General features: G+C 44.9%; 1 pseudogene across 1 annotated transcript; it reads right to left on the bottom strand.

Moving 5' to 3' along the window:
- Positions 1 to 35542: 35542 nt before the first annotated feature.
- Positions 35543 to 67006, bottom strand: LOC309566006 (annotated as a pseudogene). Its single transcript has 2 exons — positions 66921 to 67006; positions 35543 to 36298 (listed from the first exon to the last, which is right to left on the bottom strand). The product of its transcript is annotated as an uncharacterized misc_RNA (transcript).
- Positions 67007 to 72089: the final 5083 nt, after the last annotated feature.

Genomic DNA, 72089 nt, shown 5'->3' with positions numbered 1-72089 from the left:
CACTTCCTCCGATAGCGGCGGGGGAGAGTATTGGGATAAGAACTGGCGAATCTCACGTGCCCTAGATTGTAAAAGTTCAGGCGTGCTTGCCCTAGGCAAATTGTATAGGTCCGAGTAATAACGGACAAATTGTGCCGCTATGTCGGGGGTAGAGGCGTGCGCCTTGCCCGAGGAGTCGGTGATGGAATGGATGGTATTGGCCGCTCTTTTCTTTTTGAGAGCTCTGGCAAGGAGCCTACCCGATTTGTTGGAGTGCTCATAGAAGAAGCCGTGAGAGAGGGCAAAATTCCTGCGAACTGATCTACCAAGGTCCTCCAACAGCTCCTGACGGGTCTTAGTGAGCTCCTCCAGGGTATCAGACGCTAAAGACAACTTATGAGAACGTTCCAGCGAAGCTATCTTGGACATGAGCGCCTCCGTGTGGGCTACACGTTCCTTTTTCCGCTTAGAAGCTAGGGCAATTAGTTCACCGCGGATCACACATTTGTGTGCCGCCCACACAGTGACAGGGCTGACCTCTGGGGCTGCATTCTCCGAAAAATACAGCTTCAGTCGGTCAGAGAGGGCCTCAACAAAAGTGGGGTCATTCAGGAGGGAGCCATCCAGGCGCCACGCACCATGGCGACGTGGTAGAGCCGCAAAGGAGAGGGTAGCACTGATGGGGTGGTGATCAGATAAGAGCATTGGTTCGATAGTCGCGGAAGAAAGAGCCGGCAACAGAGCCTGGGAGACGAAGATACAATCGATACGCGAGTACCGGTTGTGTGGGGAAGAAAAAAAGGTGAAATCCTTGACGTCCGGATGGAGGGTACGCCATGAATCGTGGAGGAGTAGAGTAGTGAGCAACGTCTTGATGGACCGCAAGGCCGCATACGGAATGGACGAGGACCCCAGAGAAGTGTCCAAAAGAGGCGATAAGGCAACGTTAAAGTCCCCGCCCAGAATGATCTGGCCGGAGCAAAAGTCTTGCAACCGTTGAAGAGTAGAGCGGAAAAATGGGACTATGTGTTTGTTAGGTGCATATACATTAGCCAGCGTCAGGGCCCTGCCGTGAACGGAGCCGGTAAGGAAAAGGAAGCGCCCATTCTCATCCGCCAAGGACTTAGACACCGCGAAGGGGCAATTCTTGGACAGGAGTATGGAGACCCCCTTGGATTTAGAATCCTTGGAGGTCGCATGATAAACCGTAGGATACTGTTTAGCGTAGAGTTTTTGGACGCTATCAGTGCGAAAATGAGTCTCTTGTAGGAGAATCACATCAGCCTTCGTCCGACGAAGGGTAAGGAGAAGCTTCGAACGCTTTTCAGGGATGTTCAGTCCCCTCACATTAAGGGAGTAGACCTTCAGGGAAGCAACCATGACAGAGATGATCAAGATTGTGAAAAGGAAGGGTAGGGAGTAGCACAGTGGAAGACTTGTGGGGTGGACAATCAGACACAACTGGGAGGGAGAAGGGGGAGGAAAGCACACACTGGGGAAAAAGGTGGGGGGGGTGAGACGGTGTAGGGTGGGGAAGGGACCACCACCAGACTCGAGTGACCGAGACCGAGGGAGATGGTCAAGGGAGAGATCAGAAACCAGAAAATTCAGCGGCAGGGGAAAGTGGCACTACTTGTTCAACAAATTAATATATGGCAACGACCGCTGAGCGGGGTTGGAGTAGGACAAACCGGAAGACGGGGTGAAAACCAAGTACTCACCCGAAAAGAGCCCGTCCTCGAGTCCAATATAACTGGAGCCCATGTTCAGAGATTGTTCGCCAAGCGGAAACCAGTAAGGGAAAGAGAGGTCATGTCAACAATAAGAACAGCAATGACAACCACAACATTAATAACAGTATTGATAACCTTGCGGCCGAAGCCGCCTCCTCATCACGGGGGCCCAGCCTAGCATATCGAGACCGTGACGGTGAGATGCAGCCCACCCAAGGGACGCGGCAACCGTATGGGCCACCGCGAACTAAGGCAAGGGAGGTGGGGGCTCGAGCAGGTGAGCAGAGAAATCCCCCTCCCGCCTCCCAGCCCCGGGTAAACCAACTACTGTAAACTACCAACTAAATGAGGAAGGGGCGGGCAGGAAGGGGTCCAAAGCGCCCTCCCAGGGATCCCTAAGGGGTATGTAACACAGGACGTACAAGGAGGGGAGCCCGATGGAAACCTAAAGACTAAAAACGTGGTAAGGACCATATATATGGTCCACAGGGCAGATAAACAATAAGATAACAACATCCGAAGTGCCCAGAGCTGGCTTACATGAGCCAAGAGTTAAAACCCCATACCTAAACTTAACAGGCGCCGAAGGCAACTGCAGTACCTGGGGCAACCACCTGTGCGCCGTGTCCCGCGAGCGCCCCCAGCCCGCAAAATCAAGCGGAGGTAAACGAAAGCCGCTGGAGGCACCACCCGGGGCACGGGCACAGGGCGTCGACAAGCGCCGACGGGGTGCGCAGAGACACAGAGGTGATGCGGAGCGCGACCCCCGTGAAGGCACACATCCACAGTACACCCCGGCATATCAGCCCGCGTAGAGGACACGAACATCGGAACCGCACGCCACCGCAGCCACACCAGTAGGCACCGTGGGCGGCAGCGCGCAGTCCAGACAAACGCGTGTTATCGGGCATTTCACACACATAGGCAAACGTCAGAGTAACTGTGAAGCAAAAACTCTTAAACAAGCAAACAGACATGGAACCATAATGAATATGCCAGGGCATTCTAGGTCAACCAACCCACCCCACGTAGGCCCCATCGTGTTCTTCCGCTTGCGGCAAAGTGCCAGAACTGAGTCACTGCAAGCTGGTGAGGGGCCGGAGGTGACCCCTGGTTAGCGAAAACTCCAATGCTCTGCATCTGCGCCTCAGGCCCGGTGCGAAGGTCCCAGAACAATGGTTGCAAGCTCAAGGTGACGATGAGGGTGAAAGCAGGAGGCAACAAATACAACATCCGTGAATAGCCAGGAGGGGGGGGGGGCAAAGTACCGCAAACATCGCAGAATGGATTGCAAAGAGAGGCATAAGGAAAACTTTACCAGTTCCAGCGGCAACCCAGGTAGGCATTGGTAGATCATATCCAGGCGCGTTGTCAGTTGCGGAGATGGCAAGGCGTCTCCCAAGGCTTCTTCAGGCTTTGCCAGCAGTCCTGGGCGAGATGGGAGAGGAAAGAGGTACCAGAACAAGGCACAACTAGACCAGCATTCGACCAGGAAGAAGAGGGAAAGGAAGGGTCAGCGTAACAGGGAGCAGCGTAAAACCAAGTGCTGCACCAAAGGGAGTCATCCCATAGTCGTTATGGCAGATCATTTACTTGTCCGAGCCCTGCTCCGTTGGGGAGGCTTAGTAGGGCTGAAGGCGTTAGCGGGGCCAGCTCCACCTTTTGCCGGTCTGTTCCCGGAGAGTGAGCGGGGTCTGCGAAAGCGTACTTCCTGGGTATCCATTGGTTCACCCACCGGAGGCGGTTCAAGGTCGGCTGCATTCCTGAATTCGGCGTACCAGTTTGGAAGTGCCATGAAAGGAATCCCCAGAGTGGAGCAGAAATGAGGTAAGTCTTCGGGCACCCTAAGGAGGGCCGTGCGGCCCTGCAAGGACGCAGCCAGGCAAAAAGGAAACTTCCACTTATATGTTATGTTTCGTGCTCTCAGGACGTCCAGCAGGGGCCTGAGTTCCAGAGATGTATAGTAACGAAGTAGAACTACTTAAGTACTGTACTTAAGTACAGAAATGTGGTATCTGTACTTTCCTAGAGTAGAATTTTTTTCTCCTACTTCTACTTTTACTTCACTACATTTTTTCGATGATTTCGATACTTCTACTCAAGTATTTTTTTTTTGTGCTGCATAGTTACTCGTTACTTTTAAAAAAATGACCACTGCCAGAACAGTAGATGGCAGGTTGCATAAAGCTCAAAAAAATGTGTATAATGTCATTTGTAAATCAGCGCATAGGAAAATAAAGGCTGTGTATAATAAAAGCTGCTATACCAAATCTTTCCAATAAAAAGAAAATATGAAACAAACAAATAAATGGTGCTACAGCGCTTAAAGTGCATCAAGAAACTACTAACAAACACAGGTTAATCATTTGAATAAATCATTTGAAATAATAAAAAACAATATGATGTTCAAACTTTTGACTTATTTCTTTAATAACTACATAACACAGTACTTGTACTTCTACTTTTAGTACTTGAGTAGAATTTTTTTTTCAAAACTACTGGTACTTTTTACTTTTAGTACTTAAGTAGCAAATTTTTTGAAAAAACTACTTGCAATACTTAAGTAAAAAAAATGTTGAATACTTTAGTACTTCTACTTAAGTAACTTTTTCTGCGAGCACTTCCACTTCTACTCAAGTAATTTTTTGATCGAGCACTTGTACTTTTACTCAAGTAGAAATTTTGAGTACTTTATACAAGTCTGCTGAGTTCACGCCTACGTTGTAAGGTTATTCCGGACAGGTCTTGATAAAGTTGTACAGGTGCCCCCTCACAGTCTATGTGTGGCCTGCCCCTGGCCTTCCGCAGAATGTCCTCTTTAAGGCGATAATCCACCAAGCAGCACACCACATCACGTGGCTGGTCGCCCTCCCGACCCCGGGGCCGCAGGGCCCTGTGGATACGCTCCATATCGATGGGGGACAGTGGGGGTCTATCCAGTAAGGAGTTGAACAGTGCAGTCACGGTGGGTGCGATGTGTTCCCCCTCCACCGTCTCCGGCAGGCCCCTGATCCGCAGGTTATGGCGCCTACCCCGGTTATCCAAGTCCTCCATTTGGCGCTGCATATCCCTCATCTGTAATAGGTGCGAGTCAGATTTAAGGTACAAGTCCCGAATGGCCACATCCTGCTGTGCAGTAGCCTGTTCTACCTCCTGCACCCGGCCTGTGAGGGAGCGGATGTCTCCCCTCAGCTCCAATATGGCCGCCCCCAACGTGTTTTTAATGTCCGCGGCGATGAGGTGGAGATCCTCCATGCAGAGCTGCCTCGGTGCGGGTGGAGGAGTAGGAGCCAATTCCGCTCCCCCTTGCGTAGCCGCAGCATACGACCGGGCGGGGGAGGGAGGGAGCGAGGTGGATGTGGAGGAGAGCCCGGACTGGGACATGGTTGCGGCTTGGATTCGGAAGAGTTCCGGGATGCTGGGGCTCAGCTTGCTCGCCGGATCCCGCGGGGATCGAGAGCAGGAGGCCGAAGCGGATCGGGCAGCTGTTGCCATCCTTACCGGCGTTCTAGCAGCAGTGCAGACTCCGAGCGAGGCTTGTGAGGACTCGAGGCGGCGGGAGCTCCGTTCTCAAGCTGCCATCTTCCAGCGCGTCCAGACCACGCCCCCGAATCCCCCTATCTGTGCTTTAATCCTTAAGCTGGCCATATAGTGATCGAAATGCAGCCGGTCCCTGGAATTTTAATCAGTGTTTGGCCTCTCCCTCTCAACCGAAGTCGATTATTTAATCAACATGTTGGAAAATGGTTGGATGATCAGCGGCTGCAGTCAATCAGCTGAAGCCACAGTTCAGTGTATTCTGCCAGCACCACGGCCGCTGTCAAAATATAATGTCCTGGCAGGGGGATTCCACCATCCACCTTGACTGCGTGTATTGAAGAACCAGTGGACTAAATGAAAAGAATTATAATAATAATAGTAGTGATTGGCCAGCCTACACACGATACGAAAATCGGAAGTAAAATTTAGTGCGACGAATGATCTGCCGATTTTCGGATTGTTAGTATAGTGCTTTCGTCAGCCGATTACAAATTTTCGGATTACAAAAACTGGATGTGCAGGCTATAAAATTTTTATCGTACGTCAACACAACGTACGATTTTCGTTTCATTTGTACAGTTTTCGTCCGAAAAAAATCGTAAGAGCAAGACTAGGCATGCTCAGAAATGAAAGAACACATACAAAACAATTCAACACATGACATCACTTCTGAGGTAGAATTCTGTCGTAGGAGAATTTTCGTATGAAAGTATCCTCTTCACTTTCCATATGAGACTAGAATGCAACAAAAAGATCGTCCGATAATCTGATCGTGTGTACAAGGCTTTAGTCACTTGCCCAGGACAAGGATGTGCATATCAGGTTTGCCCACATTTCACTGATGACATGCTCCGTCTGGGTCAATCACTAAAGCCCCGTACACACGCGTCGAAAATTGGCAGGGAATTTTCGGCCAACGTCCGATCTGCCGATTTTCGGCTTGTTAGTATGATGCTTCCGACAACCGACTCCGACTTTTAGGCCGAAAAAAATCTGGTGTGCAGGCTATAAAATTTTTGTTTGCCGTCAACATAACGGCCGATTTTCGTGCAGTCAGTACAGATTTTGACAGGGAAAAATCTGATGAGCAAGTCTGGGCATGCTCAGTAAAGAAAGAACACAAAGAAAGCGCACCAACACATGACATCACTTCTGAAGTAGAATTTTGTTGGGTGAGAAAATTTGTGTGCAGTCTAGGCACATTCCAACCAACAAAACACAACTCTGGACAAAAGACGGACGATCGGTCGGCCGATAATCGTTGCGTGTGTACGGGGCTTACGAACTCATGCACACACTAGACATTTTTCTATCTCTACTAGACACCTTTCCTTCTGCCAGCAGTGTTTTAACAGAAAAAAAACGCTTTACACCTGTGTATGGGTGTAGGCACTTCAACCGCTTGGGCGTTAATTAATTTAATTGGTCAGAATAATAATTTGTTCTGGCCATTTAAATAAATTAACGCTCAAGTGCTAAACGCACCTTGCACTTAGGCACGCTTACATGCGTTTACACGCGTTTAGGTGCATCAAGTGTGTTTTCTGCCAAAACTCTGCTGCTCCAGGTGTGCATGGGCAAATAAGCTAACATGCAAAGGCGTTTAGAGGCACGAAAAGAAATGCCAGATGCCCCTAAGAGCAGCAGAAAAATCATCAAGTGTGCATAATTGGTACGCGAAGGATAAGGTTGACGTCATGGAGCTTGCATTTGAATAAAAGAAAAAGTCAGCAATGAGGGATCTAGTGTTTTTCTACTAACAGGGTCCTTTTAAATCAATGCATATTATTGCTGATGTCTCAGAGATATGTAAACCACCAATGAGAATACTGAAAGATCAGCATCCAGCCATCACAATATTTGTTTGATATAATCTGGTTTAGGTTGTTCCTGTGCAGACACCACAGTTACCATTCCACTTTCTCATCTATAACTCTTCTAAGTACAGAAAAGCTGTACTGTCAACTCATCAGACGTGTCTGGCAAGCTCATGTCTTCCTGCCCTTACAATGGCAGTTACAGGTCGTTCTGATCCCTGAGGCTCATTACACACAGCTCCATGAGGATGAACAAGTTAAATCTTCTCCAGTGAGACGCCTTCTTTGACACTTGGATACATATAAAGGGGTTGGAAGAACATGTATGAAGATGTGTCATACTGACACCCAACCTAAACTAATACAGCTATAACAAGTAGGAGCAGATGCAAAAAATAGAAAAAAAAAAACAATTATAAAAACAGAATTTTAGCAAATTTTGATCTCACAATATGCTATGATATGTATAAATATATATTAGTCCTTTATTTTGGATTAATATATTCTATGACATGATGTGCATGAAATAAATTAAATCTATTTAGAATTATGAGTGCAGCATTCAGAGGATGATCATCAGTTTACATCCTGCCCGCTCATAGACATGCATTTTAGTTCACTCTGGATCCATATGAAAAACTGACAAACGGACCTAGATGGAACACCCAGGTAAAATGGCCCTTAACCACTTTACCACCAAAGGATTTTCCTGTCTTACGTCCAGGCCACTTTTTCCGATTCGGCACTGTGCAAATCTAACTGACAATTGCGCGGTCGTGTGACGCCGTACCCAAACAAAATGTACTTCCTTTTTTCCCACAAACAGAGCTTTTTTTTGGTGATATTTGATCACCTGTGCGATTTTTACTTTTTGCGCTATAAACAAAAAAGAGCTTAATTTTGAAAAAATAACAATATTTTTCACATTTTTTTATATGAAATTCCCCCCAAAAAAATGTAAAAATCAAAATTTTTTAAAATTTTTGGCCAATTTGTTTTCTGCTACATATGTTTGGTAAAAAAAAATCACAATAAGCATATTTTGATTGGTTTGCGCAAAAGTTATTGCGTTTACTAACTAAGGGAAAGATTTCTATCATTTTTGGTGTTTTTTTTTTTAACGAGTAATGTAGCGATCTGCGATTTCTTTTGCAGGACTGCGACATTGCGGCGGGCAGATCGGACCCTTGACTGACATTTTTGACACTTTTGGGGGTACCAGTGACATTACTACAGTAATCAGTGCTATACATATGCACTGTTACTGTAAAAATGACACTGGCAGGGAAGGGGTTAATTTTATTGGAGAGGGAGGGGTTAATGTATGCCTGGTGCTTACTAACGTGTGTGGGGGGAGGTGACTGAGTGACACAGGGACAGATCGCAGGTTCAGCTATGCTGAATCCTGCAATCTGTCACTTAGGATCTCCAAACTCGATTCCCCGTCGATCGGGGAAGAGCGGCGGTGATCACCGCCGCTCCTCCCCTGGCCCGACTCCTGCTGTGACTGAATACAGGGGGAGCGAGCCTCCTTAGGTCTACGTCGCTGGACGGGAACAAGCCACTTTGCCGCAGTACCAGCTCAGTGAGCGGTCGGCAGGTGGTTAAAGCGGAGGTCCGCCCAAAAGAGGAAGCTCCGCTTTAAGAGGGGAGCAGATACCTGTCAAAACCAGGTACCCGCACCCACTTGCTGGTAAGATTGTAGCAATCGTTGTGCGACGTTCTATAAAATTTCAAAGCCCCTCCTCCTTCCAACCCCCTGTTGCCTTCTGGGAGACATACAGGTCCAGAAGACAGCGGGACCATTCAGAAAGCGCAGCGCAACTCGAGCATACGTAGTAGGAAAACAGCCTTCACTTCCTGTTTCCCTTAGTGAAGATGCTGGAGCCTGCACCCGAAACCGATGGGCTTGGGGTACCGACATTGCGGGATCCCTGGACAGGTAAGTGTCCTTATATTAAAAGTCAGCAGCTAAAGTATTTGTACAGTAGCTGCTGACTTTGAATTTTTTTTTTTTTACGGGCTGGAATAAAATTTGCATTACCCGTTAGTATAAAATCCAAAAATTAGAGCAGAATCTTCATAACATGTTCAGTTCTAGGAGTTTAAACACAGATATCTTACCCATAGGGTCTCTAAGGCTGAGCATACACATATAGACTTCTCATATTCAGCCTCCAGGCTGATTGAGAGAAATCTAATAGAGCCATCGATCCACAGTATGAATAAAGAAATCTTCCCTGACGGCTATTGTATTCTGACAGCCAGCACCTGCAGCTGTCTAAACACCCAAACAGTGACTGCATCTGTTTTAATGTAGTGATTGTTCATCTAAAAATTTTCCACCTGGCTCCTTCTAAAAAATGTGATCAACTTTTGTCTAGCCAGGGTGATGCCATCAGGGCCACCCATGGCTCAAATTTGGGCTTATTTAGCAGGAATTTAGCTGATATTCAAGCCATGTATGGTAGGCCTAATAGATATAGAAAACTATTAGGTGTTGTAACTCTTAAAGCGGTGTTCTGGCCTCCCCCTCCAAAAATGAAAAGTTAGCAGCTACACATACTGAAGCTGCTGACTTTTAATATTAGGACACTTACCTGTCCTGGAATCCAGCGTTGTTGGCACTGCAGCTGATGTTTCCATTGTCTGTTGGAAGCTGCCGCCGCCATTGCCAGTAAGGGAACCCAGCAGTGAAGCCTTGCGGCTTCACGGCTGGGTCCATACTGCGCATGCGTGAAGTGCGCTGCTCACGGTTACTGGCCTGGAAGTAGAGGAAGGAGGAGGAGGGGACCGAACTTCTGACGTAACTTGCCGTGGCGAGGTCCAACAGAAGTGGGGACAAGGTACCCGTCAAAATCAGTTACCAGCTCCCCCCTACCCCCCGAAAACATTTGCTTTGGGTGCACTGACCCTTTATTAGCCGTTGCCAAATGTGGCACCGGGGGGGGGGGGGGAGAGACAGATAAGCGGAAGTTCCACTTTTGAGTGGAACTCTGCTTTAGGCATTTACCAAAAAGCCACCCAAAGAAAACATTTGCTTCGGGTGAACTGGCCCTTTATTAGCAATAATAGTAAGATTGATTATTATATTATATACAGTATATATAAAAATATTTATATTTTTTTTTTGTCTAAACCCCGTGTGCCTGAACTCCACAAAAATATTTTATTCCCCTTTCTACGACGTTGTTTCTGATTTCCATTTTTACGGCACTGCGCGTGGCTGTATGTATACACAGGAAATAGTGGCACTTGTAAATGTTTATCAGCACGCAAGATAGAGATACTGAAATACAAATGGTGATGAGGGGCCCACTTTAATAAATCATCCAGTCTTTTTTTTTGAACAATAGATAAGGCCAGGCATGAACTGTGATAGAGAACTGTAAACAAGCACTAGACATTTGATTGAAGATTACCAGTTCTGTTGTTTTTAGTTGACACTGATTAGATTTGGAACACAGAAATTCTTCAGCAATATATTGCTCAAACAGTTCAAAAGACTAAACACACAATAATTACTTTTCTAAAATAGCAGTTCAGTGTTGAACCATCTAATAATTCCCTATATGATTCAAATGATGAGATGTGAGTGTTGAGCCAAAAACATGCAAACCTGCCATGGCCATTATGAATGGCTCCTACTCACTCTGCAGGGTTTATTATTCATTTATTACACTGCTTAAAAAAATTAAAGGAACACTTTAAAAACACATCAGATCTCAATGGGGAAAAATATCATGCTGGATATCTATATTGATATGGACTGGGTAATGTGTTAGGAACGAAAGGATGCCACATCGTTTAATGGAAATGAAAATGATCACCCTACAGAGGGCTGAATTCAAAGACCCCCCGAAAATCAAAGTGAAAAAATGATTCAGCAGGCTAGTCCATTTTGCTGAAATTTCATTGCAGCAACTCAAAAGGGTACTCAGTAGTTTGTATTGCCCCCCTGTGCTTGTATGCATGCCTGACAACATCAGAGTATGCTCCTAATAAGATGACAAATGGTGTCCTGGGGTATTTCCAACCAGATCTGGACCAGGGCATCACTGAGCTCCTGAACAGACTGAGGTGCAACCTGGCAGCGTTGGATGGACCAAAACATAATGTCCCAGAGGTGTTCTATTAGATTTGGGTCAGTCGAGCGTGGGGGGCCATTCAATGGTATCAATTCCTTCATCCTCCAGGAACTGGCTGCATACTCTTGTCACATGTGGCAGGGCATTGTCATCCACCAGGCGGGACCAAGGACCCACTGCACCAATGTAGGGTCTGACAATAGGTTGAATGATTTCATACCTAATGGTCATTTTGTAGGGCTCTGGCAGTGCTTATCCTGTTCCTTTATGCACAAAGGAGCAGATACCAGTCCTGCTGATGGGTTAAGGACCTTCTATGGCCCTGACCAGCTCTCCAAGAGTAACTGCCTGTCTCCTAAAATCTCCATGCTCTTGAGACTGTGTTGGGAGAAAGCAAACCTTCTGGCAATGGCACGTATTCATGTGCCAACCTGGAGGAGTTGGACTGCCTGTGCAACCTCTATAGGGTCCAGGTATCGCTTCATGCTACCAGTAGTTACACTGATCCTAGCCAAATGCAAAACTAGTGAAAAACAGTCATAAAAGATAAGTAGGGAAAGAAATGTCAGTAGCCCCCACCTGTAAAACCATTGTTGTTTTGGAGGTCATCTCATTGTTGCCCTTTTAGTGCACCTGTTGTTAATTTTATTAAAACCAAAGCAGCTGAAACTGATTAACAACCCCATCTGCTACTTAACTGACCAGATCAATATCCTAATAATTTAATTGACTTGATGCTATATTCTGATTAAAAAGTGTTCCTTTAATTTTTTTGAGCAGTGTATAATGGACACAGCAACAGGCGGAGTGGGAACATTGTAAACTACGTGAAAACAGACAAAACTTCAAAATGGCTGTGGACTTAGTCAAGAACAATAGCAGGGAGATCAGGAGATAGTGCTTTAGGCATTCCCAAAAGATGTACTGTAAGAAGTCAGAGATAATTCTGCCCCTGAGCTTAATTTATACCTGAAATATCCCTGTTTAGTGGATCAAACATTTAGGGCCTATTTAGACTTTGTAGATTAATTGATGTGCATTGCGTTAAGACAGCCCATTGAAATGAATAGGCTGCCAATGTACCTTTACACCCCGAAAAGTGGATGTGGCCCTTTTTATGCCACAACAAACCACAACACCTTCCTGATCATTGCTGTGCATTGCATTGTACTACAACATGGGGTGCATTGCCTAGTGCACGGAGGTGCCATTCAAAATGAGTTAATAAAGTTCTATGTCCAATGGCAACGTTCTATGCCAAATAGAAAACCTAGGGTCAGAGCCTGAAACAATCCTTTTTTTTTTTTTTTTTTAATTAACAATATGGCTTCATGTACACTAGCCTACTACACTGGCAGCTCCTAAACTTAAGTTAAGGAGCTTTTGACGTTTTTTTGCCAAAGCTCCTAAATTCAACTTCATAAAAGCCTATGTCAATGTACACATAGGCATTAAGCAAGGTTTAGGAGCTGCGGTGTTTAGGTGAGCTTCAACCTCCCTCTCCTGAACGCAGAAGAATCATGCTCTGGATAGAAATTTATCACCGCCGCCATAGGAAAACACAAAACTTCAAGTCTAGTATGGTGGATTATGAGGGGAACATCCACACCTATTTATTTATTTTTTTTAAATGGCGCAGGGTTCCCCCCCAAAATCCATACCAGGCCCTTATCCGAGCAGGCAGTCTGGCAGATCAGGAATAGAAAGGGGACGAGCAAGCACCCCCCCCCCCCCCTCCTGAACCATACCAGCTCACATGCCTTCAATGTGGGGAAGTGCTTTGGGGCAGTGGGACAAGAACCAAGGCCTCTTCCCTACAACCCTGACTGGTGGTTGTGGGGGGTCTGTGGGCAGGGGGCTTATCAGAATTTGGAAGCCCCCTTTAACAAGGAATCCCAGATCCTGCCCCCCCCCCCCCTCGTGAATGAGTATGGGGTACATAGTACCCCATACTAATTCACCCAAAAAAAAGTGTAGTGTAAAAAAATTACAGTAGGCAGCGTTTGAAAAGTCCATAATTTAACCACTTGCCTACTGGGCACTTTTACTCCCTTACTGCCCAGGCCAATTTTCAGCTTTATGCACTGTTGCGATTTGAATGACAATTGCGCAGTCATGCAACAGTTTACCCATATGACATTTTTATACATTTTTTCACATAAATAGAGCTTTCTTTGGTGGTATTTAATCACTACTGGGTTTTTATTTGTTTTTTGTTAAAATATGCATAGTTTGTTATAAAATTTTGCAAACAGGTCATTTTTATCCTTCACTAATTTGCACTGATGAGGCTGCACTGATGGGCACTGATGAGGTGGCACTGATAGGCTGCACTGATGAGGTTGCACTGATAGGTGAGACTGATAAGGAGGCATTGATTGGCAGACATGGGAGTAAGTCACACATGTGCAAGTTACAAGCAAGTCTCAAGTCTTAACCTTCAAGTCTCAAGCAAGTCCCAAGTTACTGTGACGAAAAGCAAGCAAGTCAAGTCGAGTCCCTGCTAGAAGTCAAGTCAAGTCATTTATTTTGGTCAAGTCACAAATCAAGTCAAAATCCTGATCCACCCCAATTTTCACCTTTAAATCAGTTAAAAATCAGTGGTCAGGAAAGGTTTTGTTTTATTTTCAACATTAACAAAACTGCTTAGTGCTTTTTTCTTGGCATTTTAAAGAAACACTTTGAATGCCCAATCAGCTCAAGATCCTTCGTCCGGTCATGTTTCAACACCACAGTCACTAAAAACATGTTAAGTATTTCCATGGTTAAACAGCCAGTGTCCTAAAAATCAGAACACACTGAGGTGTCTTAAGTGACAGTGGTGTCAGAAACATAACAGGCACATTAATTTTGCTTTAACACATCTTGAGAAAATGCAAATACTTAATAGCTTAAAAAAGTAAAGTAATTTCGAGTCATATGTCTCAAGTCAAGTCTCAAGTCATGAATGCCAAGTCAAAGTCAAGTCAAGTCTTTTATTCATTTTAGTCAAGCAAGTCTCAAGTCCTCAAACTTGTGACTTAAGTCTGACTCAAGTCAAGTCATGTGACTCAAGTCCCCCACCTCTGCTGATTGGTAACACTGATGGGCACTGTTTGGCAGCAATGGTGGGCACTAATTGGCAGCACTGGTGGACACTAATTGCCAGCACTAACAGATCCAAAGGCCTGGTATGGATTGAGGGGGGGGGTTAATTTAAGCTGTTTTTATTCCTATTTTTTTTGCCAGCATTTTTTTACATTCAGCTGTAAACAGGGAACCTCATTGACAGCTGATGACACATCGGTTGTTAAGGACACGGCAGCCACCTTCTACTAAACAATCATAACAGTTACTGGTTGTCAGTAACTGTTGGAAATTACCCCAGGTTTTCACTATCAGAATACAGCATTACTTTATAAAATAACGCTCATGCTGTATTTTAGTAGTGTTTTTAAGTGAATGCTAAAAAAACTTTTAGAAAAACACTGTGCAGCATCTTACCGTATGTTGTTATGGGTAAAGTCCTGCTTTAACAGTTTCTAAAAACAGTTGCATTCCTGGAATGCTGGGATTGCCAGCTCACATTTGCTTGTGTCCTTAACCAAACAGTCAAACCATAAAATGGTTGGTGTCATAACTGATCACATGTGCAGCATCATGACGGTTACAGATCAAACAGAAGCAACTTCTTTGGTTTTAAAGTATAGGAGGGTTTAGTTCCACTTTAAAGCGGAACTTTACCCTTAGCAACAGTAATAATTATGCTACCAAAATGAGTGTGTGCTGTAAATTGCCTCCAACGTTGCTCCTGTCTCTTCTTGCTGGAGGCTGCCATTTTGATGAAGCCCAGAGTCCATGAACAGCAGCAAATCATAAAGCAGAACTAAACCCATCAATTTAACAATTTCAAAAAACAAACACATTCCTGAAACGCTGGGATTGTTAACTGTTACATTTGCTTGTGTCCTCAACCAAATTGTCAAACCATTAAATGGTTGGTGTCATAGCTGATCACATGTGCAGTACCATGGCAATTGCAGATCAAACCGAAGCAGCATCCTTGATTGTAAAGGATAGGAGGGTTTAATTCCACTTTATTGCTGTCAACAGATCGGCCTTTACAAATTCAGCAGTGCCTAAAATTGGAGAGCAACTGAGCATGTGCAGAGCATCGTGAGACAGTGTAGTACTGGATTTTAAACAGTATAAGCACTTATTTTGAACGTTTTACACAGCTATACCTGCAAAAGGGGCCAGTCTGAAGTGATCTAGCTGGACTTAATTTTCTGACTAAAGTTCCACTTTAAGGTTGTTAGCAGGTTGTTGCCTTTTCAAACTCAGCAGTGCCTAAAAATGCCTAAAATGGAGAGAAACAGAGCATGTGCAGACCAGGGTGAGAGAGTATATCATTGGATTTCAAACAGTATAGGCACTTCATGATTTACATAGCTATACCTGCAAAAAAGCCAACCCGAAGTGATCTAGCAAGACTTAATTCTTGACTAAAGTTCCACTTTAGGCTCTGTTCACACCTAGGCATCCCAGATTCTGCCAGTGATACCGAATCACCGCAAATCGAAAGACACACTTGCGATCCTGTTACTTTCAATGGCACCCGAATGGAAGCGCAATTTTGCCGCATTTGTTGCCCAATGAATTGCGGTAAAATCGCACAAACAAAATCGCAGGACGCCTGTTACCCAAAAGAAGTTCCGAAACTTCTTTTGGGTAACAGGCATCCTGCGATTTTGTTTGTGATTCTGCCCATGATCCGGGATGCCTAGGTGTGAACGGCGCCTAAAGGATCATAACATCTTGTTGGTCCTAGTCATGCATAATGGTGTCATTTTTTTCAGATTCCATTTATATACTACTAAACCTAGTAAAAAGTTTTGATCTAAACTCAAACAGTTTTTATCCCACAGAGCCACATTTAGCTTTCGGGATTGTAGTCCTTATCATATCGTTAATAAATCAAGTTACTCATTTAAAGAATAATTTCACCCAAACCGGAACTTTCAGTTTATACTACCACTGAAGCAAAGCACCAGTGTCACCTCTATAGCCTATTTCAATTGTAACAAGGTCTGGATAGCTGTCCCTGAAAGAACAGCATGGGCTCTTTAACATCATGTGTGGTTTAAAATACCTGAAATCTCAATTGAACTATGGTCACATTATAAACTCACATATATGATATAAACTGCCGTCAACAAGATCAACAATATCCATCAACAATATCAACAAGACTGAGCTTTATGACTTTCTAAGTACCCCCTGAAACATTTTGTAAATACTTGTTGGCTCTGTCAGTAGATTAGATTAAATTAGATTAGATTAGATTCGATTAGACACCTCATTCATACTCCCGAGGAAGCAGAACTTGTTTCTATGAAGCGAGTCGAGTTGAGAGCCAGTACCACTCCCAATTGAATGTTTCAATCAAATCGTATATCATATGACTGAATAGCTAAGTATATACCAAACATGGTTTATGATATGTAAATATAATAACTGGGTGAGGTTCTCAACACTCTTCCTTCAGGGATTAAAACCCTGCAGAGTTGTCAGCCATGCTTGTGCTGTAGCTGCTTGGAGTTTAGAGCTGTATATCGGAGGGAAGCTGCTAAAAACAGTTCATTCGGGACTGTCTTGGAGAACCTCAACCAACCTAATGAAGAGAGCGGACCAGAGGTGTATGCATTACTGTGATTGGAGTACTGAGTGTGTCTGATCAGGAATGGGATGCAACTATTTGCAGTGAGGTGGCATAAGGGGAGTGAGCCACACCTATTGCACAAGTGGTGATCTAAGGTTGACTACAAGCAATATTTTAGGGACTTTTTATCATTGTTGAATGAAAATGTATTTCTTTATATCTATCATTATACTAGTCACTTCTGTCACTGGGAAATAATGGCTCTTTTTAGGAGGAAGTGAACTTCCACAAGTAACTTTTACCTATAGGTAAGCCTATAATAAGGTTACCTATATAGGTAGTGCAACTGCAAACATCTCCTAAACGTGCACCATTTAGGAGATATTTACTGTGCATGCAGCCAGTGACATCACTGGCGCATACGCTCTGAAGGAACAGCCACCCGTACCATTCCCTGAGAGCCCTGTACCGTATTCGGCAGCTCCCGCACGCATGACGTCATCGTGGCTTCGGCTAGCCACAAAGCCAGAGTCTGGGAACCCGGAAGCAAAATGGGTGAAGTTGGGCGCCCCTGCAGTGCTGACATCTCGGCGCTGGAACAGCTTCTTTTTAAGGTAAGTTTTACATAATACTGTCAGGTAAAGGCATATTAGCACATTATTCCTTTACCTTGCAGGGTAAGAAGAAAAAATAAAAGTCCAGCAGTTTACAACCGCTTTTAAGAAGTTGTAAAGGCAGAAGGTTTTTTATCTTAATGCATTCTATGTGTTAGGGATACAAGTGGTAGCCTGATGGCAGAGGAAGTCCCCACGTGTGCCGGAGGGTGGAGCTTAGACGGGAACCCCCAAGGTAAGTGATACAGGCTAACCTGAGGTGTGGAATCTAAGAATCCACCGGTTTTCCCCAGAGCCTCTAGTATTAGGATGGACTTCGCTGCGTGTGGATACCAGGTCACGATCCTCAGGGTCGTCCCACCAAGGGAGAAACTGGTCAAGATCCGAAGGCAGATAAGCAGACAAGGGAGATCCGAGACAATGGTCAAACAAGCCGGGGGTCAGGACAGGCAGCAGGTCAACGAGGTCAGGAACAAGCTAAAGGTCAAAATGGGTATCAAACAGGTAATAGGACACAGGCTTCAGGAACACAGGAGGAGCTGCAGACAAGACAGCAAAGACACAGTGCTGTTGAGCTGTATTAATAAGGCAGCCTATTTGCCGATTATTGCAATTAGTCTGCTCTAGGTTAACCCTTTAGGTTGTAGACTCATGACAGCACATTAGTGTGCTCAGGAAGCGTTCCTAACACTATGCATTAAGTTAAAAAGCCTTCTATGTGTAGCAGCCTCCCCTCAGACCGCTAATACTTACCTGAGTTCTATCTCTGCCCAGTGATGTCTACAAGCTCTTCGGCTGTCCGGGACTCTTCCTCTTGATTGGTTGAGACACATTGGCTCCCGTGGCTGTCAATCAAAGTCAGTTAGCCAATAAGGAAAGAGAGGCGAAGGGGCTGAACCGCAGCTCCGTGTCTGAATGGACTGTCCACAGGTCTGCCCTGTGCAAAACCAACTGCACAGAGGAGGTAAGTATAATATGTTTGTTATTTATTTATTTTTTTTAATTTCCAGATTAGGAAACACAGAAAATACCTGTTGATCTGCCAGAAATGCACTCAGCTCCTAAGTTCTGTTGTGGGCTGACAACACGTAACATTTTGTGCTTGTTGTCAGTCCTGCCAAGTTTTTCTTGCATAAAACATCAGACTCAGATCTTCTCTACTATCTCCACAACATAAAAGCTAATCATAGGATAGTACAAGGGAGCAACAGATGCAACTAGGTAAAGAGACACACACTCAATTGAAGTTTAGTGGTGCTTTCACACAGGCAATTAGCACACACTGAAAATCCCAGCAGCAAAAATACATGGATTCCTGCAGTTGGAATGACAGGTGTGTGCAAAGAGCTGCGGTCAATACATTGCAATGACAGGCCAATAGTGGCTGCAGCTATCCGTGCTGTTCATACAGCCAACTAGGGTTGCCACCTCATCCCTTTAAACCAGGACACATATTAACTACACAGGTTCTGAGGCTAATATAATGCACATAAGGCACTGAGTTTAATTACCATGCTTATCAGCCACAGAACCTGTGTAATTAATGTGTATCCTGGTTTAAAGGGATGAAGTGGCAACCCTTCAGCCAATTGGGGTTTGTAATAAATGATCATGGCTGGACCTGACTACCTGCAGTTAGGGACAGATGATGATCACAGCGGAATGCAGACAGACTGGGTCCAGCCACGATCATCTACTGCAGGTAATCACTGGCTTTACAATTAGCTGTGAATATTGAAGGATAGCTCTTTGCACACACATTTTAGATGAAGTAATCCGCAAATTCTTGCCAATGGAATTTGCAGAGTGTGCTAATGGCCCACACAAATGCACTCTACTGGTCAAAATTAGCCACAGTGTTTATTTAAGGGGTAACCTCAAATTTTAACAAACAATAAATAACCAAATTAGATCCTAGGCATAGCCCTAAGGGCTCATACAAAAAGAAATAACTGATTCCAGAAGATCAAATCACAATGTGCATCCAGATTAGACTGGATGACTATCAGTGGGTACACATGGGTTGAAATTTGGATGGTTTAGCAGGGGCTGGCTGAATTTCAATGTGTGTAGACCTACCTGTTAGATCAGTAGATTAACTTCTGTTGAGTGGACACACTGTTACACTTTAATTGCAGCTGCAGTCAATCAGTACAAGGTTTTTACAATATTGCAGCGGGGAGGACTCCTCCATCCATCCGGCTTGTAAAAAATAATTAGGGCGCTTTTCCACTGATGCACTTTTGCCATGCTGGAACATACCTTTCCAGCGGGACAAAAGGGCATCAAAAATTATTAGACTTTTCATATCTTTGCGCTGCATTTATGCGGCAGTTTGAAAAGTTTTGCATGCTGCATATTTGGTGGGCTTTTAAAAAGAGCACCAAAGATGCGCCTTCTATTGAAGTCATTGGGAACTGCAAGAAAAAAATAAATAAAAATGTGTGTTTTAGGTGCCTTTTTGCTGGCATTTAAAGAGCAGCGTCCTTAACAACCAGTGAATAGCTGATTTTTAAGGAACAGTGCCCTCCCTCCCACAGCCTTATGTCCCCTTGGTGATCGCCAGTAGCTTGGTTTGGCCTTTCCCTGCCTCCTCCCCTTAGATTTTGGGAGCCGATGCTCCCTTCTGTACCTCCCCCTGTCTCTCCACCTCCTCCCTTCAGATTCTGGGAGCCGATACTCCCTGCTGTATCACCCCCTGTATCTCTGCCTCCTCCCCTCAGATTTTGGGAGCCGATGCTCCCTGCTGTACCTCCCCCTGTCTCTCCGCCTCCTCCCCTCAGATTCTGGAAGCTGATGCTTCCTGCTGTTCCGCCCCTCCCTGTCTCTCTGCCTCCTCCCCGCAGAATCTGGAAGCCGATGCTGCCTGCTCCCCCCCCCCCCTGTCTCTCCACCTCCTCCCCTCAGATTCTGGGAGCTGATGCTACCTGCTGTTCTGTCCCCTGCCTCTTCACCTCCTCCCCTAAGATTCTGGGAGCCGATGCTCCCTGCTTTACCGCCCTCTGTCTCTGCGCCTCCTCCCCTCAGTCTCTGGGAGCCGATGCTACCTGCTGTTCTGTCCCCTGCCTCTTCACCTCCTCCCCTAAGATTCTGGGAGCCGATGCTCCCTGCTTTACCGCCCTCTGTCTCTGCGCCTCCTCCCCTCAGTCTCTGGGAGCTGATGCTACCTGCTGTTCCACCCCCTACTTCCCTGCCTCCTCCCCTAAGATTCTGGGAGCCGATGCTTCCTGCTGTACCGCCCCCTGTCTCTCCACCTCCTCCCCTCAGATTCTGGGAGCTGATGCTACCTGCTGTTCTGTCCCCTGCCTCTTCACCTCCTCCCCTAAGATTCTGGGAGCCGATGCTCCCTGCTTTACCGCCCTCTGTCTCTGCGCCTCCTCCCCTCAGTCTCTGGGAGCCGATGCTACCTGCTGTTCTGTCCCCTGCCTCTTCACCTCCTCCCCTAAGATTCTGGGAGCCGATGCTCCCTGCTTTACCGCCCTCTGTCTCTGCGCCTCCTCCCCTCAGTCTCTGGGAGCTGATGCTACCTGCTGTTCCACCCCCTACTTCCCTGCCTCCTCCCCTAAGATTCTGGGAGCCGATGCTTCCTGCTGTACCGCCCCCTGTCTCTCCGCCTACTCCCCTCAATTTCTGGGAGCCAATGCTCCCTGCTTTTCCGCCCCCTGTCTCTCCGCCTGCTCCCCTCGGATTCCTCAAAACGATGCTTCCTGCTGTATTGCCCCCTGTCTCTCCACCTCCTCCAATCAGATTCTGGGAGTGGATGCTTCCTGCTGTACTGCCCCTTGTCTCTCTGCCTCCTTCCCTCAGTCTCTGGGGGCTGATGCTACCTGCTGTTCTGCCCCCTGTCTCTCCGCCTCCTCCCCTCAGATTCTGGGAGCCAATGCTTCCTGCTGTATCGCCCCCTGTCTTTCCGCCTCCTCTCCTCGGATTCTGGGAGTCGATGCTCCCTGCTGTACCGCCATCTGTCTCTCCACCTCCTCCCCTCAGATTCTGGGAGTCTATGCTCCCTGCTGTACTGCCCCCTGTTTCTCTGCCTCCTCCCCTCAGATTCTGGGAGCTGATGCTCTCTGCTGTTCCACCCAGGGCCGTCTTTAAGGCAGGGCAAAAGGGGCAGCTGCCCCGGGCCTAGTCATTGTTGTGGGGCCTAAAGCCTGTGCCCCTTGAGCCTGCACTGCCTGAGAATAGTTGATAAGTGGATTTGGGAGGGCCCAAGTAAATTTTTGCCCAGGGTCCAATCAATAATAAAGACGGCCCTGGTTCCACCCCCCTGTCCCTCTGCCTCTTCCCCGCAGATTCTGAAATCTGATGCTCCCTGCTTCTGCCCCGTCTCTCCACCTCCTCCCCTCAGATTCTGGTAGCTGATGCTCCCTGCTGTACTGCCCCCTGTTTCTCTGCCTCCTCCCCTCAGTCTCTGGGAGCCGATCCTACCTGCTGTACTGCCCCCGGTCTCTCCACCTCCTCCCCTCAGATTCTGGGAGCTGATGCTACCTGCTGTAATGCCCCCTGTCTCTCCACCTCCTCCCCTCAGAGTCTGGGAGCTGATGCTGGCAAACTCTTACAAGAGCGAGAGAGAGAGCTGTGCATGATGTCATTAGCCTAGGCTAATTACCAGACAAGAAGGAGGAGTGGGGTGTATAAGGTATTTAATGGTAGAAAAAAAAAAATGTTTTACTGACCAAAGTTAAAACAACAGGGGCAGAGGATTTAATAGGTGGAAAGATGAACAAATGACTGAAAGTCCACTTTAGCAGATAGCAAATAAGTTCATTATTAGGATTTACATACACTTATATTACATGGAGTGATTGTGACAAGTGATTGTAAAGTCAGAGGGTTTTTTTTTTCCTTAATGCATTTTATGCATTAAGATAAAAAGCCTTCTGTGTGCAGCAGCCCCCTAATACTTACCTGAGCCCACTCTGTATCCAGCAATGTCCACGAGTGCCTCAGCCGTCCAGGACTCTCTCTGCTGATTGGCTGAGACACAGCGGCGGTACCATTGGCTCCCGCTCCTGTCAATCAAACTCAATTGGCTGATCAGGAGAGAGGGGGGGGGGGGCAGGGCCGAATGGCAGCTCCATGTCTGAATGGATACACAGAACTTTAGCTTGGCTCAGTTGCCCCCATAGCAAACTGCTTGCTGTGGGGACACTCAACAGGAAGGAGGGACCAGAGAAGAGGAGGATCTGGGCTACCCTGTGCAAAACTACTGCACAGAGCAGGTAAGTATAATATGTTTGTTATTTTATTGGGAAAAAAATAGCAAAACTTCGCAATCACTTTAACTTACATAAGTAACATACCATATTTAACATGTTATTGAAAAATAATCAAAAGTGTAACAGGTGTTATGTAAAATACCATAGTTTAAAACTACTGGGGCTCCCGGGTGGAGGGGGTTGTTGCACCCAATACTCATCCAATATTACATGTTTTTTTTTGTAACATGATTCTAACTACTTTTTTTAACTTGTCTTTATTGGTAATTGAGTTTTTTAGTGAGAATGGCTGCATACAAACTGCTTGTGGATCAGCAGACAGCAATCTCAACATTACAACAGTCATTTTGTAGGATGAATTTTGAACTACTTTTTCCTCCCTGTTACAATTTCATAGTTAAAATTCCTTTTCGATATTCACGAAAATAATTCATGATTTATTGTTTCCATTCCTGCAAACTGATTTCAGGATGTCTCAAATAACTCTTTTCTAGGACTAAAAAATAGTTGAAAACTCTAAATCATTAAATTTGAACTCCAGAGAAACTTAAAAACTACCCTTGCAATGGGGATTCCTTTGCACAGCAAAGGTTAAATGCTTGTTTTTGCCCAGGGTACCATTGAAAAGTAGTTTTATATACCTTATCCCTTGTTCCTGCAGGCTCCTCCTCTCTATGCGGCCAGGCCCCTTGGAGCTACTAGTTTTTGGCTCTCTGTTCCCTGGTTGCAATCTGACCAGCAGCCTTGGCTTTTAAATGATGAAGCTGAGGGCCCTCCCACACCATAAAACATTAGAGAGAAGAGGAAAACACCAGCTGTCTGGGGTGCAAGGGATAACCTAAGTAAAAATGCTTTGTATTCCCTAGACAAAAGTGAGCAGGAGGTAGGTGAAGGTTAGTTTTTCTGCAAAGTTCAGCTTTATAAGAAACACGTTTTTTTCTTTTCATATCTATGCAATAAATAGCGGGTCATGCACACAGTTGCCTGGGGCTACACAATGTAAACCGTGAAATATTGATGCAAGAAACTATCAGCGCAATGAATCACAGTGAATCAATGAACAAACTAATAAACTCCATCTGCTAGCATTAAATGTGTTTTCACATCAGAAAAATCAAAAATGCTGCGCCAGATAAAAAAATCAAGAGCACTTCTAAGTCTAAGAAGGTGAATAAATAAATAAGATAAATCAACCAATCATTATATACAGTAAATATAGAAATACATATAAATCAATACGATGGAGATTAATGAATACTACACATATCCCCACATAAATAGGTGCTTAAATCACAAAAAGTGAAAAATTAGTACATGTGATAAAATAGAATGACTAAATAAATCAATGCAAAGAGATCCAAGCGCCAATATAGTCTGTGAGCGATGAGAGCTCACTCCAACAAATCAGTGAAAAAAGCCAAAAGTGTCAATAAAAATCTGTTAGTAATGACAATTCACTCCAACAGTGTACAAATCCGTCTCAGGTCTCAGGTGTGAATGGGGAGCAGTGGTGTTAAATTTGGTGTTATCGCTCTGACTCTCACATACTGGTCACTGGAAGTTCAACATGGCACCTCATGCCAAAGAACTCTCTGAGGATCTGTAAAAAAGAATTGTTGCTCTACATAAAGATGGCCTAGGCTATAACATAGATGGCCAAGGCCCTGAAACTAAGCTGCAGCACAGGGGCCAAGACCATACAGCAGTTTAACAGGACAGGTTCCACTCAGAACAGGCCTCGCCATGGTCGACCAAAGAAGTTGAGTGCACGTGTTCAGCGTCATATCCAGAGGTTGTCTTTGGGAAATAGACGTATTAGTGCTGCCAGCCTTGCTGCAGAGGTTGAAGGGGTGGGCGGACAGCCTGTCAGTGCTCAGACCATATGCCGCACACTACATCAAATTGGTCTGCATGGCTGTTGTCCCAGAAGGAAGACTCTTCTAAAGATGATGCACAAGAAATCCTGCAAACAGTTTGCTGAAGACAAGCAGACTAAGGACATAGATTACTGGAACCATGTTCTGTGGTCTGATGAGACCAAGATATACTTATTTGGTTTAGATGATGTCAAGCGTGTGTGGCGAGGTGAGGAGTACAAAGACAAGTGTGTCTTGCCTACAGTCAAGCATGGTGGTGGGAGTGTCATGGTCTGGGGCTGCATGAGTGCTGCCAGCATTGGGGAGCTACAGTTCATTGAGGGAACCATGAGTGCCAACATGTACTGTGACATACTGAAGCAGAGCATGATCCCCTCCCTTCAGAGACTGGGACGCAGGGCAGTATTCCAACATGATAACGACCCCAAACACACCTCCAAGATGACCACTGCCTTGCTAAAGAAATTAAGGGTAAAGGTGATGGACTGGCCAAGCATGTCTCAAGAACTAAACCTTTTTGAGCATCTGTGGGGTATCCTCAAACGAAATTTAGAGGAGCGCAAGGTCTCTAACATCCACAGATTCGATGTTGTCATGGAGGAGTGGAAGAGGACTCCAGTGGCAACCTGTGAAGCTCTGGTGAACTCAATGAAGCTCTGGTGAACTCAACTCTGGTGAACTTAAGGCAGTGCTGGAAAATAATGGTGGCCACACAAAATATTGATACTTTGGGCCCAATTTGGACATTTTAACTTAGGGGTGTACTCACTTTTGTTGCCAGCGGTTTAGACATTTGTGGCTGTGTGTTGAGTTATTTTGAGGGGACAGCAAATTTACACTGTTATACAAGCTGTACACTCACTACTTTACATTGTAGCAAAGTGTAATTTCTTCAGTGTTGTCACATGAAAAGATATAATAAAATATTTACAAAAATTTGAGGGGTGTACTCACTTTCGTGAGATACTGTATATGCTTGAGTTCTAAAAAACCCAATCAACTTGTTAATAGTTATATAGTTGCATTTCTTACAGAACAAAAAATAGAGTCAGCTATTCTTATTGACTATGGATGTCCATTTTCCACCTGTAAATTACCATTCTCCCAGTGTAGCTTTATCTTGGCTCTGTCCGACTGTATTTTTAATCAACGTAATTCTTTCAATTTGCCCAATAAGGACAAAGCGACAAATTCTTTTTTAACCCCCACCCACTCATACTAACCTTGCCTATGCTCCAGGCCATGGTGAAATACCCAGTGCTTCCAGTTAACATGTGACCACCCCTGATGTAGTACTTGGGCTTAGTGGTCAGTTGGCAGGCCAGAATGCTTTCACTTGAGGAGGAGGGCACATCAACAATTCTGTGTAATCTCAATTACTATCTGAAACAGTGCTAAGACATGGTTAGGACAACGCAGGAAGGAAATAGTGTTGAAACATGGGAAAGGTGAGTATAAGTGGGACGGGTTTGGGCCTTAAATGAGCAAAGTAACTTAAATGGGAATTTTAAGCACTACACCACTGCTAAGATTTCCAGATACAATTTTATTTAAATACAAATCAGGGGGACAATCCAAAGAGTATCCAACACGCTTTGATTGTCCAAAAACACTTCCTTCATCAGGGCTAGCACTGTTAAGACTGGGGGGTTGAACCCTCAGAACACGTTGGATACACTTTGGCTTGGTCCTCTGAGTCTTTTTGGAATAAAATTGTATCTGGACCTCTTAGCAGTGGTTTGGCATTTCAATATTCATTATTGCTATATTATACTACAAGCCACATAGACCGTGGAGATCCTATGAGGTGCAGAAGCCACATGCTAGAAAACTAGATTATTTATATCAACATCAAAACTTCAAGATAACAATACCAATAAGATAACCCTATGGATCCAGCGCTATTGTTCCACTTTCCTCAACTAAATCTTAGATTGTGAAATCCCAATAACGAGACATTGGGACTTTTGAAGAGGAACAATGGGAGAAGGCTTTATCAGCAGTCACACAATGCTTTCTAAATGTGGCTCAACAGCTGTCTCAGCTATATTTACTCTTACGTGTTCATTATACACCGGCTAGACTAGCAAAAATGGGTGTGCGCAATAAACCCACCGGCACTCGTTGCATTAGAGATTTTATGGAGATACCCAAAGCTACATGTTTACTGGAAGGAGGTAATAGGTATTATTAACTGGGTCTTTTAGGTTCCGCTTAGAGAGGACAATAAACAATGTTTGCTGGGTATCATAGATGATGCTCCTGTGGGAGAGGCCCCCAAACGAGCTATAGCTAGTGCCCTTTATCAGGCTACAAAATTGATTTTGAGGCATTGTAAGTCTACAGAGCCCTCCACACTCCACAGTGAAGGATATGGGTAACACCATAACATTGGAAAAATATATTTACCAACATAGGAGCAGCTGTAGGAAATATGACAAGCTTTGGGCTCCCTGGTTGGATGTCCCTAGTTTACCCCCGATGGATCTTGGTATGGATCGGCTATTATAACCATGGTGTGGTAGAATCGACATCTGTATTGAGATTTTTTCTTAACGTAATTTTCTACTTACCTGATTGTTTATATTTTGGTGTTTTTCATCAATCTATATTTTACCTCCACTGCACTTAGCTCTTTTTTCTACTTTTCTCAATTGACATCTCATATTGGTCTCCGGGCAGAATCTAGGGATCATTTTAAAGAGTGATAGCTAATATGATAATCTGTCTGAACTAATGTTTACACGTGTTTATGTCATTGATCATGAAAACACTGCAAAACTTCATAAAATACCACAAGGAAGATTGCATTGGCATTGATAACATGAAATAATTATTTTTGTGCCAATGCGATATTTATTTACAGACAACTAAATTAACACACGGTAAAGCCTAGTACATACTAGTATCTTTTTTTCGTTCAACCCAGAAGGGCTGAACGAAAAAAAAAACCTGACAGCTCAGGAGGAGCCGCTGTACTAACTATCCAATGTTAGTACAGCAATCTCCCCTGCAGAAGTTTTTCGGTCATGCCCCATCGACAGAAGCCGGCCGAATGCCTGGCTTCTGTTGGACCGGCTGCAGTACACATGGGCTGAATGTCTATTGAACTGGCTAATGCCACCCGACATTTGGCCCGTGTCTACTAGGCATGCACATGGACAGTTTGTCTCATACAGAGTAAAAACCTGATGTTGTGCGGTGAATACAGACCGGGTGTCAGGTAACCACCAACAGTTTGGCTAATCAGCGCATTCGTGCATTGGCGCGAATACGCATGCGCGGCCAACTCCGGGCAAACGCAATCAAGAATGTGCGTGCGCCAATGCGCACGCGAGCGCGCAGGACGTAACGGCGCTTGGCGCCAATTGGCCTATTTAAGCTCAGCGAATACAGTCACTAGCTGCTGGATGATCTTCAGCTTCCCGTGTTTCCTTGGGCCTTGTTTTGCCTGCTAATCTTGGATTTCCTGTTGCCGACCCGGACTGCTTGACCTCGACTCCTCTTGAAACCTCTGGCTCTTGACCTTTTGGCTTGTCCCTGGACTCTCCTCTGCCTTCTCCAGTGTCTGACCCGGCTTGGCTCTTGACTCCGCATTATCAGTATCCTGTGGGCTACCCAGCTTACCTCTGTTCCTGCAGCACACCTGCCTGGCTTGCCAAGTGTTCCAGATCCGCCTAGGACTTTACCACTCATTGGCTCCAGCCTCTACCTGGCCGTCCCAGCCGGAAACCCGTGCTACTTTGGGCACAGCACTCCCTGTCTCACCTCCAGTGGTGCTCTGCACCTAGCCGCAAGGGGAGCCCTCTCTACACTCTGGCTTCGGATCAGGTACGTGACACCGGGATAACTAATTTTGTATCTGTGCTGCCCCCCTCCCCCCCTTTTTCCTCCCCCCCTTTTTTTTTGTGTCTCTCTCTTCTTCTCTCTTCTGACTTATCTTTTCTTCTTTCTATGCTCAAACCCTTCGGGTTCTTCCATTTATTTGGGGGTTTTCTTTTTTTTTCTATTTGTAATTAAAACAGTTGGAAAATCACTCAGGTGAATGTCCAAGCCAGGAATTGGTCTACGCATACCTTGTTAGCACGTCCCCTGAAATCCGATGGAGTCTACTGGCAACCACCGTAGGCCTTCCATTTTGCTATCCATTGCTAGTTTCCTTGTATCTAAATACAATCGTTACATAGCTACTGTTTCGTTATTTGTGTGTATGCCTTGTTCCGCTGCTGGGCGGTTTTACCTGTACTCTCAAATATGTTGCAACAATTCTTTGTTACCTTACTCTATTTTCAATAAAAATTGTTTATGGGAAAAAAAACCTGATGTTTTGGGTCAGGAGGGAGGCCCACGTGCATAGTATAGCCTGCTTCTATTATCTTACCAAAATCAATGACAGGCTAAAATGCATGGCAACTGTACGCTGATGGATGCTGTTTCAAGTAGTACTCTTGTTTAGAGACACCTAACAGATGAATGAATGCAGGAACTCAGCGTGTCATTGGTTTTGACAGACTGCTGGCAGCATGCTGTACATTGCACCTCCCCCTCCCTTGTGCCCAAAAAATGCCAGGTTTTTACACTGTATGAGCTAAACCTTCCCTGCGCATAAACCCTAAAGCACAAAAAGGGAACCTGTAGGGCTAGAAATAATAAATATAGGATTGGAACCCCCTCAAAAGAACATAAACATTCTGGTGGCCATAAAAATTTATTTTGGGATCCTGTTTGGTGGCCTGATCCACAGGTTACTCATGCTGACCCATACCGCCAAGTGTGTGCTATATAGCAGCTGTAGAAACATTTTCACATGTAATAGGTAACCTTTGAAGTACTGCACTTAGGAATTAAGATATTGCTGACTGTTATTACATAATCTGATTCAAACATGGTAATTATACTCTAAATAATTTACATATTACTTTACACATGTATTTATGATGTCATGCACGCATGACAGCTCTTGTGTATTTTCTGATGACCGCAAAGTAACATAATTGCCCAAGCTGCACCCAAATCTCTTCTTATAATTGGGAGAATGATACAATAATAAATTGTGTACATAAATATCCAAATGGGCCTAGTAAATGTAATATTAAATGATGTGTTTAATTATCTGTAATGTTTATCAGTAGCTTGACTTAGGCTACCTGTCAAACACAAGGCCCGCAGGTTTTATCCGGCCTCCCCAAGCATGTGGTGCTTCATGTGGTGCTCTCGCCTTTCCTGCAGCTGCGGCACCCCTCTCATCTATGCCTCGGCAACAGGGAAGTCAGTAACAGGGAAACAGGCAGAACAGCTCCTCCAGATCCAGTGTTTCTCTGTGCAGCTGCGGAAAGGCTCATCTCTGTCCCCCTCCACCCCCCATTGCAGCAGTCTGCAGCAGAGAGGAGGACAGAACTCCTCCTACAGATATTGCACCTCTCTTTGCAGCCGCAGCACCCCCTCGTCTTCGCCACCCTTGATCTCAGCATTCAGCAGACTCCAGCCCTCCTCTGGTCCTCCTCCAGACCCTTCACTTTCTTCTTCACAGCTCCTCCTGAATTCTTGAACTCTTGAATTTTGATGCTGGGGGGCTCTTGACATCTAGTCTTACAGATACAACTGGTCTTTTGAGGGCAACCATAACGCTGATGGGACCCACAATGAAACTGAGTTTGACACCCCTGGCTTAGACAGACAAAACCTGAGTTTTAATTGTAACTTTGTAGGGCTGGCCATACACATATAGATTTCTTTAGTTAAGCTTGCTTACAGGCTGAATTAAAAAAATCTAACAGATTCCTCTATAAATGCTAAACATCTCCCAATGTAGCTTTTGTATTCTGATAGTCAGTACAACTAGTTTGGGTAGAATGCATGTAATTGGATGCAGGTACTCTTCGTCCGACAATTTTCTGCCCCACTGCTCTGATTTTATTGATTGAGTTTCAGCAGTTCCATTAGGAATCAACTGAAATTCGCCCACTGTTTGGCCAACCTAAAGTGGAACTAAACCCCAAGAAATACTCACCTTTCTGAGATGCTGCAGTTACATCCCTCACTTGCCACTGTCATCTTCTCCCCGGCTGCTGCTAGGTTTTCGGCCTCTTGATTGGCCTTGGGGGGAATGACATCATCCTGTGTATAAATACAGGAATCATTCATTCTGGCGCAGCGGGAGTGTGCTGGGAATGCATGCTGAGATGCACATGCACAGCTCGGTGTACATTCAATAAAAGACTGCGAACAGGCAGGTAAGCGTTTGTTATTGCAGATAAGACATGGCATGTCTGTTCTGCAACAAAAAGCTAACTGCTTGCAGTTTTTTTTTGCCAGTTAAAGTGATTTAAACTGTATTTTTTTTTTTTTAATAGCAAACACATCCTACTTACCTGCTCTGTGTAACGGTTTTGCACAGAGCAGCCCAGATCCTACTCTTCTCGTTTCCCCCGGCCAGTGCTCCTGGCTCCTCCAACCGCCGAGTGCCCACTATAGCAAACTGCTTGCTATGGGTACATTTGTGTGGGCTTGCTCCTGAACCGGCCCTGTGTGTCTATAGACACACAGAGCTTGGCTCAGCCCCACCCCCTTACTATCTCCTCACTGGATGTGATTGGGTTGAGACAAACCATTTACCACTGACAAGGGTGCTTACAATGACAGCTTTTATTTATTTATGTAAAACCTTTATCCCAAAAGATAATAAAAAAAATGCTGCTGTAACTGCTTGAGCTGGAGTCTGGCTTCAGTTTGTTAGTGTATTTAAATATGCTACTACATCTAACACTACCCTCCCCCCAGAATGACAATGCTGCTGTCCAAAGGTACCCCTTGTGCACATTCATCTTGTGTGGGGACACTCTAATACACATGTGTCAAACACAAGGCCAGCGGGCCAAATCTGGCCCTTCAGGCCATTCTATGTGGCCCTCGCACCTCTCTTGCAGCTGCAGGAGAGCTCCAGCCCTCCTCTGGTCCTTCTCCAGACCCTGTACTTTCTGCTCCAAGCAATGCCTCCAGCTTCTTCCCAGCAGCAGCACAAGGTAAGGGGAGTGCACTGTGATGTAAGAGAGGGTGGGGGACTCAACCTCTAATGGTGAAGAGGCTCTTGATGTCTTATGCAAGGGTAGGGGATGCTCTGGACATCTAGTCTTACGGATACATCTGGCCCTTTTGAGGGCAATAATAATGCTGATGCGGCCCGAGATTAAACTTGAGTTTGACACCCCTGCTCTAAAAAACATGAGGTGTGTTACTGGTCAGATCACTAGGTGAAAACAAAGGGGGGAAAAATTAAAAAAGAAAGCCAGTATAGCCACTACATCTCGTGATTGGTAAACTGCAATATAATAAATTTCTGGTTTTGGATTTAATACAGTTTTAAGAAATGTTTAGAGTGTTGCTAAACCCACAACAGTAAAATCAGTCTGTATATGCAGTAAAGCATGCGTGTTATACTAACTGTGGAACCTAAGGGGTTAATCATCTGCAATGTGTAAAAAGGCTGTTTGAACATGTTTTCCATGATCCTTCCCTTCTTCCAAAGTCCCCAAACCATCTTCTGATAGAATAAAGTCTTGGGGCAAGCTGCACATGCTCAGCTTAGTGTGTATTGCTAGAGAGTTTTCTTGCTAGATTTGTTTCTTGGGAGAGTGCATGTGGTTAGCACAGGGCCAATCAGCTCTGTCCAGACAGAGGGCCAGGGGTCCTGCAGTCTCATAGGACAATCAAGGGAGAATGAAAACTCCTCCTACAAGCTGTAATCAGACACTTATAGAAGTCATAAGACAGCTATATACTGCTGGTGAGAAAAGGTATTCAGCAGTTTATATTTACTAAAATGATTGCATTTCAATGTTCTGTGTATTGTGGAAGACCAGATATAGTGAATGCAGGCTCCTGGGTTTAACCAATTCAAGACCTGAAGGATTTGCCCCCTTAATGACCAGGCCCTATTTTGCGATTCGACACTGCGTTAATTTAACGGACAATTGCGCGGTCGGGCGACGCTGTACCCAAACGAAATTTACGTCCTTTTTTTCCCACAAATAGAGATTTCTTTTGGTGGTATTTGATCACGATTTTTATTTTTTGTGCTATAAACAAAAAAAAAACAAAAAAAGAGCGACAATTTTGAAAAAAAGAACAATATTTTTCACATTATGCTATATGACATTCTCAAAAAAAATATTTAAAAATCAAAATTTTTTAACATTTTAGGCCAATTTGTTTTCTGCTACATATTTTTGGTAAAAAAAATTGCAATAAGCGTATTTTGATTGATTTGCGCAAAAGTTGTAGTAGTAGTAGACCTACGTTGGTTTGCGCAGAAGAGCCACACTTCCGCAGTAAAAAGGCGGCGGGTGATCGGGAAGTGGTTAATAGCACTTTAAATTATCCATGGCTGAAGTTCCACTTTCCAAAAAAATTTGCCATTCCTGCATTCTACACATTTATTGCCCACTGATGAAGCTCATCATAGTGATGGGTCAATAGAAATATATGGGGGTGCAGGGGGCAGAAGGTATGCTTTGTATTGCAGTTTGCTTGTATGGCCCAGCATGTTGGCAGAGCACAGGGACTGAAATCTGTGGCAACAATGTGTAGGCACTTCTATGTTCCTGCACTTTATACCTATCAGCAGATCTTCTTGCCGATAAGCAGACCCCAGGATAATAATTGGAATTAATGCAAGGGTTGTTTATCAGGTTATGTTATGTGCTTAGCAAAGTTTTTCCACACATTTCTAAGAAATTAAGTGAACATGCTACATTGTACCCCTGTGTGTGTGAATGCATGACTAATAGGATTTACATGAAGCTTTATAAATGGAAATGTGTTCTTTGAGGTACAATTGGCATCCCAAAGATGCTAGACATTCATGTTTGTAGAGGCTGAAGACCATTGACCTGTCATACAGAACTTTAACGGCATCAGACCAAATTATCCAGAGAGTATATCATTAAGTGTGAAATACTTATTCACAGGGTCAGATACAGTATGTGAACATCGCACATGGGGCGGGGCTAGAGATTTCACAGCCACTTCTTTTCTTGTCACTATTTTCTTTTTAGATGATGACTTTTAGAATGTGATCTGTATATACACTATGTATTAAAATTAATCTGAATTTATTTAAAAAATGTCAAATTAAAGTGTATGTGAACCTATAAGCTTAAACAGTAATAAAAAAAAGAATCAAAGAAGCATGATATGTAGCAGCTGCATCAAGAAAATGGATCTTAAAACTTTGAATAAAATAAATAGGAGGGGATGAATCATTTTACAGTTTTAGGTTGGCCATGCACTAAGCACATTTTGGCCAACTTAAGACTGAAATTTGGTAGCTGTGGCACCACCATCCTCATAGACATTCTTCAATTACAAAGGTATAGGGTCATAAGTCTTCCATGCCGTATGCTAGGCTTTAAGTGTATTCCTAGATAATGAAGTGTTAATCAGGTTAGCAGCCGGCGCCCGAGTGCATCTAATCCTTTATCAGCAGGGAGTAAGGTGGTACCCGCTTGCCCACCGGATCTGCTTCTGGTTGCTGTAAGAAAAAAACTTGGAAAATTAAGGCAAGATAAGGCATCTGCTGCCACATTATTGTCACCACTGATAAATTTACAGCGAAAATGAAATTTATTTGTAAAGTCTAACCACATCAACCTACGCATGAAGAACATAATGATTAGGGACCCAGACTTTCCTTTATTAATAATTTCAGCAGTGACCAAATTATTAGTAAAGAAAATCACTGTATTGCCAGCCCAATCAGGTCCCCATGTGACTGCTGCTGCAACTATCAGGTAGATTTCGAATAGTGCAGAAATCTGAGCAAACCTAGGTATATTAAACACCTCTAGGGGCCATGGACTAGCCAATCATTAACACCCAAAGATGGCCGCAAAACCAACTGAGGCCGCAGCATCAGAAAAAACTCTGGGGGACATCGCAGTAGGTAGAGGGATGAACATGGAAATACCATTCCAATCACACAGTAACTGGTCCCACAAAACTAGATCTCTGGCATCAGCTTGCAATCTCACACCCTAGTCTGTGTCCTGGTACAGGGGTAGGAGAGCCAATAACCTGGAAATGAATGACCTGCCCTGATGAATAATTCTCATTGCAAAGTTAGGCATACCCAAAAGTGACTCTAAATCTTTTTTGGAAGAGACCGATAACCTAGCCAAATTATGAATGGTCTGTCGTATTCTACGAAGTTTCTCTTGGGGAAAACTAGCAATCATGATATTGGTGTCGAGAGTTATACCCAAAAAGGTAATAACTTTAGAAGGACCTTCCACTTTATGGGCAGCCATGGGGACGTTCAAATCCGAAAAAAGTTCAGCGAGAGATTGAAGATCCCTGGGAGGTTGACCAGGGCTTTCTAATAACAAAAAATCATCCAAATAATGAATAACCCTTTGACAAATCTTTACATTTAGACAATATCCAATTAAGTGCTTGGGCAAAGGTATCAAACAGCCAAGGACTACTCCTAGACCCAAAAATAAATTTTGTGGCAAAATAATGATCGCGCCATTTAAATCCATGCTATTGCCAGAGAGCCAGTTTGATAGGGAGGAATTTAAATGCGTCAGAAATGTCTGCTTTAGATAACCGAGTACCCCTACCTGTCTGCAGAATGTACTGAGTAGCCAAATCTACTGATGAATATTTCAGAGGGAATTACTCAGAGGGAATGAGAGAATTAAGGCTAGGTATGTGAGAGGAATGAGGTGCAGACAAGTATTGGAAAATTTCCCCTTCACCACGCCGCTAGGGCTAATCCTCCACATGCAAAAAGGTGAAGGGGCAAATGGACAAATTACAAAACATTTGGATAACTCTACCTCCAACAATTCATCAACTATTAGAGAATGACTATCTGCAGATAATAAGTTACCACATTCAAAGGTTTCTGATGGTAGTGTGATGAGGCCTGTGTAGAAGCCTTTAGAAAAACCTTGCATGAGAAACTATCTGAAAGCTGGGGACGGATGGTGTTCTAAACAAAACCCCAAAAAAGGTCACGTTAATTCGGCTCAGTCAGGAAGAGCTGGAGGGTTTGACGGGACAGGTGGATTCGGGGTGTGCTCTGAAGCAGTTAGGGCAAATGTGAAGAAGTCTGCACTGGTTGTTTATTTGCTGTTGGTTATTCGCAGACCGTATAATAAAAATTATTGCACAATTGTGCCTTACCCAAGTAATGTATGGGTCTGCCCAGCGTGTCCACCTGACCCGAGAGTCCACTAGCAGCCTGCTTGGTGGTACCCATATAAAAAGAATGTTCTAAATTGGGACACAAGTAGTGGTATGAGCTGACGATTGACAATTAGCACATACCGGGGATTTTTGATTGGCAAAGTGCCTACAGAAAAGCTCCATGTCAATGTTGCAACAACATGTAACCACCTGGAACTGAGCCCAAGTGGCAACCACCTTTGCTGAAAAAGACCAATGGTAGTCAAAAAAGGTGAAACCATCATACAGTATTTATGAGCTGAATCCACCACCTTATGCAAATATAGATCCAATTCCTCCCTTTTGCCGGGACTAACTGAACAAATGATATCGCTATCAATGCCATAAGCAAGTAAGAATTCTGCTAAGCCAAGCTTGCAACTAAGTCTCAGATCCTGAGTTTTAAGAACCAATGAGAAATCCCTGCAAGCATACGACTTATTCTCAGCAATATCCTGAGAAGCTATGAGAAGGGAATTCAGGTTCACATACTTCCCTTCTAAAATGTCCTTTTTAATGTTAGCAGGGATGAAGTTGACAGGGGACACAAAGGCAATATGGCTAGTGGAGAAGGAGCTGTCACTGGTAAAGGAATGCTAACATTACCTGAAGGGGCGCTAGGTTGTACAGGGGTGATGGGTGTAGATGACACTTCTGCTCTAGGCGGGTGGGTCTCAATCACCTCTATAATGTTTTGTAGCTGTTGCATGGATGTAGAGAGTGTGTTCAGTACTGCATGTATCTGAGTAAGTGGCGTAAGCATAGATACATGTACTGCACTAGTAGATGGGCGTAGCTGGGTTGGGCTTGGGAACAACAATTGAAACAATTCTGCTTTCCAAGCCGTGGCCTGGGAAAGGAATGCCCCTATGTTGAAGCTCTGCTATAAGCTTTGGTATGGTCCAATTCCTCAGGGAGGGAGCGTACCATGCTCCAAATCCCTAACCGAAGTAGGAAGGATTTGTCACTTTCCGAGATGTGTGACATGTTTGAATCTGTGGAAAAAACATCTAGAAGAAATTAGATAATCAACAAAATTGTTTCTAACAACAATGACACCCCTTCATGACTAACTATGTATGTTGATGTGGGTGCTGCAACATAAGACAAAACAACAACAGCAAATGAGGATCTTACCTAATGACACTACCTCCCAGGGGAGGACTGGGCCAGGGGGCAGGGGGGCAATTTCCCCCTGGGCCCCTCTGATGCCCTGTAAAAAGGCTGCACTGCTTCTGCCACAGACATGCCTAAAGGATTCCTGGTGAACAGAAGTAAAAAGTCCTCACTGCTGACCTACTGAGTGTGGGATGAAGACAAGGACAGAGCGCAGATCTCCCCCCCCCAGCATGGATGGTGTAAGCTGTGTCTGAGCAGATGCCAGTTCCATGCCCCACTGAAGACTCTCCTCTGACCAGCCCCAACCGAGCTGTCCCAGCTCCCCCCAACGCCCCCTGCTGGCCAGGTTGGGAACCCGGATTCGGCTGGTGAGTAGAGAGTACCTGGAGTGGAGCTTCAGCCTGGAATGGGGGTGAGAAGGAGGCCGGGCAGAGGGGGAGCGGGAGGGGGGCCGAGTTGCTGCAACATGGGCCTCTGGATTGTATTTGCCCCCTGGGCCGGAAGTTGCCATTCAGTCCCTGCTATCTCCTGTGTGTATGCAGTAAGTGAGTCTGAGTAACCTGTTGTGCATATGGTATGATCACAGCACTAACCACCCAGTATGACTCAATGAGCGGCAGCTGCAGTGGCGCCTCCTCTCCTCCCCCCCCCCCCTCCTGACTCCTCCGCCCCACATCTACCTCACCAGGCACACAACTAGGAGCTGAGCCTCAGGAGCTGAGCTGAGTGGGAGGAGAACGGGAGGAGAGCGGAGCGGCCACACTCCCTGTCACATGGAACACTAGGCCCCCCCCCGCCCTGCCGCATGGATACCGGAAGTGACGTATAGCCGACTGCTGTACTGAAGGAATACAAAGAAGCAAGCCTATGTGAGTGTAGGAAGGAGGAGGACTATAAGCCCCAGACTCCTCCTTCAAATTCAGGCTAGCCAATGGCCAGCTTTCTTACTTATCCTTTTAAAGTGGTGGTAAATTCTGTTACCCCACCTACAGTATAGCTACAGGTAAACCTATAATAAGGCTTACCTGTAGGTACTGTGAATATCTCCTAAACGTGCACAATTTAGGAGATTTTCAGAGTCTAAGCAGCTGACGTCACTGGCGCATGCGTTCTGCAGGTCCGGCATACAGCGCCAGACCTTCAGAGCCCGTGCCGTAAACAGCGGCTCCCGTGCACATGTGCGGGCTTGGCTTTTATGCTGCCCTTTCTAACACCAGGCCATCCTCCAAAAGTCTTCACCTCACTGTGCATGCAGATGCACTCACACCTGCCTGCTGCCATTCCTAAACAAGCTCTGCACTGGTGGTGCCCCAATCCCGCAGCTGAATCAAATGTAGGAGATGGTCCTGGCGCTTGCTGGACTTTCTTGGGTGCCCTAAAGCCTTCTTTACAAATCCAGTGGGAATGTGTTTTATGGGATTAGGTTCATTTTCATGGCAAAGAGGGACTTTTCAATTAATTGCAATTCATCTGATGACTCTTCAAAACGTTTTGGAGTATATGCAAATTGCCATCATAAAAACTGAAGCAGCAGACTTTGTGAAAATGAATATTTGTGTCATTCTCAAAAATTTTGCCCATGGCTGCCTATACACATCTTCTTTTGCAGTGTTTGAAGTTTATCTGTTTATCTCTCTTTTGGCCTGGTCACTTTAAGCTGTGTTGTGTTCCCATGGAGCTCTATGGTCTGTCATAAAAAGGGCATGGGGGGGGGGTCAGCAGAAATCTATTACTGCCTTTTTTATACCGTTACACAGACCAGGTTTCAGCAGAAATTCAACATTTTATTGCAGGATATGTAGCATGGTATAATATCACCTTTTTTTTCATTGTGCTGCTGTGCACCAAGCCCAATCACCGAGCCGCTGCAGCACATCTGTTTCATGTGGATGTTGGCAAAGAACATAGTAAAAATCGCACAGTGTGAGGGAGGAAACAGAACCCATTCTCAGCTTCCTGCCTGCCATGACAGATAAAGAAGTTTATATACTCAGTAAGAAGTAAAGTGAAAGTGCAATGTGCTATTTCTCTGTATTCTGAAAACCAAGCACAGGATTTGATGTAACGTTGTGTTCTTGTTGCTATGTTCAAAAGCGATCAGTAGTTGCTATTGTCATCCTCAGCCTTATTCTGCATTCCTCCCTCTGTGTCCCTGTTTGGCCAGGAAGTATTTTGCCGTATTTTGAACCACTGCCATGGTAACCAGCTGCACAGAGGGTGTGTATATATATATATGTGTGTGTGTGTGTGCATTCAGGAATCCCCAGTCATCTTATGATACATCATTTTAGGGAACCTCTTGTCATACAGCTGGGGGAGTGTGTTTGCGTTACTCAGTAACACACTGTGTGTGAGTCAGGAAGACACATTGGAGATCAGCATGTGATTCCTGTATGGAATTAAAGCTCCAGGCTATCAGACCTGGCACTGGCCATAACTTCCCCCCCTTAATTAGGCCCTTGCTGTCAAATGGTTCTTTATTATAAACATTTCTCAGGCTTCACACTCAAGATGCCTTCCAGATCTTCTAATGCTGGGCATCCCCAGCCGTCCAGAGGTTCCAGACAAATCCCTCTTCTTCTCTATTCAGAACATCTGCTGAGATTTCAGAGACTGACCTTAGGTCACCAGTGAGATAATCACTTTGTCCAGGTGGCTTTCTTCTTCTACTGGTGTATTAGGCCAAAGATGCTAAAAAGAGATTTCAAATACCAGGGCTTAAAGTGGAACTAAAACCTCCTACCCTCTTATCTGCCAAGGATGGTGCCATTTTAGCCTCCATCTGGAGCGGCATTTGCCATGGTTCTGCACATGGCATCAGCCATTTGAGGCCTTGGGAGCTGATATAAGCAAAATGGTAACTGTGACATTAATCATCAATGACATGCCTTGACCACTTCTATACCGGGCACTTTCACCCCCTCCCTGCCCAGGCCAATTTTCAGCTTATAGCACTGTCACACTTGGAATGACAATTGTGTGGTCATGCAGCAATGTACCCATATGAAATTTTTATAATTTTTTTCACACAAATAGAGCTTTCTTTTGGTGGTATTTGATCACCTCTGGGTTTTCTATTTTTTGCTAAACAAACGAAAAAAGATTTTTCTTTGTTTCTGTTATAAAATGTTGTAACCAAGTAAGTTTTCTCCTTCACTGATGGGCACTGGATGAGGCTGTACTGATGAGGCGGCACTCAAGAGGTGGTGCTGATGGGCACTGATGAGGAGGCACTTAAATGCAGCACTGATGGGCACTGATAGGCAGCACTGATAGACAGCACTGATGGGAACTAATAGGTGGCATTGATGGGAACTGATAGGTGGCACTGATGGGTACTGATAGGCAGCACTGAAGAGGAGGCACTGACAGGCATTACTGATGAACACTGATTGGCATCCCTGATTGGCATCCCAGGTGGGCATGGATTGGCATCCCAGGTAGTCATTGTTGGCATCCTGGTGGGCAATGCTGATGGGGCTGAACTTATAATCAATGCACTGATTATCAGCACAGACCCCCACCCTCATGTCGGCTCTCCCCTACTTGCGCCCTACCAGCGATAGAGGAAATAGAGGAAAGCCGATATCTGGCAGTTCCTGGTTACAATGTGATCTGCTGTGATTGGATACAGCTGATCACATGGTAAAGAGCTTACGTCATAGGCTCTTTACTGAGGTCGGAGATGCAGTGTGTAAAAGCGACACAGCACACTACCGATCGCCACGCTGCGTGTCCCCGGGAGAGCACGAGTGGCTAATCCTGCTGGATGTTATTCTGCTATAGGCTGGGTGGGTTAAAATATGGTTAAAATACAACTTAACTCCCTTATTTTTCACAGCCTAGGTGGCATCTTATCCTCTGTTTGATCTGCAATTGCCATGGTGCTGCACATGTGATCGGATATAGCACCAGCCATTCAAGGGCTTGAAAGTTCAATCGAGAGCTGACATAAGTATACTGGTAACCTTGACAGTAATCACCCGAGGTCTGTCTCAAAGGGTAACTCCACTTTCGTGGGGAAAAAAAAAATAGAAAATAAAGAAAAAATAATCTAGCGTATGTAATTGAAGTCATATTGTAATTGAATGCTATTAAAAATTACCTTTCTTTTCAATCTGCAGCTCTTTTCTGAAAATGCAATGCAATATGGCTACCTGGAGGTATTCTGTACACAGATTCAGGCATTCCCTGCAAGAAAAATGTAATTTGGGGTAAGATACCTCCAATAGGTAATATCATCTAAACTGGGATACAGCCCAGCAAATCTCCCCATTTGTGCCCTGCAGGTGCTGGAGTGGATTGATAATTATGAAACCACTCGCATTAGACTCACTTTCCCACATGGACACATACAAACACACAGTGAATTCTTCAGAATAACAAAAGGTAGGAATCTGCAACAAAGTTTGCTAAAATCCTTGCAATGTACATAGATCATCCAGAGGGGAATGTTTTTTTTTCTCAGCAAAAGTTACACTTTAAAGTGATTGTAAAGGAAAATGTTTTCCTAAAAATAAAATAACATGTAACAAACATGTAAGACTTGCCTGCTCTGTGCAGTGGTTTTGTACAGAGTGGCCCTGATCCGTCTCTTCTTGGGTCCTCTGCCAGGGTGCTCTAGGCCCTCCCCCCTTGCCGAGTGCTTCCATAGCAAGCCGCTTGCTGTGGGGGCACTCGTGCATGCTCGCTCCCGAGCCGGCTTCCTCTGTCCGTAGGACACTGAAAGCACGGCTCAACCTCGCCCCCCCCCCGCTCCTGCCTCACTGGCTGTGATTGACAATGGCTCCTGCATCTCTGCCAATCAGGAGGGAGAGACCCGGGAGAGCCTTGGGTCTTGTACACATTGCTGGAACGGGCTTAGGAAAGTATTAGGGGGAGCTGCACATAGAATGCATGAAGGTAAAAAACCTTCAGCCTTTATATAACCACTTTAACCACTTGCTACTCGCCTGCAGTAGTTTTACTGCGAGTGTGCGCCCCTTGCCGACCCGTGCTGTTATTGGACACAGCACGATTTTAGCCAATGATTTTGACCGAAGTCAGCTGATTGGCTGTGGCTAATCACACACAGAGTTCTGTGTTTACAAAAACACAGAACTCTATATACTGTGAACCACAATTTGGCTGTTTCTTCTTGCAAAGGGAGAAAAAAACAGTCGGATAGTTAGGTAAAAGCAGCACCGTTACACACATTACACATTGTTAGGCAGACAGATAGTTCACCTTAACCAAAAAACTGCTTATGCAGGTAAGAGATGCCTGTAGATAAAAACACACTGTGTAGCCTCGGCCAAAGGTAAATAATGCAGTCTGTGATGGTTTGGGGATCCATGTCATCTGCTGGTGTTGGTCCACTGTGTTTCCACAGCGCAGCGCAGCCCTCTATCAGGAAATTCTAGAGCACTTCATGCTTCCCTCAGCTGACCAGCTTTATGGAGATGCTGATTTCATTGTCCAGCAGGACTTGCCACCTGCCCACACTGCCAGAAGTACCAATACCTGCTTTAATGATCATGGTATCACTGTGCTTAATTGGTCAGCAAACTCGCCTGACCTTAACCCCATAGAGAATCTGTGGGGTATTGTCAAGAGAAAGACACCAGACCCAACAATGCAGATGAGCTGAGGGCCGCTATCAAAGAAACCTGGGCTTCTATAACACCTCAGCAGTGCCACAGGCTGATCGCCTCCATGCCATGCCACATTGATGCAGTGGTTCATGCAAAAGGAGCCCCGACCAAGTATCGAGTGCATACTATACTGTACATGGACATACTTTTAAGTAAGCCAACATTTCTGTATTAAAAATCTTTTTTTTTTTTTTTTTGGTCTTTCGTAATCATCATAATTAAAAGAAAGAAATGCTTGGAATATATCACGCTGTGTGTAACACATCTAAAATATATGAGTTCCACTTTTTGAAATGAATTACTGAAATTAATTAACTTTTTGATGATATTCTAATTTTATGAGATGCACCTGTATATACAGTATATCATATTTTTTTTACTAGTTAAAGTGATCCTGTTGCTCAGATTAAAGAAAAAAAGATGTTTGTCCAGCATGAAGTCCCCTCCATGCTCACTTCCAGGTTTGTCAGACACCTGGGGCCCGCTGGGCTCTGTGGCCCCTCCTGCCACCTGTGATTAGGAGGTGGGCTCAGTGGCAGGAAGACTATTCACCATACAGTAAACTGTCACATCGCACCCATAGCACTATGTAAGTGTTAAAGCCTAAGGGCCGGTTCACACTAGTGCGATGCCAGACATTGCTGTGCAGATCACATGCGATGTCTGTGCAATGCAATATCAGTCTACGGCTGAAATTGCATCGCATTCGCACCAAACTGGTGCAGGACCCTTTTTTTGGTCTGCACTGGAATCAGCATGGGTGTTTGCGATCCAATTCCTACACCATTTCATAGCGATCTGCGAACCAATCTGGGGGTGTCATTAACCACTTTACGACCAGTCACTGTGCCTCTACTGCGGCACAGTGGCTCGTTCCCGTCCAGCGACGTAGACCTACGTCGCTGGACACCTCCCCTTGTGGGCGGCACCCGCGCGCTGCCGGAGGCTCGCTCCCGCTGTTTTCAGTCACAGCAGGAGTCGGGCCGGGGGAGGAGCGGCGGTGATCACCGCCGCTCTTCCCAGATCGTCGGGGAATCGAGTTTGGAGATCCGCCTGCTTGTGTAAACAAAGCGGGTGGATCTCCTAAGTGACAGACAGTGACAGATTGCAGGGTTCAGCATAGCTGAACATGCGATCTGTGCCTGTGTCACTCAGTCACCTCCCCCCACACACGTTAGTAAGCACCAGGCATACATTAACCCCTCCCTCTCCAATAAAATTAACCCCTTCCCTGCCAGTGTCATTTTTACAGTAACAGTGCATATATATAGCACTGATTACTGCAGTAATGTCACTGGTACCCCCAAAAGTGTCAAAAATGTCAGTCAGGGGTCCGATCTGTCTGCCGCAATGTCGCAGTCCCGCAAAAAAAAAAAAAAAAAAAAAAAAAAATCGCAGATCGCCGCCATTACTCGTTAAAAAAAAAAAACACCAAAAATGACAGAAATATTTCCCTTAGATAGTAAACGCAATAACTTTTGCGCAAACCAATCAAAATACGCTTATTGCGATTTTTTTACCAAACTTAGGTAGCAGAAAACAAATTGGTGAAAAATTTAAAAAAAATTTTGATTTTTACATTTTTTGGGGGGAATTTCATAAAAAAAAAAATGTGAAAAATATTGTTATTTTTTCAAAATTTACGCTCTTTTTTTGTTTATAGCGCAAAAAGTAAAAATTGCATAGGTGATCAAATACCACCAAAAGAAAGCTCTGTTTGTGGGAAAAAAAGGACGTAAATTTCATTTGAGTACGGTGTCGCACGACCGCGCAATTGTCAGTTAAATTTGCACAGTGCCGAATCGCAAAAAGTGGCCTGGACGTAAGACAGCAAAATCCTCCGGTGGTAAAGTGGTTAACCTTACAATGACACCCGCAGCAGTTCGCAGATCTCAGTGTGAACAAATGTGCAATGCGGGAACTGGCAGTGAATCACAGGGTTTCCCGCATCACACTTGTGTGAACCGGCCCTAACTCCAGGTTTCATTTAACTTTAAGCTAATAAGCTATTATTCAAAGTAAGTTGTTGAACCCCTCCTCATATCTAGATCTGAAATAAAAAACATGAATGACAGAAAACTATTTCTAATACAGAAGTTATTTACATTATACAGTTGCCATTACAAATGTTATTTTAAATGTAAAATACAGTTTATTTCTCATTAAAGGATAGTGGGCTGAGTCATGCAAATAATTCCTTTATCTCCTGGACCAACTGTACATCCTGAACAACTGAATTACTGGATAGATTCCACCTAAAATGATAGAGCCATTTATTCTTAACTACATGCCGTTATTTCCGCTTTCCGGCTAGTTGGCCATCGTCATGAAGACTACAGCTTCTATGAAGTAGGACTTGGGGGAGCAAGTATAAAGTGTATAACTTCCAATTGAGTTGACTTTGCATTGTACAGTTTGTGAAAGCCCATTTGGGTGTTTCTTTGTAATATTGGATTTCCTATATACAAGTTTTTAGCAGCTTAAAGCAGAGTTCCGGCCTCAAATACATTTTTTAACTAAAAATGCCTTTATAATACTAATCCATCGCCCTTTACAGAACCGCTATTCTCATACTTACAAGGTGTACAGTATTGGATTTTAGTCAAAATCGTACTTTTAAAATGCTGTCTGGGCGCGGCCATTTTAGACATGGGCATCTGAAGCCACAGTGTTATCTGCTGTGTCCTTCTTCCTGATTCCAGGGAGTGTTCTGGGAGTTCTTCCTGATTCCAGCCTCCTGGGAGTGAGGACAAACAGCTCCCAGGATGCAGTGCAAAGGCGGAAGTGATGTCGGTGGCCGTGGTCACAGAGGGGGGAGAAGAAGGAAGTACAATCAAAAATGCCCTGAAAATAAGGTAAGGGACCCCTGAAAAAAATTGAAAATGCCCAATTGTTGATCAGCATAGCGAGCACTCCAGGAATCACTAGTTGCAAAATAGGCCGGAACTCCTCTTTAACCTTACCATTAGTATACCAGTGATGGGAAAAGTTGTAGGCCCAAATCACACATAGTCCTGTAGTAAAAGACAGCTATAAACAGGCATGCATGTCTTGTGTCATTTGTGAGGAAAATAAATAAAAAGGCCATTTGCAGAAGTAATTGCTCCAGTGATAACATCTACAGAACCACATATCTGCAACAGGAAGATTCTGTAAAATGTATTTTTGACTGGGTAACTATAGTAACAGATAAGCATGGAACAATTTATACAGTTCAAGACTGACACTACAAACAAAAAAATTGTATTTAGTTTAACAATGATACTTCAAAGTAGCTGACCCATAAAAAAATCAAAATTGTTTCGACATACAACAACAATTAGCAGAAAGAAAGTATGTAATGTATCACTAAGGAATATAACATAAAAGTGTATTTATAAATGCATGAGGAATTCTGCATCAACAACTTGTTGTTGATTTTGAAGAATCAACAACAAGTGGGACACAATCATGAAGTGGAATGAAATTTATTGGATGTTTCAAACTTTGTTAACAAATAAAAAACTGAAAAATTGGGCGTGCAAAATGATTCAGCCCCTTTACTTTCAGTGCAGCAAACTCTCTCCAGAAGTTCAGTGAGGATCTCTGAATGATCCAATGTTGACCTAAATGACTAATGATGATAAATAGAATCCACCTGTGTGTAATCAAGTCTCCGTATAAATGCACCTGCACTGTGATAGTCTCAGAGGTCCGTTTAAAGCGCAGAGAGCATCATGAAGAACAAGGAACACACCAGGCAGGTCCGAGATACTTTTGTGGAGAAGTTTAAAGCCGGATTTGGATACAAAAAGATTTCCCAAGCTTTAAACATCCCAAGGAGCACTGTGCAAGCGATAATATTGAAATGGGAGTATCAGACCACTGCAAATCTATGAAAACCTGGCCGTCCCTCTAAACTTTCAGCTCATACAGGGAGAAGACTGATCAGAGATGCAGCCAAGAGGCCCATGATCACTCTGGATGAGCTGCAGAGATCTACAGCTGAGGTGGGAGACTCTGTCCATAGGACAACAATCAGTCATATACTGCACAAAACTGGCCTTTATGGAAGAGTGGCAAGAAGAAAGCCATTTCTTAAAGATATCCATAAAAAGTGTTGTTTAAAGTTTGCCACAAGCCACCTGGGAGACACACCAAACATGTGGAAGAAGGTGCTCTGGTCAGATGAAACCAAAATCGAACTTTTTGGCAACAATGCAAAACGTTATGTTTGGCGTAAAAGCAACACAGCTCATCACCCTGAACACACCATCCCCACTGTCAAACATGGTGGTGGCAGCATTATGGTTTGGGCCTGCTTTTCTTCAGCAGGGACTGGGAAGATGGTTAAAATTGATGGAAGATGGATGGAGCCAAATACAGGACCATTCTGGAAGAAAACCTAATGGAGTCTGCAAAAGACCTGAGACTGGGACGGAGATTTGTCTTCCAACAAGACAATGATCCAAAACAAAGCAAAATCTACAATGGAATGGTTCACAAATAAACATATCCTGGTGTTACAATGGCCAAGTCAAAGTCCAGACCTGAATCCAATCGAGAATCTGTGGAAAGAACTGAAAACTGCTGTTCACAAAGCGCTCTCCATCCAACCTCACTGAGCTCGAGCTGTTTTGCAAGGAGGAATGGGCAAAAATGTCAGTCTCTCGATGTGTAAAACTGATAGAGACATACCCCAAGCGACTTACAGCTGTAATCGCAGCAAAAGGTGGCACTACAAAGTATTAACTTAAGGGGCTGCATAATTTTGCACGCCCAATTTTTCAGTTTTTTATTTGTTAGTTAAAAAGTTTGAAATATCCAATAAATTTCGTTCCACTTCATGATTGTGTCCCACTTGTTGTTGCTTCTTCAAAAAAATATTAAAGTTTTATATCTTTATGTTTGAAGCCTGAAATGTGTCAAAAGGTCGAAAAGTTCTAGGGGGCCGAATATTTTCGCAATGCACTGTATATTACCAAAAGTATTGGGACGCCTGCCTTTACACACATATGATCTTTAATGGCATCCCAGTCTTAGCCTGTGGGGTTCAATATTGAGTTGGCCCACCCTTTGCAGCTATAACAGCTTCAACTCTTCTGGGAAGGCTGTTCAAAAGGTTTAGGAGTGTGTCTATGGGAATGTTTGACCATTCTTCCAGAAGGACATTTGTGAGGTCAGGCACTGATATTGGACCAGAAGGCCTAGCTCGCAGTCTCCGCTCTAATTCATCCCAAAGATGTTCTATCGGGTTGATGTCAGGACTCTGTCCAGGTCAGTCAATTTTCTCCACTCCAAACTCGCTCATCCATGTTTTTATGGACCTTGCTTTGTGCACTGGTGCGCAGTCATGTTGGAATAGGAAGGGGCCATCCCCAAACTGTTCCCACAAAGTTGGGGGCATGAAATTGTCCAAAATGTCTTGGTATGCTGACACCTTAAGAGTTCCCGTCACTGGAACTAAGGAGCCAAGCCCAAGCTCTGAAAAATAACCCCACACCATAACCCCCCCTCCACCAAATGATTTGGACCAGTGCACAAAGCAAGGTCCATAAAGACATGAATGGGTACGTTTGGGGAAGGAACTTGACTGGCCTGTACAGAGTCCTGACCTCTACCAGGCCTTCTCATCCAACATCAGTGCCTGACCTCACATATGCGGTTCTAGAAGAATGGTCAAACACTCCCATAGACACACTCCTAAACCTTGTGGACAGCCTTCCCAGAAGAGTTGAAGCTGTTATAGCTGCAAAAGGTGGGCCAACACAATAAAGACTGGGATGCCATTAAAGTTCATGTGCGTGTAAAGGCAGGTGTCCCAATACTTTTGACAATATAGTGTATGTCCAGTGATGCTGGAGTGAGGATTCAGTGTGAATTGAAAAAGAGTCCTGTCAGTTTTCTGAGCAGTGCGGTCCTCCTCAGGTGCAAATTCAGGTCCATTGATTTTACAGGAACACTTCTGAATCGCACGTCAGCAATTGTGAACAGGATAAAATCTTAACCTGATACGGATGTAATCCTGACCTGATTCTGATCAAAAACTGACCTGAAATGCTGAACAGCTACTTTGCCAATCAGCTGTGAAAACGGAGCTTCAATTCGCACCGTACATGTGTGAACCCAGCCTAACCCTTCATTCGACGTTGAATGCACAATTTCAAAGTCGCATTTTAGTCTGACTTTGGGGGCAACTTGAAAGACATCTGTGTGGGCTCATGCAAAGAGGTCTATTGAAGTCATCCCCCGAAGTCGCCACAAGTAGTGCAGAAACTACTTTTGGAAAGCGCTGCACAGTGGGCGTCGCATTGGGACTGTGCTATTGCCAGCAATATTCTGCGATTTGACATGCGATTTGACCTGTTGATTTGACCAAATCACATGTCGAATCGCGTTGATGTGAACAGGAGCTAAAATATGGCTGCAGCTCTCCCAAAGAGAATTGGAGCGCACTCTTGGGAAGCACCGCCATCTAAGGCTATGTTCACACATGTGAACTTGATGTGGCTTTTTTCACATCCAATTCACATGACAGGAGACTGTGACCGGCTCTCAATGGAGCCGGTTCACACAGCTCTGGGGCGGCCGCGATCTGCATCAAAAAACGGTCCTGTCCGCCTTCTGGTCTGATTCAGGTGTGAATTCAGGCAAAAATTTGGACCTTTTTGCACCTGAATCGGTGAACAGGGATGCACACGCACTGGACCCCATGCTGTGAACCAGCCTGCGGAGCTCTGCAGTTTCTCCATGCGGATGTTTTTTAGGCTAATATTAGGTTCTAATAATTGTGAGTGCAATTTGTTTATATTTCTCTTGATTTTCATCTAATAATCTACACTTAGATGGTGGTGCTTTCCACGCTTTTCTTTTTTTTAACCACTCAAAGACTGGAGAATTTGGCTGCTCAATGACCAGGCCCTATTTTGCCATTCGGCACTGCGTGACTTTAACGGACAATTGCACGGTCGCGCGATACTGTACCCAAACTAATTGACGTCCTTTTTTCCCACAAATAGAGCTTTCTTTTGGTGGTATTTGATCACCTGTGCGATTTTTTTTTGCACATTATTATATGAAATTCTGAAAAAAAAAAATGTAAAAATCAAACTTTAACATTTTAGGCCAATTTGTTTTCTGCTACATATTTTTGGTAAAAAAAAAAAAATCACAATAAGCGTATTTTGATTGGTTTGCGCAAAAGTTATTGCGTTTACTAACTACGGGAAAGATTTATGTCAATTTTATTGTTTTTTTTTTTACTAGTAATGGTGGCGATCTGCGATTTTTTGCGGGACTGCGACATTGCGGCGGACAGATCGGACCCCTGACTGACATTTTCAACACTTTTGGGGGTACCAGTGACATTACTACAGTAATCAGTGCTAAAAATATTCACTGTTGCTGTAAAAATGACACTGGCAGGGAAGGGGTTAACAGTATTGGTGATCAAGGAGTTAAATGTGACCCTAGGGGCGTGATTCTAACTGTGGGGGGCGTGGCTTGTGAAGTCATTACAGAGACATGTGATCAGGCCCGGACTGGGACAAAAAATAGGCCCGGGCATTTTAGGCTGAGCAGCCCATTTTTTTTTTAAACAAAATGACCAATGATGAACAACTACCGGGTTTCTCTATGTTTTTTAGTTATATTTAGCCTGCACACCCATGCAATCCAATTCTGCAAATCGCGCTGCGTTTTGGAAACTGATTGAGGGGTGTTGTTAACCTAACATACACTCCGCAATCTGTTTGCATGGACGGGTTGCTATTTAGATGCAGTCCGCATTTAGTGTGAACCCAGGCTAAGAGATAACAGGTAATTTTAGGGTACATTAAAAATATATTACCCAATTTTTGGGTAAAATATAAAAGATGAGTTTGTGTCAAGTAAATAAAATACCCAACATGTCAAACCTTAAGACTATGCATGCCCGAAAATAGCAACACATTTCAGTACCCTATATTTTCTATAGGCAAAGCTATTAAAGATCATAGAGGTCATCAGTTCAGAGTTACCATGAATAATGATCCTATAATTATTGCTCTCATTCCAGTGTGCAGGGTCATATATTACACGTGTAGTAAAATCAAGGTTTTTGTTCACAGGCGCCCCCAGAATTTGTATGTAGTTTCGTATGGTGGTGGTGGGATAGGGATGACATCAGTAGTAGTGGTGGTGGGATAGGGGTGACATCAGTAGTAGTGGTGGTGGGATAGGGGTGACATCAGTAGTAGTGGTGGTGGTGGTGGGATAGGGGTGACATCAGTGGTGGTTGGGATAGAGATAACATCAGTGGCAGTGTTGAGGATAGGGATGACATCAGTGGCAGTGGGAATAGGAATGACATAAGTGGCAGTGGGGATTGGAATGACATCAGTGGCAGTGGGGATTGGAATGACATCAGTGGCAGTGGTGGGGATAGGGATGACATCAGTGGCAGTGGTGGTGGGGATAGCGTTGACATCAGTGGTGGTTGGGATAGAGATAACATCAGTGGCAGTGTTGAGGATAGGGATGACATCAGTGGGAATGAGGATAGGGTTGACATCAGTGGGAGTAGTGGTAAGGATAGGGATAACATGAGTGGCAGTGGGGATAAGGATGACAGTGGCAGTGGTGGTGGGGATAAGAATGACAATGTCCACTGCCACTGATGTCATCCTTATCCTCACCACCATTGCCACTGATGTCATCCCTATCCCCACCTCCATCGCTACTGATGTTATCCCCATCACCCCCATCACCACTGCCTCATGGGAGGGGTAGAGATCAGACAGAGGGATGGCCGTGGGAGGGATGGGATCAGGCAGAAGGATGGCAGTGGGAGGGATGGGATCAGGCAGGAGGATGGCGGTGGGAGGGATGGGATCAGGCAGAGGGATGGCGGTGGGAGGGATGGGATCAGGCAGAGGGATGGCGGTGGGAGGGATGGGATGGATCAGAGCAGAGGGATGGTGGTGGGATGGGATGGAGCAGAGCAGAGGGATGGCGGTGGGAGGGATGGAGCAGAGCAGAGGGATGGCGGTGGGAGGGATGGGATGGAGCAGAGGGATGGCGGTGGGATGGAGCAGAGCAGAGGGATGGCGGTGGGATAGAGCAGAGGGATGGCGGTGGGATAGAGCAGAGGGATGGCGGTGGGATGGAGCAGAGGGATGGCGGTGGGATGGAGCAGAGCAGAGGGATGGTGGTGGGTTGGAGCAGAGGGATGGTGGTGGGATGGAGCAGAGGGACGGCGGTGGGATGGAGCAGAGCAGAGGGATGGCGGTGGGATGGAGCAAAGGGATGGCGGTGGGATGGAGCAGAGCAGAGGGATGGTGGTGGGATGGAGCAAAGGGATGGCGGTGGGATGGAGCAGAGCAGAGGGATGGTGGTGGGATGGAGCAGAGGGATGGCGGTGGGATGGAGCAGAGCAGAGTGTCTTGTGAAGTTGTACCATTTCTTCCTTACCTTGCAGTTGCAGGCCTTGGGTGCCGGTGTCTTCAGTGCGGCTCCCGCTTCCTGAATCAAGCAGAAGGGGTCGCCTCTAGCTCCACCCCCTTCACAGCCAGTCCTCCCCCTCCAGTCCTGAGCTGAGCTACGCTTGATGAGTGCGCCTGCGGAGCCGGCCGCAGTGAGCGCAGCCCGGCGGCTGCCAGCCTGCCAGTGCCACTAGTGCCTAGGACTAGGAGTGGGGACAGTGCAGTGAAATACCCGGCCAGCGGCCGGCCAGAAGAATATGCGGTAATGCGGCCGGCCGGCCAGCTCGGGATGGACTCGGAGGGAGGGACACTGTCTGGGGCTGGGTCCTGGCTGGGACAGATAAAATAACATGTGCCCGGAGGTCGGCCCACCGGGCATATGCCCGCTGTGCCCTATGGTCAGTCCGGCCCTGCATGTGATCCTATATAACAGGATCACATGATATCTGTGATCACTACAGGGAGAAGTACGGATGGCTGGGTTTACATCAGCTGTCCGTCCTTCTCTGTTAGCAGCGGGAGATCGCGAGTGGCCGGCGGCCATCGGAGCCACCTGTCACACGCACTGGCTTCCCCACTGACGAGCAGAGGAGGGAGCGTGCCTCCGGAGGCATGCGATTGTCCCCTAGCTTCTCCCAGGCAACTGCCATACATGTACGACAATTTGCCTGGGAGAGCCAGCCTGCCGCATTACATCTGCGGCGGCTGGACGTAAAGTAGCTAAGGAAAAACAAATTCATTATTTTTCAGAAAATGGACCTTTACTTATATTACTAGGGCAGGCATGCCAAATTGCATTTTTCTGGTAAACATACAGCCCTCTGACTCATCTTTTGTGGCATTTAGTGACATTATTACTTTAAAGTTAAAGAGTAACGAAAAACAGGACTTATTTATTGATGGATAGCGTAAGAGAAGGTTATAAACCATGTCTTTTTTTTTGTCATCGGTTTCTCATTGGGTAGTGTAAGCTGGGGAACAGGTAGTGGGTACAAAGCTCCCTGGGATAAGCAGTCTTTCAGGCAAAGATACCAAATCCAGTGAGGTAGTGACAAACGGTGCGGTGTTTATTGGTGCTATATACAAGTCTATATACAGGTGCTGTACAGTGCTTTAAGGAAAAACAAGCAGGAGAAATAATAACAAAACAAAAACCTAGCCGTGTCCCGGCACTAACTATATACAATGCAGACCCTCAATAACAGGCTGAGCAAGCCTACCGCTTGTCAGCTTCAACAGACACACTCTGACAGTTTTACCAACCTTCTGCTCTCATAGACAAACATTGCCTGATTTCCCAGGCTGAGAAAGCAATGGCTGTCTGTCTCAGGTGAGTTTAAATTGGCCTGGGGGAGAGGACCAAGATCAGAACTGGATCATGGATCAGAGATCCCTAAAGGTGTATGAGAGGTGCCTGGGGGATGTATAAACCCCGAACAGGACTTTTCCCGTCTCTCTCTGGGACGCTCTGCTACAGTAGATTTCCCTTGACTTCCTGTCCCATAACCAAAACAAGAAATGAGAAGAAATCCCATCAAAGGGAGGGAATCCCAGTGTGTCACCACAGTCATCATAACTAGTGTCCCCACTGGAAGATTTCCCCTCTGTTAGTGTTCTGATGTCAACCCAAAATTTGGGATTTTCTTTTACTTTCACTTTTAACATTAACATTAAACAGGAGAGGTAGAGCGGGTGACCAGAGAGCAATAAAAACTGACAGAGTTTCTAATTCCTTTGCACCTATCCAAAACAAAAAAAAATCTTTATAGTGTATGTTCAGCCAAAACATTTTATTTTAACCACTTAAGCCCCGGAGGATTTGGCTGCTAAAAGACCAGGGGGTATTTTGCGATTCGGCACTGCATGACTTTAAGGGACAATTGCGCGGTCGTGCGACGCTGTACCTAAACGAATTTGATGTCCTTTTTTTCCCACAAACAGAGCTTTCTTTTGGTGGTATTTGATCACCTGTGCGATTTTTTGATCATGCGCTATAAACAAAAAAAGAGCGTCAATTTTGCAAAAATAACAATATTTTTCACATATTTTTATATGAAATACCCCCCCAAAAAAAAAGTAAAAACCAAAATTTTTTAACATTTTTGGCCAATTTGTTTTATGCTACATATGTTTGGTAAAAAAAATCGCAAAAAGCGTATTTTGATTGGTTTGCGCAAAAGTTATTGCGTTTACTAACAAAGGGAAAGATTTTTGTCATTTTTGGTGTTTTTTTTTTAACGCGTAATGGCGGCGATCTGCGATTTTTTTTGCGGTACTGCGACATTGCGGCGGACAGATCGGACCCTTGACTGACATTTTTGACACTTTTGGGGGTAGACATTTCTACAGTAATCAGTGCTATACATATGCACTGTTACTGTAAAATTACACTGGCAGTGAAGGGGTTAACTTTTTTGAGAGGGAGGGGCTATGTGTGTCCCTAGGGGAGTGATTCTAACTGTGATTGGCTGTGGCTTGAGATGTATGAACAGTGATCAATGGTTCTACATAGTAGAACCGTATGATCATCATTCATACACCGGGGAGAATGACAGGCGGCTTGTTTACATCAGCCGGCCACCTTTCTCCCTCTCCCCCGACGATCGCCGAGTGACCGGCAGACATCGGGTCCGCCGGTCAAACGCACGGGGGGGTCCGTGACCACTCGGGAGCGGGTGCGCGCCTCCGGCGGCGCGCGCTCGCTCCCTAGACCCTCACAGGCTAGCGACGTAGACCTACGTCACTCTGCCTGTGAGGGGCTGACCGCCGCAGTAAATAGTCGTGCGGCGGTCGGCAAGTGGTTAATTCAGGATATATTTGAGGAAAGATTAGAACACTTTTTAAGTTTGTACTGCTATCTGAGGCTAAAGGATTAGTTAACTTGGGTCCTTAAGCACTAGAATAAAGACGCAGACTGAGTGACATGGGTTTAAAATGGCCACAGCAGCCAATTTATTAACCAAAGAATAAATAACATCACATTTAACATAACAATAAGTACAAAATTCAACAATGAACTTCTAACAATGCCCAACAACAAGGGGTCTTTGGGTGTCCTTAAGGCACAATTTTAACCGTAATCGTCCATGTCCTCAGCCGTGCCCCAACCGGCTCGAAGATGTTACGACCCCCACACATACTTCCCATTTTCCCCCCCCCAGGGGACCTAGCTCCTGGGAGAACGACCACAAACCAAATGAGGAGCGCCATACCCTAGATGGGCCCCCACCATTAGGTAAAATGTAAGTAATTACTGACCCCCCAAAGACCCCCTGACCCACCAACTGCGGTGACAAAACGTGCAACATACATAATCATGTATTCATTTTTATTTTTTCTTAAATGTATTCATTTTTTTTTTTTTTTAATTACGAAAACGTATGTATTTCTTACGTTCATTATTATTTTTTTTTTTTTTATATAAACGCAATTAGAGTAGAAAACACAAAATTATTCCCCAACCCCTACTCCTCCGCAACCCGTAACATACAGGGTGGGTGGGAGGGAAGTTACCTCTTCTCCTGAATTCTTTGGACTGAACCCAACACCACCTATCTGCATTGCCCCAAACATTTGCTCCCAGCCCATCCAGCCTTTTCCTCCAATCAGGTAAGGACTACTCCCTTTGCCACCCCTCTGACCTAGCTGACCCTGTTCCTTCTTAAGTCATGCCGCCCCTCCATCCATTTTCTCATACGGGCCTCACTTTAGAGATTTTTCCTCTTTTCCTGTCCTGGTGGCAACAATTTCACCAGATAAGAAGTGACAGAGACAGCCAGAAAAAAAAAAAACTTATTTAGTAGAGTAGGGTAAAGTTAGTTGAAGTTATTAGGCTCCATAGATTGGACATACCTTCACAACGAGGAAGAACATTTCTGATCCAGTGTCTCCTACCTACGTATTTTGAGCTTTTTATTGTTGTCTGCATCCATGTTGCAGTTTTCTCCTTTCCTGTCTGGTAAAACTGTTGTCAGTGGGACAGAAAGTGAGGAAACACACGAGCAGTATATTTTGGTGTGGTATTCTGCTTGTTAACACATGTTGCCTTAGGGAAATCCATTTATTTTAAAAGGACTGCCAACACATCACAGTGCACCAAAAAAACAGACATTTTTTAAAACACACTACAACACAATGCACAGATGGTTCCCAGGGCCATGCCAACCGTGAGTCCAATTGAGGAGGTTGCCTCAGGCTGCACTCATGAAGGCATGGTGAGGGGTAGCACCCGTGGGGAGTGTATATACTGAACCTTGGTTTTCAGTGCAGCTCAGTATTGCTGAGCCTGGTAAAACAGTGTCAATGAGCACATTGCTGCCAGCCCCTGCAGGAAACTCTGACCGCCTGTGCTTGTGTTGTAGAAGGGAGAACCATACTGTATGTGCCACCTGCCCCACTACAATAGTAATAACTAGTGGCAGTTATCACCCGCAGATAGCCATATGTTAAATCATCCTGCCAGGCCCCACACCAGAAGGACTGGCTCTCATTTTCAATCATTTACATGGGTCTGCACCAGACTACAGAGCATTTTGAGTTTAACAGTGCAGAATACTAAATACCCCTAGCAGTTCTTTAGGCTCCATGTACACGGGACGTTGTAAATGGCCGTTTAGGAGCAGTTGGGCGTTTTTTTCAGAAGCCCCTGAACCCACCTCCATGTTATCTTATCTGTCCATGTACACAGGGTCGTTTACAATCATTTACAGGCAGTTGAGTTCAGGGACGTTTTTTGGAAAGCAATTATTTGCGTTTGAAACGTGTGTTTCCCGGCGTTTCAAACGCAAAAACGTGACCAAAAGCGACCGAACGCGGCTGAACGCAACCGAACGCGAAGTCCCGCTCGTGTTTTTCCATTTTAAAGGGGAATGATTTTTTTTACCTCTAGGAACGGTTTTAGACGCAAACACCCACTAAACGCCCACTAAACGCCCACTAAACGCCCGCTAAACGCGGGTGCAAACGCGTCACAACGGACGTTTTAAACGTCCTAAAAAAAAAAAAAAATATCCAGCATTCAAGGGACTTTTAACAACGTCCCGTGTACATGGAGCCTTAGAACAGCATACTTGTCTTGTTCCAACCCATAGGTTCAGAAGGGAAACACCATACACATACAAGGCCTTGCTTCCTCCATGGTCCAGGCCCTGTCCCTAGGAAGGTTTTATACCATAATGACCCTAGAATAAGGACTCAAAGCTCAGAAGGGTATTTTAGACATACACCAAATGACCTTTCCGATTGAAACCTCCTTTTACTAGCCAACACCATACCCATTCCGGACTGGCTGTTCTTCCTTCTGTACACCGATGTTACACAAGCACTTAAGTCATTCTTATTTAATTATGTTTCATTCCCCTCATTAAAAACACACTGTAATAGCACACATGAGCTTGTCCTAATTTACTGAACAGACAAGGACTTGAATAAATGAAGTTATTTTCGACAATTGTTTACCAGACTAGTTCTTCATGATAAATCTCACACGTTTCAGTATTCAACACCTTCAGGCACAGACTTAAGAGTTACGATGCAACTTCACGGGATCCAAATTGTTTCGTAATAACATGGCATAACCCACTTCACAGTAATCACATTGCTTGCAGCTGAGGTAGTTTGAGCCACAGCAATGGTTTAGCTAGTACAATGGTGCACATAACTTTAGTTTGTTCACCTTCCACATAATTGTCTCTCACTCTCTCACTTTCCATAACTCCGGGTCTTTCTGAGGTTACCTGCACCCAACGTTGTGTCTCTACATACAGTAGTGGCATCTATAGAGATGTTCTACTTCCCACGGCTTTCAATACTGGCCACTAATTCCTACACTTGTTTACCCATCTAGCTGGATGTAACCTACCCTCCGGTTGATGCACTACCGTATGCAGTTATCCCTAATGCTCCTGGGCATTAACACACACAGTAAAATGCAGTGAACACATGGCACCTGCCAACAGGTTTCTGTGGGTGTGCACAAACAAACACACACAGGTAGCGCTACTGCCTGAGGTGCCCATCTTTGCTGCCTGGTGGAGGGTGGGATGGGGGGCAGCAAACATGGCTGCCTTAGGTGGTATCCTCCCCTAGCACGTTCCTGATAATGTAAATTGTGGTTTTCCGCAATGCTTACTTCTTTTAATGTGTTTGCAAGGTGTGTTGGGGGGGGTGCCCCCCCCCCAACAAAACAAAAAAAAGGTTTTGGCCTAAGTTGGGCTTTAAAGTGTGTTATACATACTGTGAGCCTATGCGTTATTCTTCTTCTATTAAATATGACCCCCCCCCCCATGGTCCAGTTACAGGGACAAAAAAAATCAAATATACTGAAAATGATTGGCTAAAACACATACTTTTTTTACCTCCGTTTTGCCTTTATACTATTTATACTTTATATTTATATTTTAAAGATGAAAACTTTAGTGCAACATAAAGCTGGCCAAACATGTATCGAAATCCAGCCAGTTTTGATCCTTGTTTGGACAGGCTAAGGGCCGGTGCTAGACTATTTTACGCCCTAGGCAAGACCAGCTACTTGCACCCCCCCAAAAAAAAATAAAAAGGGAAGGGGTTAAAAACTTCTCTATGTCGTACCCAGTGACCCTCCATGTTATGCTGTGGTACCCAGTAACCCCCATATTCCTCCATGTCATACCTGGGGACCCTGATGTCCCTCTATGTCACACCCAGGGACCCTGATGTTTTTCCATGTCACATTCTGGGACCCCAATATTCCTCCATGTCTTGCTGTCATACCCACTGACCCCGATGTTCCTCCATGTGGCACCCAGGGACCCCCGTGTTCCTCCATGTCATGCTGTCATACCCAGTGACTCCAATGTTCCTATAGGTCACCCCAGGGGCCCCTGATATTCCTCCATGTCATACCCGGAGAGACCCTGATGTTTTTCCATGTCACGCCTGGGAACCCTTATGTTCCTCCATGTCACACCTGGGGACCTCAATCCCCCATGGCACACCCAGGGACCCCAATTCCTCATGGCACACCCGGTGACCCCTATCCTCCATGTCACACCTGGGGACTCTGATTCCCCATGGCACACCTGGTGACCCCAATTCCCTTTCACACCAGGGATCCTCCATGTCACACCCAGGGACACGGTTCTGGGGACACTCACTGGGCAGAATGAAGAGAGTGGCCTGAACTCTCCCCTTCTTCACTGTGATTCCTTTTCCCAGGACACTCCTCTTCTGGACCACAGTGCTCACCACAGCTCCAACAGGTTCCTGGTGGAGGAAGAAGCAGCAGTCAGAGAGCTCCGCACATCCTTCATCACCAACCTCCTCAGACCATTCCGGTGCTTCGTCAGCCGTCGCTTCTGCTCCAGTAAAGGTGTCGCCCTCCAGTGCCGAGCTCCGGCTCAGGTTCAGCTCTCCTCCGCTCACTGCTTAGTACCGACCCAGAGAAATGATGGCTGCCCACCTGCTCAGTGCAGAGAATCACTTCCTGCCCGGGGTTTAGGCCGCTCATCTCCAGCCAAAGAGGATCATCATGCAGGCAGCACTCTGGTGGGCTGCCTTCCTGCCTTCTGGGGCCCCCTCAAAGCCAAGGCTTGGTAGTTCCGCCACTGCCCCAGACACCTGGCATCTTCCTCTGTCCCTTCTTCCTCCCCCACTGCTGCCCCTCCCCTCAGCTCACAAGGATCATTAATAAAGGAGAGAGAGTGCCGACTCCTGGCTGCGCCCCTAGGTGGCAATGTGCCCTAGGCGGCTGCCTAGTTTGCCTAGTGGAAGCACCAGCCCTGGACAGGCTGGTTGTACGGAAGTTGATGTACCGCCTGACTTCTGTACAATCAGCCTGTTGGAAAATTTCCACATGATCAGGCTAAAGCCGGCAGCGCTGATCAATGTATTCTGCTGACCAGGGGCGCCACTATTGGGGTGCAGGGGGTGCGGGGGGTGCAGTCCGCACCCGGGTGACATTCGCCAAAGGGGTGACACCAGGCCTGGACTGGTACTGGGTACCAGCAGTGGAAAAGCAAACGGGGCCAAGCAGGGCCAAGTAGAGCCGAGCCGGTACTTGCAGTGGAAAAGTGCCATTATTTTACCCAGACAATACTTCAACATAAATCAAAGAGCTTTTCATAAAATGAATTTTTTTTCTTTTCGAGTACAAAATAAATACATGATCAAATGTAGTCTATTTTATAAAAGGTAAAACGTGATGTTGCTGTAGCAATCTAGCTTGTCTTTTTAACAAGGCAACTACAATAGTTTTTTTTTATGATGAAAGTGATCTCATTTGTATCAGAACGCATGTTGCTATCTTGCAAAGTAAACAAAGTCAGGAAAGGAGGTGTTTAGGGCTGACATCGGACTGTTGGAATGTATAAAGGCCTGGATAATAGCCAGACAGAAGAAGCCTTATGCTCTAATCACATGTGAAAATCAGGCGTCCCCAACATGTTCACAGTTGGAATCCAGAAAACTACTATGAGATACATAGAGGGCTTTATTCATCAAAAGGTCTGTGGAAAGAACCCTCTGAGGGATCTGTAAGACTGTTTGGATGACTGCAATGCAAAGTATCCAATAGGACATGGCACTGTACTTAGCAAATCAGCCTAGCGCATCTGCACACAGTGGGATCATTACTTACAGGGTTGGATGAACTTAACAGTTAGTGGGTGGCAGCTCAATCAACTCCTAAAAGTCCATCTTCAAAGGCCTCCTTTTTTGCCTCATCACAAACAATCAAACCAGCAGTGTAGAAAGATAGCTGGACACTTGCAAGCAAAAAAAGTGTGACCACCCCTCCCACTCACAGCATGTCTCAATATTGTTAGTGTTCTAGGAGGATGGACACCTTTTTACGTACCTAGAAAAATGTAATCACTTTTGTTAGCCATATTATAGTTTTCTCAAATTTGTTTTTCTTCAGTCAAGTCATCTCTACATGCTGCTTGAGCTAGTTTCTTTATGCAGCCATCCAGATCAGCATATCCTCAGCAAAACTTTGGAGCGTAAGTTCAGCTTGCTTGAATGGACAATAGCAGAACTTTCCTGGAATGTGACCTTTGAGCACTGGGCTCTGCATTATGGCACTTTCCAGACCTTTGTGTACTGTGTTGGTTAGCCACAGAGTGCTTCCCAGGTCTAGAGCTGTGGCACAGCCTCTGGTGTGATCCTGTCTCTGAAGACTGGTTTATGAGTAGGCTATGTGGGCTCGGCATAGGGAGTTACTTCTTAAAACACTAAGAAACTGAGTGCTGTGTCACTAGGTGTAGTGTTGTGTAAGCACTCTGCAATCTGTTCCTGCCATGTAAAATGCTGCTATTTACAAAAGACTATGTTTAAGGATCCCATAGATTAAGGTTTGGAGAGTCTTTCAAAAACCTTGTTTTCTCTGGCAGGCCCATCATTGCAGCCTCCATGGCTCTGATATTAGACTAAAAAAAGGGATCCAGTTTCCATCCACACTGATCCCCTATTTGTAAAGTGATTAGAGCTCATGCCCACTACCTTACACTGAAATCAATACGTTTCTTTATTTCTCATAGATAAAGCAGACAGACAGTGTACAAACAGACGTGTCGGGTTGACGCGTTTCACGATGCTGTAGATCGCTTACTCATAACCACACTCAGTGTGGTTATGAGTAAGAGATCTACAGCATCGTGAAACGCGTCAACCCGACACGTCTGTTTGTACACTGTCTGTCTGCTTTATCTATGAGGAATAAAGAAACGTATTGATTTCATCATATAACCCTGAGTGCGGTCCAGTGCTGTATTTTGGCCTAGGCCAACAAGGCCCAGGCCTAGGGCAGCACTTTGCAGGGGGGCAGCAAAAAAGCCACCCCCCACCACCGGAGACTCTATTGGCCACTGGTTGCTAGAACCACCTCTCTCACCCCTCCTCTCTTTCTCCCTCCCTCTCACCTCCCTCTCTCTTTCTCACCCCCTCTCTCTCTATCATCCCCTTCTCTGTCTCGCTCTCATCTCCCTCTCTCATCCCCCTCTCTCACCCCCCTCTCACTCTCTCTCTCATCCCCACTCTCTCTCGCTCTCTCTCATCCCCCACTCTCTCTCGCTCTCTCTCATCCCCCCTCTCTCTCGCTCTCTCTCATCCCCCCTCTCTCTCTCTCTCGCTCATCCCCCTGTCTCTCTCTCATCCCCCACTCTCTCTCTCTCATCCCCCTCTCTCTCTCTTTGATTCCCCCCCTCTCTCTCCCACCCCCTCTCACCCCCCCTCTCGTGAGATCTCAGGGGTTCATGCTGGGACTTGTACTCCTTCAATTTTGGAGGAAGACACATCCGTTAAAAAAGGAGTGGGGAAAATTTACATGGGGAGGGCGCCCAATTTTAGTCTCGCCTAGGGCAGCACAAAACCAAAATACACCACTGGTGCGGTCTCAACTTGGATTTCTTCTACTCTTGGATGACGGATCTGACCTGCACCAGGTTCTGAACATACCCCTGAGCGGCTTTCTTTCTGTTTGTTTCACTACCTTACACTACCATAAGATGGGTTAGTGGTTGTCTATCGTCTTATTTTCCAAATGAGTCTCCTATCAGTAAACATGATCTTTTGCACATGTTCTTCAAGGGTCAAAAAAAGTATATAGTAGGGACCTGTGAGAGTGACATCATCCCCGTATGGACAGAAAAAAAAATACCCTCCAATTGAGTAGGGACTATTGTAGGCACAAGGGTCAAAGTCGCCTTAAAATTTTAATAATTTGCTCTAAAGAGGAAGCCTAGGCTTTAAACTGGGAGGATTCACCTCCCCCTAACTCCAGGGCCAGAAAGAAGTATTTTCTTTTCATTGCTTCCAGACTTTAAATTCTAAAACTATACACAAGCCAGGAACCCAGTTCAGCTGCACACCCTGGGCCTTTAAATTCTGTCAAACGTGCTGAAAAGTACTCTTTGGCATGCAACTTTCTAAAGTGGATGTGTTTTAGCCTTTGCAGACAACTTGACAGATAGTATTTCAGATGCCTGGGTACAGGAAGTGTGATTTTATCACAACCTTTTCACAGCTCTCAAACCAAAAGGTGACATTTGCCCCGTCTTGGATCTCATTCAAACAGGGACTCACTAAATTCTTGGCCATGTATATATTCATTTATATCATTCTGTTATTTTCACTTATCATGGATTGACAGTTTTAAACTTTCTAGGTAAACCACTTTATCAGTTTACTATGATCAGAATTGACATAAGGTACACTGAAAGCTATAGTTTGGTAAGTGTCTAAATTAACCACAAAACCACTCAAGTGGTTGCCATTTTTGTATTGTCTCTTCCATATATCATATTTTCTTAACCACTTGCCGTCCGCCGCCCGACTATATATGGCGGCGGTCAGCCCCTCCCAGGCAAAGTGACGTATCGGTATGTCACTAGCCTGGGAGCCAATAGGGGGCGAGCGTGCGTCGCCGGAGGCACGCTCCCGCCCTCGCTCGTACCCTAAGAAGCCCGCACGTGTGACCGGCGGACCCGATGTGTACTGTGGGCTGGGACACACTTAACCCCTCCCTCTCCAATAAAGTTAACCCCTTCCCTCCCAGTGTCATTTTTACAGTAACAGTGCATATGTATAGCACTGATTACTGTAGTAATGTCACTGGTACCCCCAAAAGTGTAAAAAATGTCAGTCAAGGGTTCGATCTGTCCGCCGCAATGTCGCAGTCCCATAAAAAAAATCGCAGATTGCCGCCATTACTCGTTAAAAAAAACAATAAAAATGACAAAAATCTTTCCCTTAGTTAGTAAACGCAATAACTTTTGCGCAAAACAAACAAAATACGCTTTTTGCGATTTTTTTTACCAAACATATGTAGCAGAAAACAAATTGGCCTAAAATGTTAAAAAATTTTGATTTGTACATTTTTTGGGGGGGTAATTTCATATAAAAAAATGTGAAAAATATTGTTATTTTTGCAAAATTGTCGCTCTTTTTTTGTTTATAGCGCATGATAAAAAAGTCGCACAGGTGATCAAATACCACCAAAAGAAAGCTCTGTTTGTGGGGAAAAAAAGGACGTCAATTTAATTTGGGTACAGCGTTGCACGACCGCGCAATTGTCCGTTAAAGTCACGCAGTGCCGAATCGCAAAATAGGCCCTGGTCAGGAAGGGGGTAAAATCTTAAGTGGTTAAGCAGGGATTAGTTATTTTCTAAACCCAAAAAAATAAAATGAAAAAAATTATCAGTTGCCTAATCAAACATTTTTTCTGGGCTTATGTCCAAGGCCATTTACGTGTAAGTTGTAGCCTGTTCCATCAAAATCCATCCAACAGGAAACAGGTGGAACATGAAAGCAGTGTTCTCTTCTGCAATGTCATTCTGTTTTGCTTGCGGTCATTGCAAGTACAAATTATTATTATTTGGTTTGACATTATAGTTTCATTTCTTACATTAGTGACAGCAGATTGTGTATAAATATTTTAAATCACTTTTATAGCTTTCTTTCTGAAAAAGTTGCAAGATCATATACTTACATGAAAGACATAATACCTATCAGGAACATACCCATAGGGCGTCTGACTGGATGGTCAGTCATTTAGGGTACAATATGGCATATAATAGGGCTGAAGGTCAGGTTCTCACTGAAGTGAACTGTGGCGGACCACATGAAAACTGTTCCCGGGACCTCTTCCAAGTGATCCCGTGCACAGTATGCTTAATTGTTCCCCGACCCTACACAAAAAAAAAAAAAACATGGCACAAATGAACCATGCCCAGGTGTGAACCACGCCCAGGCACAGTTAAAACTACCAGTGTGAGTGCACTCTAATCATACACCTTTTAACTAGTCCAGGTTTAGGCTCGGTTCACATATATGCGGTGGGGGAAACGCAGCGATTCCTGTGCATTTCCCGCACCACATTGAAATCGAACAGCGCTCATGTGAACCGCAGGGGGTGTCAATGTTAAGTTAATGACACCCCAAAATGGCTTGCAAAATGTGATTGACAGAATCGGATTGCATAAACGTGAACAAACATGTGATTTGATTTCCCTGCAGGAAAAAAAAAGGGTTCTGCACCTTTTTTTGGATGGATTTGATGCGATTTGAGCCATACAAATGAATGGCTCAAATCACACTGCACAGACATCACATGAATAGGAATTAAAGACATGGATTAACGAGTTTGGGTGTGGAGGAACTTGACTGGTGCACAGATTCCTGACCGCAACCTGATAGAACACCTTTAGGATGAATTAGAGCAGAGACTGCGAGCCAGGCCTTCTCGTCCACATCAGTGCCTGACATCACCAATGCGCTTCTAGAGGAATGGTCAAACATTCCCATAGACACACTCCTAAATCTTGTGGACAGCCTTGCCAGAAGAGTTAAAGCTGTTATAACTGCAAAGGGTGGGCCAACTCAATATTGAACCCTATCAACTGAGACTGGAATGCCATTAAAATGACCCCAGCCTCACTAAAGAGGCCACAACACTTCTTGGTGCTTTCATAGGTCCACTTACTCTGCTGGTCTGGAGTAAGTATGCCCTGTTACATTGGTGGTCAATGTAGCTGTTCTGTTCCAAATGCCGATATATGCAAGAACATAACTTCGACCCTAAAGGTTGTGGTGGAGGAGAGCTGTAGGTGGATTTTCACAGGTTGTCAAAATGTGGATGTAGGCTCCTAGATAGGTTTGTAACGGTAGACAAATTTAGTTCTGTGGCTCTTCTGTAATCAGCAGAGCAGCATGTGATTGCTTTATACTGCTTTGGGCTCTGCAGGCTGCAAGTTTGATTGCTTCCCCCTATCTTCTGGAGATTTCCTGAACGTAGTGGGTCAAATGAGCAGCCTGGATATTTATGTAGCCCCAGCTAATTCCTGGGGAGGTGTGCCCAGATGGTGGTTGGGGAGTGCACACATAGTTTGGAGCCTCAGAGAGCAGTCTTCTTCCCCAAGAGGGGAAATTCCCAGCTGTGTATCACCGGGGGGGGGGGGGGGGGGGGGCTAGTCTGCTGTGAGTCTGTAAGCTTCTAGAGCGCTAGGGACACTGTGAGTACAGACCTGAGAGATTGAGGGATCATTGTGACTGTTGCTACTTGTTAGTCCCTGGTTCACCACCAGTATTAGTAGGCCCCATTCGCCCATTCACACTTGTGCGACTTGACATGCTTCCGAATATGTGCGAAAAGAATGAAAAATAAATTAAGAAAAACAATGTGAGGTCCCCCCCCCCCATCCATACCAGGCCCTTCGGGTCTGGTATGGATATTAAAAGTAACCCCATGCCAACATTTTGCTTTTAAAAATGGTGTCGGGGTCACCCCCAAAATCCATACCAGACCCTTATCCGAGCATGCAGCTTGGCAGGTCAGGAAAGGGGGGGGGGGGTGAGCAAGTGGCCCCCCCTCCTGAACTATGCCAGGCAGCATGCCCTCAACATGGGGGGGGGGTACTTTGGGGGCAGGGGGGCCCTTCCCCACAACCCTGGCCAGTGGTTGTGGGAGTCTACAGGCAGGGGGCTTATTGGAATCTGAAAGCCCCCTTTAACAAGATTCCAGATCCCAACCCCCCCCCCCCCCCCATGTGAATGAGTATAGGGTAGTGTAACAAATGACAATAGCCAATATTTGGCAATTCCTTTATTTAAAAAACAAAACTAACTAAACTAAAAAAAATGTTGTCCCCCGCTGTAGATACATGGCCAATCAGGACACCTGCTTTCACCGTGACCCAAAAAAATAAAAATAAAAATGAAAAAAGGTCTGCTCCCACCAAAGGCTCCTGCTGTCTGACAGTTTTTAAATAACTAAGGAGCAGGACCACCTGCCCTCTTGTGACATCATCGACACAGCATGCCCACAGGCGATGATGTCACAAGGTGGAGGGGTCACCTGGTGATGTTATTGGGTGGACCCGCCCCTTGGATATTTAAGAACTGTGGGAGTAGACACAGGGGGAAAAGAACCTAGGACACAAATTTAGCGGTTCCTGCAAGGGTATCACTACATGGACAACCTAAATCTCCCATTGGCATCACCAGCTCTCTTGCTCTTACTTTGAACACCAGTACTGACTGTTGTATATAACATCCTCTGCTTGCAAATCAGTCTGCTTAGTAGCATAGTTGAGACCATTTAACATTCTACCATTTCACTCAGCCCTGATAAAGGAGGATTGTGTGGTCCCCCAAAGCATGTTGATTGTCATTTGCCCTGCTTATTATATCCAGTTGAACAATAAAGACTTTGGACTCCTAAAAACCTTCAAACTCAGTCTGTGCAGACAGCATGGCCACTTGCTGACTTGACAGAATCCACAGGCAGCTTAAAGTCGATCAATGCCTCCCTTTTGCACAATTGCATTTATTTTCTGGTAACTGTAAATACCTTTTTCTTTATTCTCCGCTTCCACTGCAGGCTCCTGGGATGTCTGGATATACCAGATCTTGTTTCCAGATTCAGGGGTATTCCCTTTATCGCAGAGATAGGGATGGTAAAAAAAGGGGAGGGGTATGCCTGTTTATCAAAAATGATGTGCAAGTAAATATGAGGGACGATATCACTATTGGAGCTAGGGAGGAGGGGAAATCCTTATCGGAAAAACTTTAAAGGGAGGAAACTAAGGGGAAAATAATACTGGGTGTATGCTATAGGCCCCCCAACCAGAGGGAGGAGGGGGAGGCGGACCTCCTATCACAGCTTGGAATGGCGGCAAGGATGGAAAATGTCATTATAATGGGGGATTTTATTTATCCAGATATAGACTGGGCAGCAGGAACCACGTATTTGTTTAAGGCTCGCCATTTTCTAAATGTTTTGCAGGATAATTTCATGGGTTAGATGGTGAACACACCAACGAGAAACAATGCGTTACTAGACCTACTGATTATGAATAACACAGACCTAATCGAGGATGTAGAAATATGGGGCAACTTAGGAAACAGTGACCACAGATCAGTTAGTTTCTGCATAAATCACAGAAATGGGAAACACAAGGGTAATACAAAGACACTGAATTTCAAAAGAGCAAATTTCCCTAAACTGCGCTCTTTGCTAGATGATATTTATATGGGATAGAATCCTAGGAACAAATAACACTAAGGAAAAATGGGAGTGCTTTAAGAACATACTAAATAAAGATATTGGCCAGTGCATTCCAACAGGGAATACATTTAAAAGAGCTAAAACAAACCCTGGGTGGCTAAACTACAATGTAAAAATGCATATAAAAACAAAAAAAAGGCCTTCAAAAAATACAAGGCTGAGGGGTCATTGGCAGCATTCCAACATTACAAAGAATGCAATAAGAAATGTAAGAGAGCAATCAGGGAACACGATAGGCACATAGTTGAAGAGAATAAAAAAAAAAAATTCTTTAAGTTTATAAATAGTAGGAAAGTGAGGTTTTGAATAAATTCTTCCCCTCAGTCTTCACAAAAGAATTGGGGGGATACGGTAACATAGACTGTAATGTTAATGGTAATAACACATCACAGGAAGCACCCTCATGGTTAACAGAAGACGGAATCAGAAATAGATTTGGAAAACTTAACATAAATAAGTCCCCAGGACCAAATGACTTACACCTGAGGGTCCTTAAGAAACTCAGCCAGGTGATAGCCAGACCATTGTTCCTAATTTTTATGGACAGTCTAATGACGGTATTGGTACCAGCTGACTGGAGAAAGACCAATGTGGCACCAATATTTAAAAAAGGGCCGAGATATATCCCTGGAAGCTACAGGCCGGTTAGCCTAACATCAATAGTCTGCAAGCTATTGGAGGGGATGATAAGGGACTATAAGATATTAGTAATGAAAATGGTATCATTAGTAGTAATCAGCATCGATTCATGAAAAATGATTCTTGCTAGACCAATCTATTAACCTTCTATGAAGAAGTGAGCTACCATCTAGATAAGGGAAGGCCTGTGGATGTGGTGTATCTGGATTTTGCAGAGGCATTTGATACAATTCCCCACAAACGTTTACTGTACAAACTAAGGTACGTAGGTATGGACCATAGGGTGAGTACCTGGATTGAAAATTGGCTTCAGCGGCGAGTCCAAAGGTTGGTGATAAATGGGGAGTACTCGGAATGGTCTGGTGTGGAAATTGGAGTCCCCCAAGGATCTGTCCTGGGACCAATCCTGTTTAATTTATTCATAAATGATCTAGAGGATAGGATAACCAGCTCAATTTCAGTATTTGTGGATGATAAAAAGCTAGGCACGGCAATAACTTCTGTGCAGGATGTGGAAACCTTACAAGAAGACCTGAACAAAATAATGGGATGGGCAACTACATGGCAAATGAGGTTTATTGTTGGAAAATGTAAGGTAATGCATTTGGGTGCCAAAAATATGAACGCACGTTACTAACTAGGGGGTGAACCTCTGGGGAATCAAGGATGGAAAAGGACCTGGGGGTCCTAGTAGATGACAAGCTCAGCAATGGCATGCAATGCCAAGCTGCTGCAAGCAAAGCAAACAGAATACTGGCATGTATTAAAAAGGTGATTCACAGAGTTAAAACGACAAGACTCTGGTCCAGCCAAACCTTGAGTATGCCATCCACTTCTTGGCACTGATCCTCAGAAAAGATGTGCTGGAACTGGAGAGAGTCCAGAGAAGGGCAACAAAGCTAATAAAGGGACTGGAGGACTTCAGCTATGAGGAAAGACTACAAGCCCTGAACTTATTGTCTTCGAAGAGAAGGTGCTTGAGAGGGGATATGATATCAATGTACAAATACCGTACTGGTGACCTTAGCGTAGGGAACAAACTTTTTAGCGAGAGGGAATTTAAAAAGACACGCGGCCATTCACTAAAATTAGAAGAGAAGCGGTTTAACCTTAAACTGCGTAACTTTTACTGTTAGAGCGGTAAGGATGTGGAATTCTCTTCCACAAGCAGCGGTATCAGCAGGGAGTGTCGATAGTTAAAAAAACTGTTAGATGGGCACCTTAACAACCACAACATACAGGGGTATACAATGTACTATTGACACAAATACACACCCACCCACATCATAGATTGAACTGGATGGACTGGTGTTTTTTTTTCAACCTCACTAACTATGTTACTAAGATGGCGATGTTGGAGTAGCACAGATAAATATCGAAAAGAGGAGAAACAGAGCTTCTCCTTAAAGGAGTCAACTAGGGACACTAAAAGGTAAGTGAATAAACTTTATTAAATATACAAAAAATTATTCAAACAGATGACTCATAGTGTAGAAAACACCATAATATAAAACACATGTACCGTATTTTCGCGACTATAAGGCGCACCGGATTATAAGGCGCAGTATCAGTGAACGGTAAATTTTAAAACTATTTTCATATATAAAGCGCACCAGATTATAAGGCGCACTTTTTTTTTTGGAACGTTGATCCGCGCGAGGTTTACTGGCAGGTGCTCATTGCGAACCCTCGGATGACAGTTCTGGCGGATACTTTATGCCAGGCATCCACTATCCACTGGCACACAGTGGCATAACTGGCCCGGCCTTCGTGAAGGAGTGCTCTCCTTCCTTCATCCAGTTTTCCCACGTGATTCGCAGTTTCGCCTTGAAGGAACAATTGACACATATGTCCAGTGGTTGCACCCCTTTGGTCAAACCATCCAGTAAACGGTAAGTTTTCAAACTATTTTAATATATAAGGCGCACCGGATTATAAGGCGCACTGTCGGTTCTGGATCAAATTTTAGGATTTTTAGTGCGCCTTATAGTCCGAAAAATACGGTAGTTAAAAACACAATGGGGTTTTCTGCAGCAAAACAAGCATATAGGGGGCAGATCGTGGGGTGCATCTATATATATATTGGGGAACGGACCTTCCACCAACAGTTAAACTTCAAATTTTTACCCTTCCCCCAGTGGCCGCTACTTTCTTCTTCCACTGTGAGGCAATGGGACATAGCTTCTCTTTCTCCAATGCCAGCCTGCGTTCCAATTGATAAGCGATGGGATTCAGCCTCCCAGAGCTCACTCACGGCCGCCCTATACTTTCTCTAGGTCCCTTGTCAGTTGTCAGGCAAGGACTCTCAGCATTTGCCTCCCGTCTCTAGGATTGGCCCCGGTGCTCTAAGTAAACCCTATTGGCCTGTGTCTCTGTGTCTTTATCCTGCTGACCAAGTGCGCCTAACAAGTGCGCCTCATCCATCTACTTATTCCTGTTACTGACTTAAGTTCACATATTTCTTCTACTGTCTGCTTCCTGCCCTTTGCTTTGTTCATAGATTACACCTACTGCCTAGCACCTGTTCTTGCTCCACTGGTGCTGTCATATTGTACACCTCCATTGCTACATGGTATTTCTTCCTTTTTCTTACTTTGGGACTGTTAACAGCATTCTGCAGCCAGAGTATTAACCGATCAGCTATACCATTATGACCACTGACAGGTAAAGGAAATAACATTGTTTTCTTGTTTTAATAGCGTCTGAAAGTGGGTGGGATTTATTAGACATCAAGTGAACATGTCCCTAAAGTTGATGTTTTGAAAGCAGAAATAACTGGCAGACTTAAGGAATTGAGTGACTTTGACAAGGCCCAAATTGTAATGACTGGACAACTGGGTCAGAGCACCTCCAAAACTGCAGCTCTTGTGGGATGGACCCAGGGCCGCTGATAGGGGGGGGACCACCAGCCCTCTTGTAGGGGGCCCCAAGCACACAGGGGGGCCCACACAGAGAGGGGGATTAGTGATGGACAACAAATACAGAAATCTTCCTCCAGCACCTGAATCTGACCTGTCCCTCTCCCTGCTATCAGCTTTTATCTGCTGAGAAAGAGACAGTTGTCCCTCACTAATCCCCCTCCCTGCGTGGGCCCCCTTCCAGCACTTATCTCTGCTCAGGAGTTTATTTGTAACTTTGTTTCTCTCCCTCTGTCTCTCTGATCACGATGGAGCTCCAACTGCCCAGCCTTTATATTTTTTGCATCGCATCTTCATTTTTATTTATTAACATCGTTTTTTTTTTTTTTTTTTTAGATTTAGCAGGAATTATGCGAGTTATGTTATATTTGTGTCTGCAAATAGCTAAATATATCTTTAATATTTTCTTGGGGGGGGGGGCCCTGCCAGGTAGTCTGTACGGGCCCCGCGATTTCTAACAGCAGCCCTGGATGGACCTATCAAAATTGTTTCAAGGAAGGAAAACCGGTAACAGGAATATTAGTGGCCAAGGCTCATTGATGCATGTTGGGAGCAAAGGCTGGC

This window comes from Pelophylax lessonae (genome assembly GCF_965119305.1).
Source record: "Pelophylax lessonae genome assembly, chromosome: 10".
Classification (NCBI taxonomy): Eukaryota; Metazoa; Chordata; class Amphibia; order Anura; family Ranidae; genus Pelophylax; species Pelophylax lessonae.
The sequence above is the reverse complement of the archived record's forward strand: the minus strand, read 5'-3'. Positions and strand labels throughout refer to the sequence as shown.